The sequence below is a fragment of the Rousettus aegyptiacus genome, unplaced genomic scaffold (assembly GCF_014176215.1).
Source record: "Rousettus aegyptiacus isolate mRouAeg1 unplaced genomic scaffold, mRouAeg1.p scaffold_m13_p_4, whole genome shotgun sequence".
In the NCBI taxonomy this organism is placed as follows: Eukaryota; Metazoa; Chordata; class Mammalia; order Chiroptera; family Pteropodidae; genus Rousettus; species Rousettus aegyptiacus.
The window spans coordinates 17,755,565-17,827,653 of NW_023416307.1; the positions used below are offsets into that span (position 1 = coordinate 17,755,565).

The 72,089-nt window shown below is 34.1% G+C and overlaps 1 protein-coding gene and 3 pseudogenes across 1 annotated transcript; 2 read left to right on the plus strand and 2 right to left on the minus strand.

The window, feature by feature from the left end:
• The window catches only part of LOC107517778, a 6,462-nt pseudogene extending 2,114 nt beyond the window's left edge, over positions 1 to 4,348 (minus strand).
• On the minus strand, positions 2,020 to 2,135 carry LOC118601914 (annotated as a pseudogene).
• Positions 4,349 to 9,659: 5,311 nt separating the features above from the next.
• Positions 9,660 to 44,737, plus strand: LOC118601634 (annotated as a pseudogene).
• A 2,878-nt stretch (positions 44,738 to 47,615) lies between these two features.
• Positions 47,616 to 60,031, plus strand: AADAC (arylacetamide deacetylase). Its single transcript, XM_016158909.2, has 5 exons — positions 47,616 to 48,459; positions 50,910 to 51,132; positions 53,127 to 53,196; positions 55,818 to 55,989; positions 58,562 to 60,031. Exons 1-5 carry the CDS (start codon positions 48,322 to 48,324, stop codon positions 59,153 to 59,155), a joined length of 1,197 nt encoding a protein of 398 aa, XP_016014395.2. The 5' UTR covers positions 47,616 to 48,321; the 3' UTR covers positions 59,156 to 60,031.
• The last annotated feature ends 12,058 nt before the right edge of the window (positions 60,032 to 72,089 follow it).

Here is a 72,089-nt window from a genome sequence, read left to right on the forward strand (position 1 = left end):
AATATTAGGAAACGTAGGTATTCTCTAAGGCACAGAAGTGAGTAAACAACAAAATAAGGATTAAATAGAGAAGAATTCATTGGCTTAAAAAAACACAAACATAACTTTTTGTTTCTCACTAATTCGTTTTCTAGACTGAGACATATCAATTTTTATGATCCACTGCTGAGATTTTTACTATAGATTTTCACTTAGCCAAATCATATACTGATTTTCTATTCTACTTGAAATTCTTAATCCTGGAAAGTAAACTATTCCATGGAATCCATCCTCAACATGGTTATGGGTCACTCTAACTCCAGCATTCTGAAGTCGGACGACATCCATGATTCCATCATCTCTTACATCATGTTGACAGGTAATGACATAGGTAAAGGTAAGGTATGCAATTTGTTGTCATCAGCTAACAAGGGGGCTGCCCTCACATCTAGAAACCCTGGACATACCATGAGTTGGACCGTTAAACATGTCCTTTCTTAAACTTCTCAGGGAGCAAAGAACTCCAATTCACAAATTTTAATAAATGGCTTGATTCCACTGGTACATATTGATTGAAAAGCATGGCTTTTTCAAGTGATTTGTCTGTGGTAAAGTATTCACTCCAAAATCTGACCAATAATGATCTGGGCAGAGTTGGAAAATATGAGTTTTCCCGACATGATGGTAAATCCACATCAAGAGGCTGAAGGCCAGGATAAATTAAAGACTGGATCTTGAGTTTGATCTTGACATCTGGGTCATCTATAAGCTGAAAGAAATTTAAAGTAAGTTGTTGAAATTAGACCTTTTATTTAAAATATATGTTTTCCTTTAAATACAATAAGTTGATATGCAATAAATTCAAAATCTCAAAAAGATAATTAGAAACAAGAAATATCTCAAAGGACTTTTCAGATTTTAATATTATATCTAAGACTAGGTATCTATATTTAAATACCGTGAATGTAAACAAAAAGATTTGTATTACTCTCTTCATGGGTAGGAGAAGAGACCAACTAATCTGTGATTAAAAAGCAAAGTACCTACTCTTACAGCCAAGAATGTCAATCAGAACAGATTTTTTAGAGCAAAAAATGTATATATACATATATATACTTATAGCAATGAATATTGACAGTTAAGGGAAAGACCATGTAATTAGAAATTCTAATTTGGCTCTGACACTAAATAGATGAATCCTGGGCAAAATTCTAATTCATTATAATATTTATATGTTTTAAATATTCAAATTACACTAGTTCAGTAAGATAAACTTACTTATAAATTAATAAGTACATATTTGAGGTATACTAAAAGTTTGCTATTAATAGAGTACATGACCAAAAATATTTAGGAATCAGTAATATTGAGCATTATAGTTTAGCTAATGTTTTTATGCTCATTTACTTGGCCCTGCAAGTTGGAATGACCCACTTTGTCTCATAGATAAGCTTCTCAAAGTCGGGTCCCTGGGACACCAGCATCTACTTCACTTGAGGATTTGTTAGAAATGCAAATTCTTAGGCCCTAGACCAGACTCACTGAATTGGGTGGGGGAGGAACTAGCAATTTTTGTTTTAACTAGTCTTTCAGTGATTCTGATGCACGTAAAAATTAGAGATCCACAGGTGTAGGTCATAAGTAGTCATTATTGGAGCCATATGTACTCTAATGATTCTCATAGTAAAGCCTAATAGCTATATTTAAATCTATTTCTGAAAACTTCACATAGAGTTAAAGAAAGTAGAACCCTCTGACATTCTTTTCTTTGGTGTAAATATGACATTTCACACACACACACACACACACACACACACACACACACACCCCTGCACACTAGCAAAAGCAAATAAATATCAGCAAATTAAACCCAACAATGTATAAAAATAATTATAAGCCACAAGCAAGTGGGATCTATTCCAGGTGTGAAAGGCAGGTTCAACATTCTTTTATTTGTTTGTTTGTTTGTTCGTTTATATATTTTAGGCAAGGCACCTCATGGTTGACCTCACAGATTGCAAGGACCTTGTCAGCTTACAATCCCTACAGCACCTGGTCTTCTGAGGTGGTCTCCCATCCAAGTACTAACCAGGTCCCACCCTGCTTAGTCGAGATCAGATGGGATCGGGCTTGTTCAGAGTAGCATGGCCGTAGACTAGGTTGGTTCAACATTCAAAAACCACATGATCCAGCAATTGCACTTCTGGGTATTTCCCAATTGAGTCGAAGTTTATGTCCAAAACTGGAAGCAATCAAGATGTTTTTCAAGAGGTGAATGAATGAAAACACTGTGGCATATGCGTACAATGGAATGTTATTCACAGATAAAAATACATGAGCCATTCAACCATGAAAACACAGAGATCAGTTTTACGTCACATTCCAAAGTGAACACAGATTGTTTGGATGCATACTGTATGAAACCAACTATATGACAGTCTGGAAAAGGCAAAACTATGGAGACATGAAGAATATCATTGGTTGCCAGGAATTTGGGGAGAGAAGGTAGAGAGATTTTTAAGGGTGGTGGAACTCCCTTTTTTTTAATCCCCATATGAGATAACATTCACAGGGATTAGGATTTAGATACCTTTTGGAAGGCTTTTTTTTCTTCTTTCCATATTTTTAGTCAAGTTTTGTTTTCGAAAAGGCAACAGATCAACTTTATAATGAATTGTATTTCAATCTAATCTAAATATGTGCTCAATGATGGAGTCCATCTGAGTATGAAGTAAGAAAGTTTTTTAAAAAACATCCGCAAATAGATCATCTAGAAATACCAAAACAATAAATCACTTTTCCAAGCCTTTGTTGAGTGGAATCATGAACTAAAACTGAATATTTCTTGTTCTGAAAACGAGTGTAGTACATTAGTATGAATCCTGGGAATCAAGCATAATCAGATGAATCGAGTTAAGAAGTTAAAGATGTAGCAAGAAATGTGCATGTATACTTGTGAGTGAGTGCGATGGGTGGAGTGAAAACCTATAAGCCAGTTGACCTAAGAGCAGCTGATAGCTAACTTGTTCATTTCAGACCAGACATTATGGCAAACCTATCTTTTTTTCAGAAGGCTGTCTGTAAACCACATACTTTTTTTTTTTAATGTAGAAAGAAAATAACTATGTGTAAAGAGCTATTTTTCTTCAGCTCAATTTCAGTATCCAAAGGATTAAAAAAGTATCCATAATTATCACAAATGAAGACAATATGAATGGCATTGGAATCACTTTTTTTTCCATTGAGGTTTGTAAATTCTATATAGAAGTTTGATACTATGAGAAATGATATTTTCAGAGTTCTGAATGAATGTTCTTTAAAGTCTTTTAAAGTATTTTTTTTTAAGTTGTAAAAATGTATTTTTCATGATACTGATTTGGGTTCCTGTTCTTTTTCATCAGTTAGGACACTGGCTACCAGTTCTAATTAGAGGGTGGGGGAACTCTTGGAAATCTTTTCATTTTAACGGCACGTTTAGCAGACATAACTGATGTGCAAGCAAACCATAAAACGTACAGCTCTCCCCAAAGGATGTTGTTAATTGTCCCACTGTCAACATTTTTCACAGTGATTCCTGATGAATAATTCTTTTGACCTTCTGAGCATTAGTGTACAGTCTCACTAACATGTCGTTTCACATCCTTGGGTAGGAAGGTGAGCTCACAGCTAGAGAAAAGATGGAAGAGTTTAAGTTTTAATTCTTGAAAAACCTCACATCCTTCTGACCAGGCAAGGACTTTTTTGGAGGGGGGTGGGGCAACTCAAAACTCTGACAGAAATGTCTTCTAAAGTAGCCTAGCCTGCCCTCATTTATTTATTTAGTTAATTTGCTCTCAAAACATTTCTGGAAGGGGGACATTTCAAAGGAGCCACTGCTGGACGGCTGCCATTGCAGTGTCCAGCGCCGGGCACCTGGCTCTCCTGTTCCAGGACTTTATCCAGGTACTGGTGACGGTTCACATGCCACCAGGTTTGTTTTACTGGGCTATGCTCCCAAAGTTGGTTGCCTTTTATGTGGTAGATTTGAGTATTGTGTCAAGCCATTAAGTATGGGAACATCCAACCAAAATTATTCTGTTCTAATTTCGTTATCGGCAGTCGTAAGGAAGACCTGATTACATCTCTTCCAAAAAGAAATAGGGATGCAGAACTTGAGAATCAGGGTAAATATTCTCTAGGTACCAAGAGAAAGATCTGCGGTATAGTTTGTGGCTTAACAGTGTCTTGTTGAGATATCTCTAAAATCTACCTTTGTAACACCTGGAGAAATGACACAGAAGAAATTCTCAACACCTGTCAACTTTCTTTCACTCCACTCCTCTTTGGAGAATAGGGTATCAGCAAGAATCGAGCTTCCAGTTGAATACATCATCGGTCATATAATAGCCTGCCATGTACTCAAGGATCCTTGATAATCACATCAATAATAAGACACCATTGTTCTGTCATGTTTGATCCTGATTCAGGGAGGCTCCGCCCAGCCCACTGTACACTCACACCATGAAGATGGTCGCTTACCTTTTAGAAGCAATAGCTCCTTTTCAATTTAGCTATGATCACTGCAGAATGTTATTCCATCTGGATCACATGAACTAGGACTTAATTTTTTCATGTGACCCTCTAGAGATCTCTCCAAAAAGTCTCTTGTCGACATCAGTCACCAGAACAATTTCTTCTAGTGTGTGCCTTAGTGATCGATTAATGACACTATGGACAGGATGGTTTTCAGAAGCATGCCCTAAGCCTCTTCACGAGAAGCAATCACCAACCCTATTGTAGGAAGATTATCTGGATACAACTTTGTTTGGCATCATCCCCACCAAGAAGTCCTCTCTCCTTTCTGTCGGGAGCCGTTTTGAGGCAGGATTAAACTGCCAGTAAAGCATGGAATTTTGCAGAGTTGGCAAACTGTGCAGTCTGCTGACTCAGGAGGAAGTGCACCTGGCTTGGGGCGAGGAGCTACAAAGTTTCAGTGATTGTTTGTTACTTAGATGTGTTTTGTTTCTTACGCACTCTGTAGGGTATAAATACCCTGTGCTAAATAAACTCGGGGCTGCTACAGTATTCACTGTAGCACTCCTGAATCTATCTCTTGCCTCTGTCTTTTTCTTAATCCTCACTCCCGGTCTCGGGTGCTATTCGACCTGGGCTGGCTGACTCTGGCACCTTTCTTCACATTTATTCTGATCACTGAAGTAAAGTAGCAGGAGTAGACCAAAAGTCAAGGAGATGGCTGGGTCTACCTTGCAACAGGAAATTATGTTCATGGTATTTTGATTCAAATGTAAAATTTGTATATTTAAATATACACATATATGCAAACATATATAAAGAAGCATGAAAAATATATAAATAAGCCAATATCATCACTGAAAGTTCTTTCACTTGCACCTGGGGTGCCATTAGCCACTGCTGGAGGTTTCCCCCCCAGGCAGGTGGTCAGGCCTGGCCCGAGTCCTGCCTCCTCTGAGCTTGCCCAACTTCAGCTGCCTACAGAGGCCTGGGAGCAGTTCTCAAAGTGCCAATGGTGGCCTGTGTGACTGCACAGCAAAGCTACCAAGCTGCCTCTTTTTCATGCTACCATGGTAATTACATGGAGGGCAGCATTTTGTTATATTCGAGTCCATTTATGAATCTGAAGCATTCAAGCTACTGTTCAGTGTGCTGTATGTTCTGATTTCATTTAAACTCGGTGAGAAAATTTGCTTTCAAATGTATGACTGTACTTTTCGCTTGATTGTTTTGTTTCATCGCAAACCACATTCTGTTCGCTAATATTACCCCAGCTTGGACCCGACGAGGCACTCCTCAGACCCAAGTGCTGAGCACTGCACAACTTTGAAAAGGCATTGGTCGGTATAGTCTTTCCTACTAGTTTTATTCATAAGACTTGTCACAAAGTGTGGCATGCACAGCAGGACCAAATATATACGATTTTATATCCCATCGCCTTTCGGACTATTCATCATTCTACTTTCTTTTATTAATGTGAATATTTGTGCGTATATCTATCATGAAATATGTAAAGTATTTCCATAGAATTTAAAGGAAAATATTAAGCCAAATTCCTGGTGTTGGGGTAAGAATGGTAACCCCAGGAAGGTGTTAGTGGTCTTCCTGATTTGAGAGAGTACAAGGAGACCAAAGGAGCTGAAAGTTTCCGGACAAAGTATCAGTTTACCAGAGCAATTTCAGACTTGAAACAACACATTATAAGTCATTAATTTACTAGGTAGTTACATAGTGCACTTCTATTATCTTGGTCAGGATATTTTAGGTGATCAAGAAACAAGAGTTTCTCCAAGTTTGAGGGTTTCTATTTCCTTGCTGTCCAAACTCCTTTTGCAAGTTTAAGGAAGGCTTTTAAAACTTTACTTTCTGGAATAACCTTCTGAGTTTAAAATATTTGACTGATACGATTACACAATTTTATATTTCCCAATCACTTATCTAGATCTTTATCAATTGGAGTGAGGACTTCATCATCGCATTCCTCCTCAATCTAAGTTAGAACTGTTTAGGTAAGAGCTGGGTCAACATAACGTAGTGATCATTAAACATGAAGGGAGAGAAGAAGATGTCAGAATCATCTGAGTTGTTTTTTAATCCCCATCACCTCCACTCCACCACCAAGGTTTGATGCTTTCCTTAGGGGTGCTTGAACTCAAGATAAAAATAATAACAATAATGCCCCCCCCCCAAAAAAAAACCCAGCAGAAGTTTCGTAGTCACAGATATCTGATTTTAGACGCTTGTTCACAGTAGGAAACAAAAAAACTAGAAATCATCATGGCTATTTCACAAACCTCTTATTTACTCTGTGACTATAGGCAAGGTCCATATTCCTCCCTCTTCTTTAGTTTCCTCATTAGCAAGAATTGGTAAAATGGTAGACAACGCATAGAGTAGTCATAAAAACTGAATGAGGATATTGTTGTAAAGCTCATAGCGTAGGCACTCTTCAAACATTACTTCCCTTTGTTCTGGGTCTCAAATAGTCCTTTAAATTTTGTCTGTGACTCTTCCCAAATAATACAAACGCACACAAAAATTTTAAAAGATAAGTTTTTTGCCAGACAGCAATACACATAATAGAAAAGAATTGTGCTGGGTAGTTTTCTGAGGGGGAAAATGTCAAAGTCAAAGTTTCTGAGTGCTAGAAAGTAAAGAGAGAACTGCTCATGGAGGGAATGGTAATTAACGCTTATTTATTCACTGAAACCAGCTCAACCGGTAGGGCAGGGCGGAGGAACCTGGAGGTCTGTAAACTGTTGGTTCAGACAAGCATCGTTGTTTCTTGGTCTGGAAAATATCTTTAGTTATGTTCAGTAAGAATCTAACTTACCAGTTTTATTTAGATCACGGGTTTTTTTTAGAGCATTAATGCTAGAACAGTTGATGCGAATATAGCATTTAGTAAGTAATGCTGTAAATCGAAGGTTTTCATTTTGCACCATCCCTTTTCCATGCAGAAATCCCCTTAGCAATGCAGAAGGAGGTGGTCATCCAACCTCTAGACAGTAAACGTGCATGCGCACACACACACACACACACACACACACACACAGAGTTTAATCGATATAGATCAGTGCAATTAATTAGTAACAAATACAATAAAATACAATCAGCCACAGTGTATTAACTGAGATCGAACCTGATGTATGAAATGTCTCAAGAGACATTTTAAACTGATAAATTTTCCTAAAAACATTGGATTTACTAAATCTCCTTAGTGTTCTTCATTTTAAAAGCATTTCGGCTCTAAGCGTTGCTTTCTCTAACTTACCAACCCATCACCCTTTCCAAAATATGTGGCTCAGTGTAACCTTTGCCATAAACCTTTACAATTTGTACATTATTATTATTATTCAGCTCTTGTATTTGTACTGCTTCATAAAATATTTCAAAACCTTCTATAGAAATTCCTTTAGCTTCTCTCCCCGCTTCAAGGAGGAGTGTTCATTTAAACCTATGTCCTCCATAGATATGAGCACTTTGAAATCGGAAATATATATTTTCACCTTTGCATTCCCAGCACGTAACACCATGTCAAAAACATAGAAGGCAGCTACACTGATGTAGGCTGCTGGAATAGGGTTTGGATGGGTCCCGAGAGAATGTAACTTGTTTCAAATAACCAGTGTGGAAATGGAAAAGAAAGCTGATTGTGGGCAAGTCAAAGAATCACTGAGCAGCGTGTTCACGGCCTATGTTTGAGACACTCTTATTTTCTTTCTAGGATTTCTATGTGAATTATAGAAATATAAAATTATCACAGGAGACAACCTATGAAGAAAAAAATCAAATCACGTCATTCGTTAAGGCTCATTAATATTTCAATTTTGTTTTGTTTTCTTGGATATCTTTTTAGATGTGACCTTCTGTCAAGATGGACAGTAGACAGACTCGATGTTTTGTCAAGTAATTGCAGTGTCCGTTATACTTTTGGCCAGATGCCCTATACACCAAAATCCTGACGGCTTTCTTGAATGATTAATTATGGCCAAAGTAATTCTGAGTCCTAAATGAAACTGAGTATGAAAAGAAGCTGATGTCTGTGCCTGCCCAGTGCAGAGTTAGAGAGAAAAGACAGATACAGGTAGGCAAAGAGGGATAAAAGTCCTGAAAGTTCAAGAAATTGTCCCAATAAAAATAAACAGTGATACTACATGGACATAACTAGCTCCTGTGGATTTCTACTTCTCATTAATTTGCAGACTGTTAAGAATAAAGACCTCAGAGCTAGAGGACCCAGTCCTAAATGATAGCTTTGGAAATATGTAGTGATGTGACCTTGGGAAAGAAAGATAGCCTCTCATAATATTAGCTCTCATATTTCACTGTTTATATATTTAAAGCGATATGGAGTTAAAGTCATAGAAGACTTAAACTTGGCATAGTATTTACTTGCAGCTCAAGAAAATTCTTCTGGAGTTTGAGCAACTAAACCCTTGGGTCACTTAATCCCAACTACCCATATTTTGCCATGACACTGTTTTGAGAGATGGTTTCCACATTTTGTGGATTTGCATTACTTTTGTGTGGAAGTGACACGTTAATTTCTGTGAGATCTCTTGTATGACAATAATACTATTGAGGATCAAATAACATTTAATTGTTTTAGTACACTGCCCAGGGTAGAGAGTAAGTGCTCAAAAACTGTTAGCTATCTCCACGATTGTTGCTCGATATTAATATACTTAGTATTATTCACTAATAATTATAATTACAGCAAGAGAATAAAATATTATAATAATATAAAATTCACATGAGCATGTTCACCTTACTTTGCAAAAGCTCTCAATACTTTAAAAGTATTTGTTTTCCTCCTTGCTGATATTTGTTATCTGAAGCATGTACTTGGTCTTGTATTTTCCCATGGCCATTTTTTTCGATTAAGGATTCTGTACCTAGTAGTTACGTAAACAATGTTTGTTTACTGACTGCCTACCAACATAGCAATGATATTATCTGTGACAACAGTTGCGTACAATAAGTGCACTTTGTTTCACAGAATTCTTTGTATTATTTCTGAACAGCTTATGGAATGACACACTGAGCAGTTCAGGAATTTGCGTGACACTTTGTGATAAGGCAAAAAGGGAATAAAGTTTGGGTCTCTGAATAACTCAACGTGTATTCGCTGTGCTGCCAAGTAGAAAGAGCAGAAAGGAAATGTCATGGGAAAAAAGACTATTTTGCTTCTGATGGCGGGTGTTCTTGGGGCGTATTATCTTTACATACCTCTCCCAGACAATATTGACGAGCCATGGAGAGTAAATTGTCAGTTGGCAACTGTGAACATTTTAGTAAATTTAGTAAGTATAGAATTTAATCGACTCTGAATATTTAACTGTTTAATCAGAAGGAAATAATGATCTGTTTTATTATTTTATAGTTTTTCTACTGTCTTGGAAGTTTTGCTCTTTAAGTGTACTTGCTGATTTTAAAATCTTGTTTATACTTTCATGGAGACCCCTCACAGAATGAATATGGAGGAAGCGACCAAGTACTTTTTATTTTAAATATTAAAAGAGAACACATGCTGAAAAAGAGAAAAACAAAACTCTTCTTGTGAGTTTTATGGCACGAATGTTGCCATGACAAAGTATTTTACAGTATAAACTCCATTAATGGTAGGATCGAGCAGCACCGTGATTAGTTACAGCATTCTATGCAATAATCATGTGTTTCTACATGAAAATGATGTCTTACTGAAATATATGGAAACTGGACACATAATTTACAGTAGAGGAGTGAGCTGCTGAGGTGACCAGGCATGGATGGATGCTCATCAAGTGTCCATGCTCGGCCTCCATAGACCTGTGCTTCTTTTTGAGAGAGGCTAATTACTTTAAAATGAAACCATACATGATCTTCTTTACTCAGTGTAGCAAATTGCTTGTGGGGGAAAAATTTAAAAAGGTAATTCAAGGACAGTTGGCCTGAGTATTAAAACACTTGCTTAGCTCTTTCCTTCCCTTGTTCAAAGGGGTTTGAACACTCTCTTCTGACATTTAACGTAGCTCTAAATAAGTACAATAATGTTGTATTTTCATTTCCTTAGTTTTGATTTGTTCATTTTAGTAATTTCATTAGCACATAGGTTGTGGGTTTGGGTCTAATTCATTGACTGGCACGTGGCTTCAAGTCTTATTTTTAATAGTTATTCTTGTTATATTTAAAATATTAATTTTGATTCATTGTTTTGATTTATTTTTTATTTGGATTAGTTATGTGTATCTATAGGTACACATTTACACACACGGTCATCTTGGTATGCCTTCTAAACAGTCATTTTCTCTCTGGTACTTTTTAATCTTTCTCTACATATTTTTCCTTTTGTTTGTTCTTCTTGTTTCAGTAATATATGAAGCCTTCAGTTTATTGTTATTTGGTATTTGTTTCTAAATAATTTTGTCTTTTCTTATTCCTTTTCTGAGTTCTAATGGTAACAGTTTCTAGTCTCTCATGCTTTTGACTAGCGATCACCTCTAAAGATCTAACTATATCTTCCTCAAATGTGCATTTCTGCTTTGTGATATCTCTTGCTATTCAAAAATTTATTTTATAACACTGTATAATATACTTTATCCACTTTGTAGCAACTTTTTCCTAGTTTGTTTTTTTCATGTGTTGAAGACTTACTGTTTTTCTTATAGTACACAATGCCTTGCATGAATGTTATTCAAACAACTATTGGATTATTTCCTATTGAATGATATGGCTTTTCTTGTACAAACTATTTTAAGAATGCCCTAGACTAGAGGTACGATCAAGACTTTTTTTTCTTTCAGTTTTTGTCCTCAAGGTCTCATTGCTATGATTTACGTGTGTGTACATATATATATGTATATATGTGTTTATATATCTCTATCTTTCTAAATTCTCACCTTTTTAATCCTCTCCAGCCCTCCTGAATCTCCTGGTCCAATATGACTGTTGTTAGCAAAGGATACAACCATATTTTCCCAGTATTATCCTCCACTTTAGAAGTTCTTTCTGAGATCAGTTACCTCTGGACTTTCCTGGGTGATTTCTGAGTTGCTTGAGCTACTTCTCTCAGTAATCAGGCTTTCTTACGTTTGCTAGTCCCAGGAGCATTTGATCATCATGGGGCTCTTTAATTCTTGGAGTAAATATTTATTATCTTTTAGTAGGACTTGCCTCCTTTAGGGCCCTGATCTCTCTCCTTTCTTGCCTTGCATACTGCCCTGATACCATGGTTTTCTGTGCAGTTCTGCAGGTTTCAGTTGCTTTGATCCAAAACTGCATGTATTTTACTTCATGGGTTTTGTGTGACTCTTAGTTCTTGGTAGAAATTATTTATCTTTGTGAATATTATTAACGTGTTGCTTTCTTTCTTGCTCTGTGTGCTCTCCTACAGAAGAAAAATATAAATTTGCCCTAAAGCTCTCATTCCCTTAAAAAAATTTTTCCCTCTTTATCATTTGATATTTCAAATTTACATCAAAAATTGCTTCTAGGGTTTAGAGTTGGTATAAAGAGAGTAAGCTAATTTAAGAAGATAAGTCCATTAAGCTATTGCCCTTATTCATCATACTTCACTGATGGGAAGAGAATCAAAGAAAGTATGAAACCCTGGTTATTCAATTCAAATTCCAGGGACACGGGGCAATATTTTTGGCAATCTGAAGTGAGTGTCCTGTAGACAGCATATGTAAGGGTTTTATTTTCTAATTCATTTAACAAGCTATGTCTTTTGATTGGAGGACTTAATCCATTTACATTTAAAGTAAATTGTTGATAGATCCCTAGTTATCACCATTTTGTTAATTTTTTTTTGATCTTTTTTTTTTTTTTCCATCTTAAGTGCCTCTAACATTTCTTGTAATATTGGTTTGGTGGTGATGAACTCCTTTTCCTTTATCCTATCTAGGAAGTTCTTTATCTGTCCTTTGATTCTAAATGATAGTTTGCTGGGTAATCTTGGTTGTAGGTTCTTTTCATCACTTTGACTATTTCATGCCATTCCCTTCTGACTAGCAAAGTTTGTGTTGAGAAATCAGCTGACAGACTTCTGGGAGCACCCTTGAAGGTAACTAACTGCTTTTCTCTAGCTGCTTTTAAGATTCTCTCTTTGTCCTTAACCTTTGACATTTTGACTATGATGTGTCTTGATGTGGGCGTCTTTGGGTTCATCTTGTTTGAGACTCTCTTTGCTCCATGGCCTGGAATGTCTATTTCCTTCACCAGGTTAGGGAAATCTTTCATCACTATTTCTTCAAGTGGATTTTACTTCCTTACTCTCTCTCCTCCTTCCGGTATCTCTATGATGAGAATGTCAGTATGCTTGATGCTGTCCCAGAGGCTCCTTAAACTATTATTATTAGTTTTTGGATTCTTTTTTTCTTTTTGCTGTTCTGATTGGGCATTTTCTGCTACCTTCTAAATCTTCTTCATGTAATGTATTGTTGATTCTCTCTATTGTGTTCTTTCTTTCTTTCTTTTTTATTATGGTGACCTAGATTAACAAAATCCAATGAGTTTCAATTGTATAATTCAACAGTAAGTCATGTATACATTACATTGTGTGTTCACCACCCATGGTTAGATTTATTTCTGTCACCACATATTTGATCCCTTGTACCCTATCTACCTACCCCCTTCCCTTCTACCCTCTGGCAACCACTAGTCTACTGTCCATGTCCATGAGACTCTCATCGTCGTGCTTGTTTGTCACTTTTAGATTTATATTTCACATGTAAGTGATATGACCTTGTTTTCAAGTTTCTCTGTCTGGCTTGTTTCACATAGCATTATTATCTCAAGATCCATCCATGTTGTTGCAAATGGCAGTATTTCTTCTCTTCTTAGGGCTGAATAATATTCCATTGGATATGTGTACCACATATTCTTTATACTGTCATCTATTGTAGAACAATTTGGTTGCATCCACGTCCTAACCACTGGGAACAGTGCTGTTATGAACATTAGTGTGCAAATATCTTTTCGGAGATGAGTTTTCAAGTCTTTGGGGTAAATACTGAGTCGAGGAATTGCTGGGTCATATGGTAGATCAATTCTTAGTTCTTTGAGGAACCTCCATACTGTTTTCTGTAGAGGCTGAACCAATTTGCAGTATGACCAGCAGTCTTTTAAGGTTCTATTTTCTCCACATCCTCTCCAACACTTGTTATTACTTGTCCTGTTGATAACAGCCATTCTAACAGGTATGAAATGGTATCTCATCGTGGTTTTGATTTGCATCTTCCTAATAGCTAGTGAAGTTGCGCATCATTTCACGCATTTTTTGGCCATTTGTATGTCTTCTGGGGAGAAGTGTTTGTCTGGTCCTCTGCCCATTTTTTAATTGGATTGTTTTTTTGTTGTTGTTAGTATTGAATTGTATGAGTTCTTTGTATATTTTGGATTTTAGGTCCTTATCAGATGCATTGTTTGCCAATGTGTTTTGCCATTCAGATGATTGTCTCTTTGAATTATTGATAGTTTCTTTGGCTGTGCAGAAGGTTTTTAGTTTGATATAGACCAATGCATTTATTTTTGCTTTTACTTCCTGCATTTATTTTTGCTTTTACTTCTTTTTGCCTTTGAGATCATATTTATAAAATCCTCTTTAAGTCCAAGGTCCATGAGTTCATCTATGCAATTTATTGTTTCAGGTCTTATATTCAGGTGTTAATCCATTTTGAGTTTATTTTGGTGTGTGGTGAGAGTCACAATAGTCTAGTATCATGATTTTGCAGGTGGCTTTCTAGTTTTCCCAGCACCATTTATTGAAGAGGCTTTCTTTTCTTCATGGTATGTTTTTGGCTCCTTTGTGCAAAATAATTTGCCCATATAAACGGGGGTTTGCTTCTGGAATCTCGATTCTGTTCCACCTGTCTGTGTGTCTGTTGTTCCAGTCCCATGCTGTTTTAATTACTGTTGCTTTGTAGTATAATTTGAAGTCAAGCAGAGTGATACTTCTAGGCATGATGTTTTTCCTCAGGATGGTTTTGATGATTTGGGGTCTTTTGTGCTTCCACATAAATCTGATGATATTTTGTTCTATTTCTTTAAAAAGTGCCAATAGGATTTGATGGGGATTGCATTAAATCTGTATAACGCTTTAAGTAATAAAATCATTTTAACTATGTCGATTTGTCCGATCTTAGAGCAAAAAATATCTTTACATTTCTATGCGTCTTCTTTGATTTCTTTTAATATGTCTTATAGTTTTTCATTATATAGGTTCTTCACATTTCATTAGGTTTATTGCCAGGTATTTTGTTCTGTTTGTTGCAATTGAAAAAGGATTTTTTTTTCCATTTCTGTCTCTGACAATTCATTCATTATTAGAGTATAGGAATGCTATAAATTTTTGAGCATTGAGATTGTATCCGGAAAATTTACTGTATTAGTTTATTGTTTCTAATACTTTTTTAGTGGAATCTTCAGGGTTTTCTTTATAGAGAATCATGCCATCCACGAATAGTGACAGTTTGGCTTCTTCATTTCCTATCCAAATGCCTTTTGTTTCTTTCTTTTGCCCGATTGTACTCACTAGCACCTCCAATGTTATATTGAATAATATGGTGATAGTGGACAATCTTGTCTTATTCCTGGTCTTAGAGGAAAAGTTTTTAATTTTTCCCGATTAGTATAATGTTGACTGAGGTTTTGTCATATATAGCCTTTATTATGTTGAGGTATTTACCTTATATGTCTATTTTATTAAGTGTTTTGATCATAAATGGATGCTGTATCATGCCCAAGGCTTTTTCTGCATCTATTGATGTGATCATATGATTCTTATTTTTTATTTTGTTTATGTGGTGTACCACATTAATTGATTTTCATATGTTAAACTATCCCTGTGCCCTTGGGAAGAAGCCCAACTGATGATCATGGTGTATAATCTTTTTAATATATTGTTGTATTCGGTTCGCAGGTACCTTATTTAGGACTTTTGCATCTGTGTTCCTGAGAGATATCAGTCTATAGTTTTCTTTTTTGTGCGTGTTAGCTTTGTATTACTGCGAAATCTGTTGAAATTTCTCTTTCATTCTTGATTTTGTTCATCTGTGTCTTCCCTTTTCTTAGCGAGCCAATCAGCAGTTGGTGAATGTTATCAATCTTTTCAAAGAACTAGCTCTTTGTTGCATTTATTTTTTTCTATTGTTTTCTTTCTTTGCAATTTCATTTAATTCTTTTCTAATTTTAATTATTTCCTTCCTTCTGCTGATTTTGGGCTTCATTTTCTCCTTCTTTTTTCTAGGTTTTTAAGAGGAAATGTTAGGTTGTTTATTGGGGCTTGTTCTTGTTTTTTGTTTGTTTGTTTTTTGTTTTTGTTTTTGGTTTTGGTTTTGAGGTAAGCCAGTAATAATATGAACTTTCCTCTTATTCCTGCTTTTCCTGTGTCCCAAAAGTTTTGATATGGTGTACTATCATTGTCATTTGTTTCTATTTATCTCTCGATCTCTCTTTTATTTTTCTATGACCCAGTCATTCTTTAGTAGCATGTTGTTTCATTTCCATGTATTTGTGATTTTTCCCGATTTTTTTTTTACCATTGACCTCCAACTTCAAAGCACTATGATTAGAGAATATGGTTGTTATGATTTCAATCCTCTTATATTTCTTGAGGCTAATTTTGTGTCCCAGTATGTGGTCAACCCTTGAGAATGTTCCATGTGGACTAGAGAAGAATGTTTAAGCAGATGTTTTGGGGATAAAAGGCTCTGTAAATGTCGATTATGCCTCGTTGATCTAATGCGTCATTTAAGGATGTTATTTCCTTATTGATTTTCTGTTTGGATGATCTGTCCATATCTGACAGTGGGGTATTTAGGTCCCCTACTATGATAGTGTTTTGGTCTGTTTCTCCCTTTAGTTCTGTTAGTAATTATTTTATGTATTTTGGGGCTCCCTGATTGGAAACATAGATATTAATAAGTGTTATGTCCTCTGGTGTATGATTCTCTTATCATTATGAAGTGTTCCTAATTATGTTTCTTTTTTTTTTTTTTTGAAATCTATTTGGTCTGATATTATTATGATCCCTCCTTCTTTTCTCTGAATGCCTTTTGCTTGAGATATCATTTTCCACCTTTTCACTTTGAATCTGTATGTGTCTTTGGAGCTGAGATGTGTCTGCTGGAGGCAGCATATCCTTGGGTTTTCTTTTTGATCCAGTCTGCAACTCTGTGCCTCTTTATTGGTGAGTTCAGCCTATTTACATTTAGGGTGATTATTGAAATACAAGGTTTTCCTATAGCCATTTTATCTTTTGCTCTGGTAGCTCAGTGTTCCCATTGTTTTCTTGTCTTTGTGTTTCTGTCTGTTATTTTGATTTGGTTGGGTTTTATGGATTTCCCTCTGGTCCTTCTTGTTTTTTGCTATGTACTTCAGTCCTTGGTATTTGACGTGAAGTTACCATTAAGAATATGTAAAGGATAGTTATATTTATATACAGTCTACACGTATATACAGTAGTCCATTTTCTTTTGTGTGTGCCTTATCTCCATTCCCCTTTGCAAATGTGAATCTTTGATTCCTCTTCTTTTCTATTATTATTGTCTCAAAGTGTCCCTATGCATGCTAAATGTTCATTTCTATCTTGCAATAGCAATTCTCTTCTCATTTTTTAAGCTAATAATACCCTGTTCCTGATAAGGGTTGCAGTATTCTGCATCCGTCTGCCTGCTAGTCACCTTGCTCATTGCTATGTTTTTTATGTCGTTGTTTTTCAGGTGCACTGACTCATTCCAGCATTCTTTGTATTGCAGACCTCATAGTGGAGAAACTCTCAGTTTTTGTATATCTGTAAAGGTCTTTATTTCTCCTTAATATCTGAAGGGGAGCTTTGCTGGATACGTTATTCTTGTGTGGTAATTCCTTCCATTTAACTATTTGAATACTTAGTTTCACTCTTTTCTTGCTTATAAGGTTTGTGCTGAGAAGTCCAACAATAGTCTAATGGGTTTTCCTTTATTGGTTGCTGTCTTCTTTTCTCTGGCTGTCATGAAAACTCTTTCTTTGTTATTCGGTTTTGATAATTTTAATATAATGTTTAATATAATATTAATATTAATTAATACAATAGCACTTTAATATAGTGTTTATTGGAGAAGGCCTTTATGGGTTGAGATCATTCATTGTTCTGTTAACTTCTTGAATTCAAATGTCCAACTCATTCCTTAGATTTGGGGAATTCTCAACTCTTTGAATATACTCTCTGATCCTTCTCCTTTTCTTCTCTTTCTGGAATACCCATTATTCTTAAGTCGCCTTTCCTGATAGTGTCAACTAGTTCTTATAGTTTTCTTTCATTATTTTTATGTTTCATTCTCTCTCTTCTTCCTTCTGAATTATTTCTAGATTTCTGTCTTCAATATCACTAAGCCTTTCCTCCATTTGATCTACTCTATTTCCTAAGCTTGCTATTTCACTCTTCATCTCTTGTAGTGTGTTCTTCATCTCCAGTTGGTTCTTTTGTAGCATTTCAATCTCCACCCTTAAAAATAACAAACAAACAAACAAACAAACAAAAGCCATTCCGCTAGTCTAATTTTTTTCTAGATTCCTGAAATTGTTGACCTGGGTTATATTTGCAAGTTGGGCATGATTCTTTGTTGAAAATAAACAATTTAGCTTCGCCCTTTTCTACTTACTTATCTCCATTCAATGGAAAAGCAGTCGACCCAGCTCTTTAATTGGTCACCTAAAATCATAGTCCTCGCATTTTAAAATTAAGCCTGAAAAACACGTCTTTTTGATGCTTTGAATTTCAACATTATAGATTCTTTATGATTTGGCTCACATTTACCTTTTGGGGTCCCTTTTATTTCATGTATCCCAATGTCGACTTTGTTTTATAGCTTTACTAAACTACCTGCATTTCTCCAACTATAATACGAATGACACTGTATCTGTATCTTTGCCCTAGTGTGAGATTTCCTCCTTCATTTGTTTGGCCAAACTCTGCTCTCCTCTCAGTACTCATGGCAGAGGTCACCTGCTATTTGAAAACCCCTCCCCCAGATTTTGTGTCCTGACAAGTAGTTTATCTTCCCTATTGAGCTTTGGCTGAATTCTTTGTACATGTCTAGGAGACATGCTGTTTGATAACTGCTTGTATGTCCATTTCTCCCACTTGACTCTGAGCTTATTTGGAAAATTTACCTTGTTTATGTTTGTACTCAAAGTAGGAAGCATAGAATCTGCCAAGTTGTAATCCCTCGAGATTTTTTAAATTTCTCTCTCTCTCTCTCTCTCTCTCTCTCTTTCTCTCTCTTTTAACTTGAGGGAGCCATTGTAGTAAAGATCTGAATCTCCCACATTTCTGTGTCATTCAGATTCACCATGACAGTATGACAAGATCATTGGGAGCACATATGCATATTTCTATGTTCATAAACAACATTCACATTTGATGTTTGTAACATGGTGCTTGTTTTTCTTTCTCTCTCTTTTAGGCAGTGTTTGCTGAACTATTGGGAATCAGCCATTTATTCAACACTATGGCATTCTTTGTGAGCTTTCTTGAGGTCCCAGCCACATCTGATGAAAATGTCACTTTGATGGAGAAAGCTTTCAACAATGTTCCTGTCTCTCTCTATATATGTGTATATACCAAACCGAAAATCAGAAGCACTATGAAGGGGCTTATTTTATATTCATGGTGGTGGTTGGAGTGTAGGGAGTGCTGGTATGTGCCTCTTGTAGAAAATTTTTGTTTATCATATAGTATACGTTTTATATTTAACCAGGTATATCTGGTAAACATTACCAAAAATAATGGGACATTTCGGCTGTCTGAAATTTATTTCTTTGGAGCTTTTTTAGTTTAAAAAATTATTTTAAGTCTGTTTTTGGAAGGGGATAACAATACCAAAAACTGCAGCAAATCACAGGTAGGAAGAAAGAGTGTTTAATAAACATAGAAATATATTATTGAACTTATTAACTGCAGAAATGATGGAATGTTGTAATGAAAACCAAAATGAAGTGATTTGAATAATGAATGAAAAATGAAACAGAGATGGTGACTCCATCTTTCAATAATCTTAGATATAAGGAAAGACAAGGTGTTAGGTGGGAAAGAAGCGCAACGTTGAGTAAGGGTACTTTATTTTTTTTTTATGTAAAAAACTCATGTCTACACATTTCAATTTATTTTATGTATTTTCTAAATTTCTGTAAGTATACCTAAGAGATAACTTTTTATTATGTATAATTTTACAGAATATTTATATTTACATTATGTTTCTGTATTTTATTTTATTTATGTAAAAATACATATTTTATGTTGTATATATGTTATATTCATATATGGGAGGTCAATGAACATGCTTATAAGTAGAAGGTGGAGGTGATAGTTAACAGATGTATGTTGGAGACAATTGGAGAGGGGGCTGGAGGATGAAATGACGTTTGCCTGACCTGGAGGGTAGGGGAGGGAATTGGATTCACTACAAAGGGGAAGAAATATTGGCAACACATATGAAGAAGAACATAACTTTCCCTGTGACAGGAGAAAAAGAGGTATTGATGGATATTAATGTAGATTGGAAATAAAAATTGGGGCAATAAAGGGTTTCATTCTGTCTAACATTTTCTACAAATTCAGCAGGCAATGAACTAATGTTTCTAAGACAGAATCTGACTATGCTATGTCTCAGTTAGTTTCCATGAGTTCCTGCTGCCCAAAGCACTTCATTAAAAATCTTTCCATCAAAGCTCCTCTGAAGAGCAGGAGTACACTAACCAAGGGAAAGGAACTAGATAAAAATAAGTTCTGAAACAAAATACTATTTCACTGATACTTTTTATTTTAGTATTAAAGGAAAACAGAAAAATTTGTGTTCTAATCCAAAAATAAGCATGATTTTTAATAGTAAATGTTAAATACATTTTAAAACTTAGTGAGTATTTGACATTGTTCATGGCCCACATGATATAACCTTTGTGACAAAGTCATATCCTCCAACCTTCCCCTTGAGTACTTTATGACCTCTCCCACCTCTTGTTACTGGCAAAGTCTATTTTAATGTCTTAAAATTTTCTTATATGCAAAAGGGGACAGTTTCACAAGCACAATAGCAAATGTGTGACCCACCCTCACCCATACACATGGTTAAAAACATCCCAGAAATCACATATCTTTTTGTCTTCCTAGAAAATGTGAATATATAAATCAGGTCTCAGCTCTCCCTCTTTCCCTTTGCTTTTCCTCATCTTCCTCTGGCAGTTTTGTACTATATCCATACAACACTTTCTGTATCCCTCCATTAAAGCAACTAATATTTTCTATTATTGCTTTTTGTTTCTGTCCCTGCTCCACTCTGCTCCTGTCTCCAGTAGATCATGACTTCCTCAAATTCAGAGAGTTATATTTATGGGTTTATTCTTTCAACACCTAACATCTGCTCATTGAAGGGAGCATAGATTAATCTTGAAGAGAATTAAGTTGGCTTAAAGTACCGCTATGAAAATGTGGGAACAAGAAAACTGACAATGTACATTTAAAAGGATCGCTGAGCAGAAGAATTCATATTCTATAGCTATGATAAAATATTAGAAATATTTTCCCAGGGTGTTTCACTGAGGAACAAGGTACAGTCATGAGATTTCTCCTGAAGTAAACATACATCAACTCATTTGTCATTCTTTGATTTTGTTTTCTTTTAGCTTTATTTTGTTATGACTCTCTGTCAAGACGAATAGCTGATAGACTTGATACCGTTGTCATCTCAACCAAGTAAGAGCACTTTCGGTTGGTTTGGGTTTTGGCTAGGTGCCACATACTGTTAGATGTTCTCAGCTGTCCCAGTCATTCCTTGGCTATGTCAGGTGTGTTTCAAATGAAATTGAGTGGACGAAAACAGAAAAAGTAAGTGTGAACATGTAAGAAAAAGTAAGAGGGAAAAGAATTGCATATTTGGGTAAAGTGGGGATCAAAAACAGAAGTCAGGAACTATTAGAATAAAATTAAATTGTTGACTCTAGTCAACAATTTGCTATATTTCTAGCAATTTGACATTTGCTAGATTTCTAGACTACAATAATTAGCAGAGTGAATAAGCAGAACTTTGGAGTCAGAGAATCAGGTTCAAAGCCTGGTTCTAGAATTAACTGGATAGATTTGAACCAGTTAAAGCTCAGTTAAATCTCATTTTAGCTCTATTTACTCATGTGTAAGCTGGGAGTCATAGTATTTTCTATATCATAGTGTTGTTTTGATAATTAAGTGACAAAATACAATTAAAGCAATTGTAGTATATTTCATGGTATAATCCATCATTAAAAGCAATTAGTCACAAAATAAGATGGGAATACAGGCAAAAAAAAAATCTATTCTAAAAAGCAGTCTAGATCAACAATCAATAATAGAAAATGAAGAAACTACGAGAGAAATAGTAACTGCATGCCAACTTGATCATTAGATTAAGTTGGAATAGAATAATCCCTAAGATTTGTTTGACATGTATCAGTTAGTATTAAAGCGTAATGATTACAAAGAAAATAACATTCTGGGAGAAGTTTAGTTAGTTATCACCTTGGATTTTTTTTTTCTTAAACCTAACCCAAGTTTTATATTCAAGCCTTTACTAGTGTAAAATGACATTTGTAAAAGTTTTCAAATCAAACATTATCATTAGGATTAAGTCTGTCTTTGGATTCATTATGATGCAAAATATATTTTTTAAAGAAAAATTTTACTTTTGATTTTAGTGCCAAAGTGCATACACACACATTTTTATTAAAAATATTGACTTAAAGAACGTTGATTTTTTTTCCATCCACGGCTACAGATTATCACCTAAATATCACTTTCCAACGAATTTGAATATGTACATAACTCATTAAAGTGGTTCTTATGCCAAGATGTTCTTGACAAATATGGCGTAGATCCTAAAAGAATGGGTATTTCTGGAGACAGTGCTGGAGAAAATTTAGCTGCAGCAGTGACTCAGCAGGTATGTTTTGTTTTTGAAAACGCTACTCTGAAATGTTTATTTCAACATGAAAATATCAATGAAAATATATTAATATACTGGAGGTTAGAAATACATAGAGAACATATCAGAGAACATTAATATACCAACTGTTTCTATTCTTATCTTGTGCCAGATTTTTAAACATAAAATGATAAAAGCCTCTTTCTAAATCATTAGTTAAACATAATCCATATGGTCAGGTAAGTATCATATAGTGTTATTACAGTAGGGGATGTATTTGTGAAATACACGACACCCATCACAATAACTAGAGAATCGGATGATTTCAGTATTCTTCAGTGGAGTATGCTAAACTTGAATGAAAACTGTTCTTATCAGAATATTTAACTTGCCTATTGACAAAAACATTAACAGATTCTATAATACTATTTACTGTGGAAGAAGTTATAATCTTCAGATATCAATTATTATACTATTTTTATGACATTTAGCTAAAACTGGATACCTATTGGCTATCAATTCCATGTGATACATAATTACAATTAGCCTATTGCATTGGAAGTAAAATAGCTTTACCGGTTTATCTGACCTGAGAAATAAAGTTGGCACTGATGGCTTTGAAGCAAAATTCTTGTAGGAAAAAAAAAATTCTTATAGATTTTCAAATGAATGTCTGTAACTTAATAACATTCTCATCATAAATATTGCAAACAAATTTATTGTCCAACAAAACAAACCTTGCTGCTGATTTTATTACTCATTTTCCTACATATTTTATAGTGTATAAATTTTGGCTATTGGTATATAACATTCTCGTCATATCTAGGCAAAAGTAAGGTAATGGGCCAATTACGCATCTATTCTTGAAAAGAATAATATCCACTTTGCTGATAGGTAAATCCTATGAAAATTTTCTGAATGTATAATTGATATCTTTTAGAATCTGAAATACCATCATTAAATCAATCTATTTCTAATTGAAACTTCGGATCTCAGGAATCTCAGAAACTTTTGATTAACATTTACAGCAAACAGGGAATCAGAACTCAGAAACTAACGTTTGTGTGTTTCGGCATAGTAGCTGCTAACCAAAAGTGATTATTGAACACCTGAAATGTGGCTATCGTGACTAAGAAACTAAATCTTAAAAATTTTATTTGATTTTAATGAATTTAAATGTGAAAACTATGTAAAATATTTTGTGATAAACACAGCTGTATTTTCTCAGCCAGGATTATATGTTACTCGAACTGTTGCATCATAAAAGCTATCATCGTATTGTAGTGTCAAGTGTGCAAATTATTTCCAGTATGATATAAAAATAGAGTCTGGGCGGTGTCGACAGACTGATTTCATACAGACGACTTTTTCTAAACACTGATGTACAATTGTACTGTGTTTATTTGAATATTTCATGAAAAAGCAGGAGGAGTCACAGTGATATGAATAGAGATATATCTGTAAATGTATGGGTGCATGGATCGGAGCTGAGCCTGTTTCGATCCTCTCTCCAGTGAGGCATAGATGTGGACTCATCTTATAAACCCCATTGCAATTATAATGTGTTGCGAGCCACAAGGCTTGCCATACCGAGAGAATTACAACGAAGGGTGGTGACCTCAGCTATAGCCTTGTACAAGCATTCAGTCTCGACACTCAGAAACTGAAGCGTGACTGTAGCTGAAAATCCTGACTGTGAGAGAGAAGTTCCCCAAGATCGTATGTGCTCCGCGCCCTACAGCCATGTGGGCCAGTCTGTGAAAGAGGTAGCTGCTTTGTCCACATATTCATTCACAATTTTTTCCTGCTTCCCCTTGCACAACTGGTGACCCTGCCGGGTTGAGGCACTGCGTTGCAATATTAACACTTGCCATATCTCTACTGCTTTATGGGCACGCGTCCTGACTCACGTCGGTGTTGGCCTTGTGTCTTTCTGCAGCAATATCATTTGAGTTAAATTTCACTGGTCTATCAACAACCGAGAGCCCAGTTGATAAGTACATCTCTTGGAGTCAAGCTATTTTTCCTAATCGGGATGAGAGGTTCGAGGGGAGTAAATGCAACCACTGTCACACCGGTTTTCTCTCTGAGATCTTTTACAGCGTCCCCAATGACGTTTCAGGTTCATGAGCAGATTTCCGCATTCTTCGAAAGAAAGATACGTATTACTTGAAATGTTGAGATGAATTCAATGAGGATCATATACTCTCAAATCACAACCATTATCTGATCCTGTGAGGAAAGCCTTAATTTGCTATTGGAAACATATTTTAATCTTACCACTTAATTGGATCACAGATAATAAGATCTCGGATTTTAATTCTTAATTAAACTCTAACACATTTTCATGGACATTTTGGAAACTTATTTGTGCCTGCAAGATTGGAAGTTATACACATTGCCTATCTGAAAGTCTGTTTGCATAGGAGTGAAATTGAATATCAAAAAAGGTCAAAAATTTGGTTCATCAACAAGATCCCGTGTCAATGTTTTTACAGCGAGTTGCGGTGTGCTCTAACGCGCCACTATTTTTATTTCTACTCTCTGAAGAAATTTAAATCTTACAAAGCGGCATTATCAACTATAGTCACCGTGCTAAACAGTAGGTCCTCAGACCTTATTCATCTTTTCTAAAACTTAAAAGTTGTATTCTTTTACTGACCTCACCCTATTTTCCCCAACTGTTGGCAACCACTTTTCTGCTCTCTGTTTCTATGAGCTTGACTTTTTAAAAAAATACGTGTCACATGTAAGTGAGAAATGAGCCATTATCAGCCTTATTTCACTCGGTATAACGCTCTCTAGGTTCATCCATTTTGTTTCAAATGACTAGATTTCCTTCTTTTATAAAGACTGGGTAAGATATAAATAGATTGATATTATATATTATACATTACACATTATATGTTAAATATCTATCTCATATACCTATATCTCAAAGTTTTTTGATGCATTTGTTTGTTGGCAGACACTTAGGTTGTGTTCATCCCCTGGCTACCGGTGAAAAATGCTACAATAAACATGAAAGTACATATATCTTGACATTAGTTTCAGAAATAATTTTTTGGCTTCGACAGCAAGAGCAATAAGAAACAAGTGGGGCTACATCCAACTTAAAAGCTCTGCACAGTAAAGAAAACCAACCATCAACAAAATGAAAAGTTAACTTGTGGAATGAAGAAAACATGCGAACCGCATATTCGGTAAGGAGTTGGCATCCAAAATATGCAGGGAACTCAAATAGTTCATTAGCAAAAAAACAAATAACCCTATTAAAAAATAAACAAAGAATCTGAAGAGACAGTTTTCCAAAGCAGGCATAGGAATGGCCAACAGGTACATGAAAAGGTGCTTGACATCACTAATCATCTGGGAAATGCACATGAAAACGACGATGAGAAATCACCTGACACCTTGCAGGATGGCTATTATCAAAAAGATAAGAGGTAACACATACTCATAAATAATGGGAGAGAGAGAAACCTAGGTATACTGTTGGTGGGTATGGAAACTATTAAACCTACTCTGTAAAACAGTAGGAAGCTTCCTCAAGAATATTTTAAACATATTAATGAAGTTTAATTTTCACGTATCTGTTTTTATCTGAGAGAGGTTTGCTTTTCGATAAGAAAATTAGAGCCCGCAATTTCTATTTTATTAATTACTGTGATATTATTGATCTTTACTGTTCTTTAAATTATAGTATATCTTTTAAAGGAAACTGTGTTGAACAAGGCAAAATAAAGGAGAGAAAGAATAGAGAGAAATGTGACAGGTGATCTTCGAACATTTTCCCCTGCGCCTTAAGCTGCCATTTATTTCTGTCCAGTGCCTTCTCTCGACTGTCAAATAATAAAATAAAGACTACAGATTTATCTATATCTATCTATCTATCTATCTATCTATCTATCTATCTATCTATTATCTATATCTACCCAACACTGAGTTCATTGCCTAGCAGAGTAGATGCACCAGACAAGAAATTCGTTGAGTCATTTCCTGAGTAGGAAAACATTCTAAATCTTAAAAGTGAAGGGACATGATCCAAATCGACTGTGGTCATTATTAAAACTCCATGTAGTACAGATGAATCCCTATGTCTGCACACAATAGATTAAATCAAGTCCTATTGATCATTAGTCGGGAGAGAATCTTCAGTTGGATTCAGGTCGGTTTCTTGAAGGTCATGGATTTCTAAAAGCATTAGTGTCAGGAGTGTTGTAGTAAAACATAACATGAAAATTTCATTCTCTTCTAGAAGAGTAGCACTTTCAGTTGAAAATTTTCCTTTTATACCATTGATCCTTCATGCAGGAATTCTCTTGACAACATAGAAAAAGGTGGATACCCACATTATTTTCCTAGCTTTCCTAAGAAAGTAGAACAGTGACAAAAAATATCATACGTTAAAGTCAGCAGAATCAGCTGAAGGACACACCTAAGCCCTCTACATTTTTCAGACGATTCAGCAGAGTTATTTAACAACATATTAATCGAGGTTATATATTAACCAGGATAAAAACTGAAAGACCCAGAAGCTACATATTAAACCGAGAAACGAACTTTAAAAAATGGAATCACAAAGTCTACTTCAGAGTCTTTTATTTTACAAGTTCCTTTATCTTTGTTCAGTCTACTAAACGGTGGATATTTCTAAGATGACTCGAAGCGACGCTTGCAACAAGCTATTTCATTATTCACTCCAAACTACTCCAATCACTACATAGCACTTAAGATATTCAATTTGCATATAATTGTTGGCCTTTAATAAGAATATAACAAAACTAAGGCTATATCATTAAAATACTTCAAAACCTATATTTCAGTATGTTCGCTTTCCTCTCTTGAGTGGGAATTTGCTTCTACTATAGTTTCCAGAATATTTGAGAATCAGTATACTCTTCTCCAAGTCGGCGTTTCACAAATATTTATCCAGTGGCTCTCTGAAGATGTTCAGTGCTGACAGATTTGATAGAATTTGCCAGAGGCGAGCGTTTTCTTTTACAAAGCGCATGCTGGTACTTGAGCTTTTATCAGCAACACTGTTTGTTAATAGTTACCATATGAAGTCTGTAGGGCTAATGAGGAAACTTTATTGCTGGGAAGTTAGACAATCGTTCTGGTGGGGCTCGCCCAATGTCTATGTAGTTGCAGGCATTGAAATAAAGTCTTATATTGTCTCGCTGAGGAAATAGAAGAGTTACATTATGGGGGAAAAATCCTTTTACTTTGTGATATTGGGAGTCCTCACAGCATATTACATTTATATAGCACTCCTAGATAACGTTGAGGCACGGTGGAAATAATGCTGTTGAATGCTGTTGACAGCATCATATTTGGTAAGTGAAATGATTCATTAACTAAGAAAGGCCAATTTTCTAGAACGCTAGGGTTTTTTTTCTTCCTCTAATTTTACGTGCCTTTGTCTTCCTATTATGAAGTCTTGCTGACTTCTTCATTGTGTTTCTGAATTATCTCAAAACAGACTACTAAAAATATTACCAAGGTGGCATTTAGGTCATATTTCTAAAATGATTTCTTTCAGGAGCAGTAAAGTGAAAAACACACAAAAACAAAAACAAGTGACATTTTTAAGACTTTTTTCTACTTATGTGCAGTCCTAAATTTTCATACAAAATTTAGAAGCCATGTAGAACTACTCTACGGGTAACTGCAACATTTAGCATTACTATTGGATTTGGAGTACATGCTATGGACATGCAAGTAAGTTTTCATAAAAATATACTCTAAGTTGCCTGACTGAAAAATGCCGCATAAAGTGCACGTGAGGTGTGGTTAGTGTCAATGGAAGAATGCCTCTCTCTTATCTCTGTTATGGCTGCCTCACTGAGAACCTGATCCAGTTTATTGCCTCTCTCTCACTACAAAATTAACCTTCTCTCTCTCCTTTCTCCTCTCCCTTCTCCTCTCCCCCTTCTCTCACTTCCTCTCTCTATCATTTATCTATCTATATGTCTATCTATCTATCATCTATCGATCTATCTAAACTTTTAACTGTAATAAGAAAGATTGTTTGTTGGATTTGCTAGAGTTCAATGAGAAAAAACCTTTGATCTCAACAGGCTCATTTGCAGGAATGGAAAGCTTACTACCTATTTATGTCGCCCACTCCGTTTTTCTATTTTCTATCAAAATAGTTCTAAATAAATTTTACTTTTTTGAATAGTAATACATGTATATAGTTCAAAAATGAAAGCAATATAAATAGTATACACTGAGATATCTGCTCCCGTTTTTTATTAAATATACTGGGATGACATTGGTTAATAAAAGTATATAGGCTTCAAGGGTACAATTCAATAATACATCATGATACTGCATTGCGTGTTCACCCAAAGTTAAACTTTCTCCGTCGCCATATATTTTACCCCTTTAACCCTTATCTACCTCCCTGCCTCCCCTCTTCCCTCTGGTAACCACTAAACTGTTGTCCATGTTTGAGAGTCTCTGCGTTGCCTTGTTCACTTGCTGATTTCAGAGTTATACCCCACATGTAGGTGAAATCATATGATTCTCAACTGTTTCTGTCTGATTTATTTCGCTTGGTACGATAATCTCGAGATCCATTTATTTTGTCACAAATGGCAGTATTTCATCTCTTCTTGTGACTAATATTCCATTGTATACATGCACCGCATCTTCTTTATCCAACTATCTACCGAAGGGCGCTTTGGTGTTTCCATGTCTTAGCCACCTTGAGTAGCGCTACAATGAACACCAGGGTGCAGATGTCTTTACGGATAAGTTTTCAAATTGGAGAGGTAAATACCCAGAAGAGGGATTGCTGGGTCTTATGGTAATTCTAGTCTTAATTTTTTTAGGAATTCCCACGCTGTCTTCCATAGTATTCCCAGAAACGGGAATGGAATTCAAATTGAGATCCTTTTCGCCCACAGTCTTTCCAACACTTGTTATTACTTGTCCTGTTGATGACAGCTATGAGATGTTACCTCATTTTGGTTTTGATTTGCTTTCCCTAATAGCTAGTAAAGTTGAGCATCTTTTCTTATGTTGTTGGCCATTTGTAAAACCTTCCCTCCAAGATCAGGAATAAGACAAGGCTGCTCACTATCACCACTCTTATTTCATAGAGTGTTGGAAGTCCTAGCTAGAGTAATTTGGCAAGAAAAAGAAATAAAAGGCATCTAAAGTGGGAAGGAAGAAGCCCAATTGTCGCTTATTGCCGATGACATGATTCTCTATATAGAACACCCTAAAGACTGCACTAAAAAACTATTAGAAACAAATACAAAAATTTTCAGGATACCAAATCGATGTACAAAAAATCATAGCATTCCTATACACTAACATTGAATTTTCAGAAAAAGAAATGGAAACAGAAACACAAACAAAAACATTTATTTTGAAACTACGACAACAAAAAATAAAATATCCAGGAATAAACCCAACAAAGCATCTGAAGGACCTATACACTGAAAATTACAACATGTTACTAAAAGAAATTGAATTAGAACAAAGAAATGGAAAGATATTCCATGTTCAAGGACTGGAAGAATCAACATAGTTAAAAATGACCTTATGACCTAAAACAGTGAACAGATTTAATGCCATCCCAATCCAAATCCCAATGGCATTCTTTAAAGAATAGAAAGCAAAATCATCAGATTTGTGTGGAATCATAAAAGACTCCAAATAGCAAAACTTTCCTGGGAAAAAGGAGCGAGGCCAGAGGTGTCACTTTGCCTGAATTCAAATTATACGACAAAGTGACACTAATCAAAACAGCATGGTATTGGCAGACAAACAGACACACAGACTAATGGAACAGAATTGAGAGTCCGGAACCAACCCCCCGCATATGTGGACAAATGATTCTTGATGAAAGAGCCCAAAAAATGTACTGGAGAATAGGAAACCTCTTCAAGAAATGATGCTGGGAGAATTGGAAACCCACGTGCAAAAGAATGAAACTACAGTGCTATCTGTCACCATACACCAAAATTTATTCAAAATGGATCAAATACCTAAATATAAGTCCTGAAACGATAAATCGTATAGAAGAAAACACAGGTACAAAACTTATGGACCTTGGTCTTAGAGAGGATTTTGTGAATCTGATCTTGAAGGCAAGAAAAGTAAAAGCAAAATAATTGAAAGGGACTGTATCAAACTAAAAATCTTCTTCACAGCAAAAGATACCATCAACAAGACAAAGAGGCAGCCAATTGAATGGGAAAGGACATTTGCAAACAATACCTCTAATAAGGGGTTAATATAAAAAATATACAAAGAACTCATGTAACTCAACAACATACAACATCCAATTAAAAATGAGCAGGGGACCTGAGCAGCCATTCGCTCTAATTTTATCTTTATCCATCCTTTTCTTAACCCGGTCCTCAGAAGAGCGCCAGTTTTAGCAACTTCTCATGATCCATCCTTGTGAGTTTTTACACAAGTAACACCAATAACAAATACAAGTAATAAAAGACATATATTCTTATCCTCCTTTCAGTTTTACATAAAAATAGCACAAAAAGTATTCTGCTGTGAAAACTAGGAGTGGTTGTGGAATGGGAAGGGGACGATTGGTCTGCTAACTTCATGCCCAGATAATAAAGCTATCCTCAGGGAGATATAGACTCTGCCTAAGAGGCTCGGGGAACAGAAACTTTCTCTCCCAAAGTTAGCGCTTTAAGCTGAGTCATACTACTGCTACCGTCTGCCAAGTCTGGGAATGCTTGCACAAGGCTAAAAACTCATCGCATGTTTTGATCTTTGGAACCATCGGCTTTGTTACCTTTCTTACTGGTACACTGGTGTTCACCATATGTATATACTAGCATATATACTCCATATGAAAGCATCATAATAGTCTAGCTCCTGACCTGTGTACCTATATCGCCCAAGATCTGCATATCAACGTGCATATCAGAGCTGGCGACATAATTTGTGGAGTCTAGTGTAAACTAAAAATATGAGATTGCTTGTTCAAAAGTCAGGAGGAAAAGTATAGTTAAAGTTATTAAATATAATGTTTTTTCTTTTAAAAAAATTTGATTACATATGAAATATAATTGGGGTTATACGGTATGTGAATAACAACAAAGTTACAAATTGCAAAAATATATGTCAATGTAATGTTATATAACACAATGAATAATAATATTAATATAATGTTTTGATTGATATAAGATGTTTCTGGCTTGCTTTTTTTGTAATTCATTAGCTCATCAAAATCTATACTTTTAGCAACCTTATTTTCATTTTATATAATTAAAGTGAAAGTGAAATTAGTTAACCTTTGAAATGCAAGCTTGAAGTTAATTTTAATAATTTTTAATTTTGAGAAGGATCATTTTGCTATACAACTGTAAGAGCTGTGAAGAGTATTTTATTGACTGTAACAACATTGGGATGCATCATTTCTTATCAATTATTTCAAAATACAAATCAATACATCAATACATCTAGAAATGATTATTCTTGATAGAATGAAATGTTTTATTTGTATGAAGAGTTAAATCTTTTGAGAAGAAAAAGGAGAGGCTCTGCAAAGAAATAGCAGAACTTTTTTTAGTAAAGAAAATTTAACTCTTGAGAAAAAGATTTAACTCTTCATACAAATAAGTTTCATGTAAATCTGAATTTAATTTTAAATGCACATTTATGCAATAGAATTTTAACATTTCCTCTGACATCACCACAACTTGTGGAAGTTGCATAAGAAACTGAAGTTAGCTTAATCATTTGGATGTGATTCATTTTATTTTTGCAGTCTAGTTCTAGTTTTCTATGTTTGATTAAAAAGAAAAATAATTTAAATGTCTTTCTCATTTAATAATTGGTTCATCTAAAGCTCCATACGGAGATAGTGGTATTTTCTAACAAATACAACCATCTTTACATTTATGTTTTCTATTTCAAAGCCCGTGATTATTTGCTTTGCCAAAGATGCAGCAGCAGTTTTCAAAAAGACTTATTTAAAGAATTCTTTAACTTATACTATGCTTTATTGCAATGTCTATGTGTGTACTTTTTTGGTAATAATTTGCTGACATTTTAACTGGTCGAATACCCAGTTTCCATCCCAGTGCTCACACAGGAGATTTAATGTTTGTGGCATCTTAGGGTGAATGAAGCGAGCCAGCTTCCCATGACAGTCCCTAGGCTGTGTCCTTGCAGATCCTCTCCTTTCTCTCAGGTCTCAGCTCCAGCCCCAGTCAACCCCTCTGAGCCCCACTGTGGACTGCACTGCCCAGTTAGACATTTGCACACATGTTAGGTGGCCAGGCCAAGTGACCTGAGAGTGCACATTGCCAGCTGTACACTGTGCCTGTGGGTCTGAGCATCTAAGTTGATGTTCTTTCATTTATTTCTGATATTGGTAAACTGTATCTCCTCTTCCCGCCCCCACCCAAGCAATTTACCTAGTTTCTTTTTAAAGATTCCATCTTTAATTTTGTTTATCTATTTCCCATTTTATTGATTTCAGGGTTTTTTTTCTTTTTCTTTATTCTTTCCTTCCTCCATACTTTGGGGTTAATTTGCTTTTCTATTTCTAAGGTATTAACGGAGGAAGCTTACATCACTTATCTTTCTTCTCTTCTAATACATGCACTTAAAGCTATAAATTTTCCCCCAATCAATGTTTTATCTCCACTCTACAAATTTTGAGATGCTATTGTTTTATTTTTATTTGGTTCTAGTATTGTTTTGTTTCCCAAGTGATGTCTCTTCCTTGACCAATGAATTATTTAAAAGTCTGTTGTTTAATTTCCAAACATTTGGGGATTTTCTATAAATTATTATGATTCTGATTTTTATTTGAATTGTATGATGAACAGAGACTGTATTAAGTATGATTTCAGTATTTTTTAACTTGAGATTTTTTCCTGCAAATCTGTTGGTTTGATATTTTTTACAAATTTTCCATATGCTTACTGTTTTTCTGTTTACTTGCTGTATCAGTTAATAGGAGTGTTGATCTCCAACTAACAGTTTTGAATATTTCTATTTCTCCTTTCAGTTTTTTCAGCTTTCTGTATTATGAAGCTGTTACTACACGCATATGCACTTAGGATTGCTCTGTCTATTAAAGTATTGACCTTTTTGCCATTATGGAATGTCTGTATGTTTTCCTGGTTACATGCATTTTTTTTTTAATGAATATGTATATTCCCCCTAACATTATTGTCTTCAGATTTCTCTTTAACCATCATTTTAATAAAATATAGAGAAATGAACAAAAATTAAAACTGTTTATTCTACCATCTTATTTTATACTTATTCTTTTATAATTATACACTTGAAAAATGAGTATTTTTCTTCTTTGGGGCCTCAGGCATTTTAGGCCTTTTATGAAACAACTGAAGTCTTGAAGTCTTCGGTCTACTTTGTCTATCGAATTATTGGTCTATTTCTTATTTTCATGAGTTTGTTGTGTATGCTAGATACTAGTATTTTCTTATTTAAATGTATTGCAAATAGCATTAGCCATAGTGTGGCTTGTCCTTTCAATCCCTTTATAAGACATTTTGATTAGTAGAGTTGTGAAGAATATTATGACTATAAATTCTTAATATTAACCTAACTAAATTTATCAATATTTCTACCATAGTTTCTGGGTTTTCTTTAATGCATGTTCATGTTTTATTAAACTTCTCTGAAGGACTCTTCCCTCTCATTCATCTTCATGGACCCTGGAAATACAGAGATAGCAAATACCTGCTCTTCTCTATGACCACATATTATTTTTTCCTCCAGGCTAAGCTTATTTAATCTTATTTAATAAGAAGACCTTCTACTCAGTTGTTCTTCTGAACTGTATTTGCCTTTTGAATCTCAATTCAAATACAAGTTAAAAACCTTTGCATTACCCAACATCTGTAGAACTATTCCCCCAAATTTTACCCTTATTTATAGAAGGACATCATTTTATAACTTAGATCTTCTATTTGGCTCTGATTTTTTTGAGGATGAGAAGTTTGCCTGGGTCTGTGGGGGTATTTACAGCATTTAGCACAGAATTATATATCCTATAATAATATTCTTATTGAGTGAGTGAATAAACAAGGATTGGTCTCACTTATCCCCATTCGGCATCTTAATTTCTATATGTTCTGGTGCTATCATGGCTGATTTTTCTTTGGGTCATATTGAATATTAATTTGCACTTCTTTATTCAAAAACATTTTGACACTTAGGAGGTATGTATGCATGTGTGTGTTTTATTTTAAGCCTAGCTTGCTGAAATGTTGGGACTAAACCACTACATGGAATTGGTAATGTTTTTAGAAAGCTTTCAATATATTCCGCCAATATCAAATGAAAAAGTAACCGTGAGAGATGCAACATTTAATGACTTTCCTGTTCTTGTGCCAAAACAAGAGCCAGAATCATTAAGATGGGGCTTATTTTATATCCATAGTGGTAGTTGGTGTTTGGGTAGTACAGGTAAATGTGATATGTTAGAAAATTCACTTTATAGTATATAATTGACTATTCTTATGTCATGATCTACAAATTAAGTATCATGTTTCTGCATCTGAAATTCATTTCATTAAAGAAACATGAATTAAAATTTTTAAAATAAAATAAAAGTTTAACATTTGGAATTAAAAACATTTTTTGTTACATAACTTATGAGAGTTTCTGACCCAGTCACTGACAGAATTTACAGGTTTTACAGGATGAAGATTAAGCTTCATGGTAAATATAAAAATCTCTTTGCATTTTGAACTTGCCTACATATCGATGGAAATGCCTTCTTTTTCCTGCAAGACTCAAATAATACTATGCTTTCCTAACATTCCAGATAGAGGTAAAAGGACTATACAGATTTCATTTCGTGCAATTAAATGTTCAGGTATAATCTGCTTTCTTCAAATTGTCTCTTGCTTAACAGTATATAACTGAATAATGGGTTGTCTTTTTTTCTTTTCATTTTTTTTCTCCAACAACATTTCTATCCCTTTTCTAGATCAAAATGTGCTCCAGAAAAATACTTTAGTTTTTATGCTGAAGCAAGACATTTTGTATTTTTTCTCTGTGTGGGGTATTACATGGACAGGATAAATGATTAGAGGTAGAAAGACTCTGTTCAAGGCTCAAAGTCCAGAGTCCTGGGAACACGGTCTACAAGGAAGGGCATACCACTTTGCTCTGAGGGATCTGTGCACTTTGTGAAGTAAGCAGCCAGGGGAAGTCCATATAGGTTGGGTGACTTAGGCAGTTCTGGAATGTAGCTAGCTTAAAAAATGGTGAAAGAATAGTGACTTAGTCATTCCAAGTGATTAAGGGTCCTCAGAAATATAAGGGAAATCAAGGGAGAAGATAATTTCAAGAATGGTGTAGTGGCAAAATATAATAGTAGAGGAATCCTGAAATATTGAAAGAATGGTTCATGGGCTTGGACATTTTTATTGATTGTGTGAAGACAGAGATTACAGAATAGTAGGATGCTAACTCGCTTATGATGGGTGAATAACGAAGATGATGAAGAATTTAAAGCAGCGATTATAGTCTTTCAAGAAGCTTTATTGACAAAGAAAAATGAGAAATAAGAAGTCAGACAAAAAGAAAATACAGATGTGATAGAGAGTATTATATTTTTATATTTTAGTATATAAGGCATAAATATGTAAGTAGGTTGAATTTTTTTAAAAAAAGTGAATAGCAGTATGTTAAAGAAATGAGGATGATGACTAGGGCAGTGGAAATACAATGGTGGGGATCTAGAGTGAGATCCAAGGGCAAAGGATTGACAACACACAGAAGAAAATGGGGTAAGTCTTGCTATGAGAGAGAAGAAGAAGCTTTCAGTGGAGAGATTTTATGCTGGCAGTGGAAATGTAAAACTTGAGAGTATTGCTCAATAATACCTGTGAATATGAGTTGTCATCAGCTGCTATTGATAAAGGTGTGCTTGCAAAATTTACGAGTTTATCCTTCAAATGGCCCTACTGCTCACAGCTTTGCTCTTCAAACATTTTGTTAAGCTGTCCCCATGTGAGTGCCAACCCTCAAAACACACACACACATACACACACACACCCAGGCACACCCATCCTAGAAAACATCTGTATAATCTTGCAGTCTCCACTCAAATCCTTTTAAAATTCTTCCCAGAATGCCTAGGCAGATTAATGAGGGATTATTAATGAGGGATTATTACTCTCTACTCACTTCAATTAAGGCAACTATATTCTGTGTTTCTCTTGTTGACCTATACTGCTGCCCTAACCCCTATAGATGTAAGGTCCTTAAAGTTAGAGAACATGTCTCTTCAAATTTGTGTTAGGGGCGCCACAACCTAAACGGGCCCTTAAGGGTTAAGGATAAAACATGCTGGGCTTGGGCTTCACAAGAACAGAAGACAAATAGCAGCTCAGCAGCCCGTGACACCAACATGTTTGTACAGAGAACTCTGAGAACTTCCTTTGTTTTACGCCACCTGTGCTTGACCAATCAGTACATGACCAGTACCCCCTTTCCTCTTCTTTCCTTCCACTGCCCCTTGTCCCCATAGCACCAGCTGAAGACCAATTATATTGTGACAAGTCCCTTTTGCCTGCCCCCCTTTGTTCTTGCTGTATAAATATAGCTGCTTTGTAAAATAAAACTTGAGGCTTGATCAGAATACTGTCTTGCCTCCACTCCTTTTTCTCCGCCCGTTTTTCCTTACAGGCTGGGTCTCCGTCGCCCCCACCAAATAACAAGTCCCGCGGGTCGGGACAAATTTGTATTCCCAGTCTCTAACTGCATGTCAATCACATAGTAGGCAGCTAAATCAAGCTAATTTGAAATAGACTACTTGTAAATGTGGTGTGGCAAATGAAAAGCAAAAATGATCAAGGGCAAGTGAAAGAATCACTGAGAAGAATAATTCACATTCTGTTGAGATTTAAGTATGTGCATTGGTCAACATGATCTTAGTATTAGATTTTCTTTATACATATAGCATTTCAAGATAAATAGAATATAAAGTCATCAATGTAAACTTTATTCTTAATAGTATCATTTTTAAAATTCATATTTCTATTTAACCGATTTTTTTTTATTTCAGCTCTTAATTACTATGACCTCTGTCAAGACTGACTGATGCAGTCATCATGTCAACCAAGTAAGAGCTGTGTTGGTTTGATTTTAGGCCAGATGCCTTATAAACCAAGATTCAATCAACCATATGGAGTGTTTTTGTTATATAAAAATGAATTATGTCAGTGATGACACAGTATGGACAGAGAAAACTAATGTCGGAGGCTGTCTGATCCAGTATCAGAGAGAAATGGCATGTTCACATAGGTCAAAAACAAATGAAGGCAGGGAAGACAAGAAATGTTCAAGTAAAATTGACTTTTAATATCACATGGACTATGTAACTACCTCTGGTTTTCTTTCCTTATTAATTAGCAGAGTATTAGGGATAAGGGCTGTGGAGACAGAGGAATATTGGTAATTGTGTGATAAAATGGAGGAATATTGGTAATTGTGTGACATTTTAAAGATATTTCACTTTTAATAATTATTTGCGCATTTAGGCATTGACATGAAGATTAAATATTATAATACATTTGCAGTGCTTGTAAAGGTGCCTGGCACATAGTAATCCATCGATGTAAGTAACTATTACACAAATTAACTATGAAATTTATGACAGAACATATCTGAAATTATATTCTAGAGCACACTTTAGGAAAGTGGAAAAAGGTTTGAAATTTCTATAGAACATACTCTGTGAGGACTAACTAAACTTAAACCTAAGAAAAAGCAGAATCTAGGAGCTATAATAGCAAGTCAAATGTAAAACTGAAATATTTTGATAAAGTTGAAGAAGTAATTCTGCAGATACAAAGAAGTAATATGATTATTTAAAAGGATATAGCAATTACCAAAAAAGTCATTCTGGAAAAATTTTATCAAGGAAAAGATAGTAGGTAGACAGTATTTCTCTAAGATTAAACCAAATATTACATCAAAATTTTAATCTTGTCTATAAAAATGACAATGTTTAGTCATCACCAGTCAATGTCATGATTGAGAAAAACATGACTTCCAATTAATAGAAAACATCCAAATGTTGTATAAGTAAAAAAAATTGTACTTTTTTACTGTTTTTGTGTTGGGAGTACGTGCCTTGTTTTAGTACAAAAGTAAATTAGTGATCAAGGAAATGTTGTTTTTTTTTACCTACAGCTACAAACTGGCTACAATGTGTCATTTCCCAGCTCAGTATGAAGATGCATACACTACATTAAATGGTTTTTACAGCCCAGAGTTCTTGAAAGTTGATATTTCTGAAAACAGTGCTGGAGGAAATTTAGCTGTAGTCATGACAGAGCAGGCAATATGCTCAACACTTTCATTTATTGTTTTCTTTCATCTTACATTTAATATTTGATTCATACATTTAATTATAGATAAAATGTTTCAAGAATTTTCTTTTACTTATTTTGGAGACATTTAGAAGAATAATTTCATACTTCAATATATCTCTTTTAATTAAAATGCTAGTACGATTTCCTGTATACTAGACTGACCTTTTAAATGAGAGAAAATTGAAAAATTATAGCTATAACCATAATTAGGAAGTCAGAATATTGTGTATATTTTGAGTATATCCAGAATATACATTCAGTATACTGTATAACATAATATAATATGTATATATATGCTTGCCAGCATCAAATATAGGCCATCACTAGGAGAAAGATAACATGATGCTAAATGCTAGGTTTCAAGCAGTTCTTAAAAATAATTTTTTTTTTATTTGAACAATCAGTAGAGTTGAAGGTAGCCAGGTACACAGACAAATAGAAAAATAACCAGGTAACAGGAACACCCAGATTTAGATATTGTTATAATTTGAAAAAAATGTTTTAATGGAGTGTGTCTAATATAGATGATATATTTTTTATATTTATGAAAGAACTATAAAAAAGTGTTGAGAGTTTGGAAAAATGCACACAAATACATCTTCAAAGAATGAAATCATTAAATATAAAAACTGAATCTTGAAATTAGTTTTTTTTTTAAAGATTTTATATTTTTAGGGCAGTTTTAGGTTTATAGCTGGAGAGAATTTAGCAGCAGCAATGACAAAGCAAGGGAAAAGCTCAGCATTTTCAAACTGGGAAGGTGAGAAATTTCAAATATAGCCTCTGCCCCCACAGACGCTTATCAATATCCCTCACTAGAGTGGTACATTTGTTACAATTAACTTAAATTGACACATCGTGATCACCCGAAGTCTTAGTTTACATTAGGGTTCATTCCTGGTGTGGTGACTTAGGTGTTAGGACATTGACTGCAGTACAACAATATAGCAAATTAAAAGACAAATTAGAAAAATTATTTATAATGTTGTACAGAGATTAAAAGATAGAAAATACAAAAGAGAGAGAATATATACCAAGAATATAGTGAGAAAGACTAATATGAGTATATTTTTCAAGTCAGAGGACGAAATAGAGGACTTTTTTTTGACAACATAATTCAAGAAAATTCACAACCTAGAATACTGACACTTCGGATATTGACGAAGATATTTCAAGCAGAGGGACATTAATCCCAGATTTAAGATCAAAGCAGCAGGAAGAAATAAAGAACGGGAAAAAAGTGGTGAATATAATAATAATCAAAATGAAAACCGACTGTGATTTAAAATTAGAAAGAAATTAACACATATAATAACAATAGCCACTACCTTGAGACTAATAAAAATATTAAAAGGTTCTAACAACTTTCTATTGTCCAAGATAATAAGAATATAACTAATGTTATACATTGGCAAATTAATAAATGTTACTTTAATTCCTAGCGTAGACTATAAAAGCATTCTTGAAAATGTACAAATAGAGGAAAAGATGGCATAGATTAGATAGAGGCTCTGTTCATCCCTTTGGTGACCAAATCAAAGTTGTGACAGAAACAAGGAACAAACAGCATGGAAAAATTGCCTGGGATATAGATGAACTAGCCATACAACTAGGGAGAAATCCAAGAAATCACCCTGCAGCAGCAGAAGGTAGGATGGGGGCGAGGACGCAGGGCTGCCCAGTCTCCAGCGGCTGAATGAGACGAAGGCGGAGGTACCGGCAGCAGCAGACACCTCTTAAAGGGGCCATGTCCATGAGTGGATTTTTGTGGTGATGAAATTGCTCTCCGAGCACCAGTAGCACTTCGGCTGCAGAGAGAGCCCCAGGGACTTACCAGGAGACACGGAGTTGTTGCAGTGAGGGCTGAGGGGAGACTCACTCTGTACAGAAGCGCCAGTGGTAATCATTGTTTCCTGTTGACTCAGTGCTGCCATAGCTGAGACATAATTAAACTGAATAACAGAGGTCACTCCACCCAAGAGTCCCTGAAACTCCACCTTTTCCAACTCACGGCCCCACTCAAGCCACATCCAAGTATATCCTCTGTGAGTCAGGTGCTCCTTGCTGAGCAGTGCCTAGACTCACACTAGAGGCAGCTGGCCTTGGTTTCTGGTGTTGCCTTTTGAGCCAACTGTAAGCACAGCATTTGTGGATTGCTTGCTGAATCTTAACAGGTGGCCCCAGAGCGGTAGAGGCTTGGGCTAAGTTTGCCCTGCAGCTGAACTCCTCTCAGGACTGTGCCACTGGACACCTACTTCACAAATCCACACTAATAAAACTGGGAGACTTAAGAGCTTTATTTAATACATAGAAATAGACACAGAAAGGTAGCCAAAATGGAAAGGCAAAGAAGCAGAAACCATATGAGAGAACAGAACAGAGATCCAGATGTAATAGAGTCAAGTAATCTAACAGATGCAGAGTTCAAAACACTAGTTATAAAAACACTCAACAAACTCAGGGGAAGTGTAGACAAATACAGTGAGAACTTTAACAAGGAAATAAAAGACATAAAAATGGAAATGAAAATTATAAAAGGAAACCAGTCAGAAAAGAATGCATTATCTGAGATGAGAAGTATATTAAATGAAATAAACAGAGTGGACTATAGTAATAATTTAAGGAGCTTATGGGACACTAGTAAATGTAAAAATATCCATATCATAGGGGTACTAGGGGAAAAAAAAGACATTGAAGAGCTATTTGAAAAAATAATGATGGAAAACTTCCCTAACCTGGTGAAGGAAATAGACATAAAACCCCAGGAAGCTCAGAGAGTCCCAAAAACCAGGAGCTCAAAGAGTCCCACACCAAAGACACATCATAATTAAAATGCCAAATGTTAAATAGAAAGAGAGAATCTTCAAAGTAGCAAAAGAAAAGCAGCTACTTATCTACAAGGGAGTATCCGTGAGACTGGCAGAAGATTTCTCAAAAGAAATTATGCTGGACAGAAGAGCTTGGCACAAAATATTCAATGTGATGAAAACCCAGGATCTACAACCAAGAATACTTTACCCAGCAAAGCTATCATTTAGAGTTGAATGACAATATAAAGAGCTTCCCAGACAAAAATAAGCTAACGGAATTTATCATCACCAAGCAGTATTACAGGAAATGTCAGAGGGACTTCTTTAAGAAAAAAAAAAAACATATATCAAAAACAGAAATAAAGAATGGTAATAATTACATTACTATCAACGAGTACCTCAAATGGAAAATAAGTGCTCCAACCAAAAGATAGAGTGGCTGAATGGATAAGAAAACAAGACCCCTATATATGCTGCCTACAAGATACTCACTTCAGATTAAATGACACACAGACTAAAAGGAAGGGGATGAAAAAAGATATTGCCTTGATGGACCTGGAGGGTGTTGTGCTGAAAGGGGAGAGATAGAGAAAGACGAATATTCATGATTTCACATACATGTGGAATCTAAAGAACAAAATTAACAACAATACCAACAAAAGCAAAAATAAACTCATAGATACAGAAAATATTTAGAGGGATACTAGATGGGAGGGGGATTGGGGGATCAAAAAAAAGCAAAGGGATTAAGAGGTACAAACAAATAGTTGAAGAATAGACATGGAGATGTAGAGTGTATCATGGGGAAGATGGTTAATAATGTTGCAATAAATATGTCAGGAGGAAATGGGGTACTAGGCTTAGTGAAGTGATCACTTTACGAGTTATGTAAATATCTGACCATTATGCTATACAACTGAAACTGGTATATTATTGTATGCCAACTACAATTGAAAAAAAAAAATTCATTGTATTGTACAATGTAAATACAAGCAACTAATTGTCTATTATATATCGATAAAGACAAAAAAATACACAAAGATATCACAGTAAAATGGAATAAAATGATATTTCAAAACAATGTGAGAGAGAAAAAAATCGTATAACTTATATGACTAAGAAAAAAGAGGAAAATCATGATAAACCAATATAAGGAATGGAAAAAGGCTATAACTAAATACCTTGCAGTTAATAAAAATTTAATAATATACATTGAACATCTTTACTCAACATATTTAAATTTAGGTGAAATGGAAAGATTCATTAAAAAAAGAATGGGTGCAAGAAGAAATAAAAAATGATTATCTTATAACCAGGAAATAAATTGAAAGATAAATTTAATATATTTACACACACACACTCACACAGTCACGCACACACACTCTCTCTCTTTCAAGGATTAAACAGCTTTGAACACAAATTTTAACAAATATTTTAAAAAGAAACATCTCTACTCTTAAAACAATTTCCAAAAAATAGGAAAAGTTGCATTTTGAGAAACTGACATACCTTGATTTTTAACCTGGCAAGGCCATTTTGAGAAGTAAAAATTACAGGCATTCATACTTATGTACACAGAAGCAAAATCTTAAACTAAAATGCCATCTTACAAAATTGAGCAACACATTTAAAAAAAAACATATCATGATTGCCTTGAGTTTATTCTAGTAGAGTGTGGTAGGTTTAATGTTAGAACAAATATTAATACACTTCTCCAAATTAATTACTTAAAGGAGAAAATCATATGATTATTTTGATAATAATAGTTGGTTTACAGATGATATTCAGTATCTATAAAGATGAAACAAATTAGCTAACCAAAAATAGAAGTAAACTGCCTAAATTTGAAAAAGTATATAAACGAAAACACAGGAAACATCATATTTAATGGTTACTTATTAAAAGTTTTCTCTTTGAAATTGGATATGCACTACTGCCACTTCTAATCACAACTGTACCTGAAGTCCTGGCCAGTTCTCTAACTGTTAAGACAGCAATATTATTTTTCAGTGTGCCAATAATCAGTTTGACTATTCTTGAGTATGCCAATGTTTCAGACATAAGTAACATAAAGTTGATAGTTTCTGGAAAAAGTCAACTTTATGAAAGTCTGAAATTATAACTAACTTACCCAAACATTATTATGCAAAACTAAAAATAAAAAAGCATGGGTTACCGATATATATTTTCTGACTAGTATGTACAGTGATTATTGTGTCCCAGTAGCAAAAGAATATTGCAAGAAAGTTAGCCTTGAAGAAAATTATAAAATTCTATTTTTCCCTAAAGTCTAGACCTAGAAAAGACAGAGCAGTGCTCAAGAAATTAAAAATTAATAGTTCCACATAATTTAGATTTATCCAAGATCTAGTCTCAGCATCAGAGAAAAAATAAAACAGCATTCCCCCATATATAATGATTGTTCACAATCATTTAAATATATTTAAAATATTCTTAATAATAAAAAAGAGAATCAAATACATGCAATGCTTCAGATTATGTCTGGGTTGTATAAAATTCACATTATAATGAAAGATCCTCTTTTGCATTCTATTAAGAGACTGGTACTAATTTCTTTGTTTTGTAAATTAAAATAATTAAATTATGAACATTGAGTACTAAGAACTATTTAATATTAAGACTTATCAAGATGTTGTGTATTTTGTTGTATTTTTAGGGATTTTAAGTTTAAGAACACATTTTTGCATTGTAGTTATTTTATTTCATTTTTTAAAGTGATTGATTTAAGCAGCATCTTCTACTTTTTTCTGCTCTTAGAAGACCCAGATAAAGATTAAACTCAGCATCCAGTCTTTAATATCTTGCCTTTCAGACTTTTGATATGAATATACCATCATATCAAGAAAATTCACATTTTCTAGTTCTGCCAAAATCACTCATAGTCAGGCTTTGGAGCAAATATTTTACTACAGATAGATAATTCTAGAAAACCATGCTTTGTAATAAACACATATTTCTAGAATTGTCGTTAGTTCAAGTTTGTTAATTGAAGTTCCTTGCTCCCTTGCTCTGTGTATTGCTTTGAGTATTGCTTTGAGTATTACGGCCATTTTAACTATGTTGGTTCTTCCAGTCCATGAACACAGAGTGTCTTTCCATTTTTTTGTGTCTTCTCCAATTTCTTTTGAAAACAGCTTCTATATAGCCAAAAACAGAAAGAAAAAAAAAGAAAAGAAAGAAACCATTAATGAAACAAAGAGGCAACCAACTGAATGGGAAAAGATATTTATAAACAACCACTCTAATAAGGGACTAATATCCAAAATATATAAAGAACTCATACAACTCAATAACAACAAAAATTCAATTAAAAAATAAGCAGAGAACCTGAATGGACACTTCTCCCAAGAAGACATGCAAATGGCCAACAGATATATGAAAAGATGTTCAATTTCAGTAGTTATCAGAGAAATGCAGATCAAAATAACAGTGAGATACTACATTACACCTGTTAGAATAGCTGTTATAAACAAGACAAGTAATAACGAGCATTGGAGAGGTTGTAGGGAAAAAAGAATCCTCATATACTGCTGGTGGGAATGTAAATTGGTAAAGCGACTATGGAAACCAGTATAAAATATCCTCAAAAAAAAAAATCTAAGAATAAAATTACAATATGACTCAGAAATTCCTTTTCTGGACATCTACCCCCCAAATTTTGAAAACATTGATCTACAGAGATATATGTAACCCTATGTTCATTGCAGCATTATCCACAGTGGCCAAGACATGGAAACAACTCAAGTGTCCTTTGAAAAATGACTGGCTAAAGATGTGGTACATATACACAAGGGAATATTACTCAGACATAATAAAAGATGAAATACTGCCATTTGCAACAACATGGATGGATCTTAAGATTATCATATTAAGTGAAATAAGTCAGACAGAAAAAAAAGCTAAAACCCATATGATTTCACTTACATGTGGAATATAAAACTGAAAGCAACAAACAAACAAGACAAAGATGAACAATGACAAAATAAATAAATAAATAAATAAATAAATAACCCTCATAGATACAGAATACAGTTTAGTGGTTACCAGAGGGAAAGGGGGAGAGGAAGGTAGGTAAGGGTAAAAAGGGGTCAAATACATGGTGACAGAAGATTTGATTTTGGGTCGTGAACACACGGTACAGTATACAGATGATATGTTATTAAATTGAATAGTTGAAACATCTATAATTTTGTTAACCAACGTCACCCCAGTAAATTTAATTTAAAAAGAACACTGCCAAAAGAGACCAGAAATAGGAAGAGAAATCCCTTTTTCTCTTTCCCATCTTCCAATCTCCTACTAGTGCTCACCATTGGCAGAAATTAACAAGTATCTGGAGGACAAAGGGGTTTGCAAAGTTCGTAGAAACCCAACCTGAGCATTACAGAGAAGAGTATAAGAAAGTGGGATACAATCAGAGATACAGTAAGTACATTGCTATTATAAAAATTAAAGTAAGTGCAAAATATTTTATAAATTGAATACAAATTAAGAAGCTCACCATATATCACAATGATAACATTATACAACGAATGAATTTCTAGTGACTTTATTGAGTACTTGAGTCAAGTGGATAAATTTAAGGTAGAAAGTATTATAGAAAATTTTAATCATCCCTAGGTGATTTTATCGATTATAGAGATATTATAATTCACATTTTAAGGCAATTAATTATATTTCAGTGTAAAGCAAATAGAAAATATTAGAAATAAAATGTTCAGGATAATAAAGATATATAGCTAATGAGTAATGAACTAAACCCAAGTCCCAGCTTTCTTACTCCAAAGAGAATATAGGGTGAACAAAGACATAACTCTACATTAGGAAGTCGATTCTCCACTAGTTACAAAAAACTGCTGAGGCAGAACAAGATAATTAGCTGCGTGCCTTCAGTATTATAATTAGCCTTTCGGTGCAGCAGTTTTCTCTTTTAATATGTAGTTAGTGTCAATTAATACTTGTGAGGAAAATTTAAAGAAAACACCATATATCATTAAGGTTATCTATAATTAATATTATTATTATTATTATTACTGATAACTTAGATGAAGAAATCAAGACTGCTGGAGCATTACTTAAAAACCTCAGATAACTTCCTCATACCGTAAGAACCTAATCTCTAGGGGCCAAAATAGGAGGTTCTATGACAAGTGAAACAGATTCAACCCATTTCAGGGATAGAAAACATTGTCACAGGAGAGTGGAGCAAATCAGAAGTTATAAGGCGTTCAAATAAGCATAAGCCAAAAGTGCACAAGTAGAAACGTCATCAAGTCAGGTTGCAGGGTGACCACTGGTTTGTTGCATTTATTATTTTTTAAATCTACTTTAATATTGTATTGCTATTACACCCAAAATGAATGTACAGAAAGTATAAAAATACTCATCAAATTTAACTGCTTTCTCAGTATGCTGCTTTAAAAGTAATATACTCCATGGAGTGCTTCAATGTTTTTTATTTTCCTTTTTGCAAGTTGGTGTTTTCTAATCTCACAACAATAATACGAGATTTTAGTAATATAAAAGAAAAATAAAATACTTACTTGGAAAACTATTGCAATTATAAAAAATAGAGAAATTAAGAAATAATCTTGCAGTTTTAAATTTAATATTATAAATTCATATACTTTAAATCTATATTTTATAACTTCACATGATAAAATGACCTAGCATCAATAAGTATATCTGGTGCCAGATTTTCTCTACCTTCATTCTCTGCCAAAAGTAGCCAGGATTCCTTGCAGAAATACTTATCTCCAAGTCATAAGAAGAAAAAAAGAGATGTGTGCATAGAAAATAGTTATGACAGGAAATACGCTAAGGCATCAATAGCAGTGATCACAGCAACGCAGAGATGTGATGATGACCTTTCTGTATTTCCAAACATGTATGTATATGTACTAGGTTTAAGAAATTGATTTTTTTAAAGGTTATTTTAAAAATTTTCTATGTAGTTCATTAGCCATCTGGAATTTTTTGGCTTTAAAATTATTTATATGGCCTTGGTCAAGTTATTAAACTTTCTGAAAACTCATTTTACTCATTGATGGAAAAAAAATACTGGTCTCATAGATTTACTGTTTAGACCGCTTCAGATTATGTATATAAATCACTTAGCGTAGAGCCTAGATCGCAGAATGATTAATAAATATTTACTAATTCGCTATTATTAGTATTGTCATTATTTCTAACTCTCCTCTAAAAAATTATCAGACTTAATTGCTAACATTTTCGTCTCCTGCAAGATAATGTAAATTCTCTAGAGGCAGGGATGGTAGCTATCTTGTTTTCTGTACTCTCGTTTTAAAAATATGTTCATTTGTTTTCCCCTATTTTAGGATAACTTACTTTAGAACAAAAATTCTGCATCCTGTATATTTTCTATGGACTATTTCATTAGCTTTAAAGTACTTTTTTGTCTAAGTTATTACTCAATACCTGTTCGTCCACTGGAACACAGATAAGGGTGTAATAATTGACAGAACTAGTTTCCAGTTATATCTTGAACTTGAACCTTCACTCCCATAATCACTTCTGAATTAGCAAGTTTAACCTTATTATGCCAATCCTAAAACTAAGTGAGCAACTCTATGTTCAGTTAGATACAACTCCTTGGTGAAGCCGGAGCACTACTAAGCACACTATTCTGGACTATTCTGGCATATTAAGCAAGTTTGTTCTCTGAGGAGGCTTTTGAAGACAGAGGAACATAAAAACCACATCATGGGAAGAAAATCCTTGTACCTCCTGATCGTGGGGGTCCTTGTAGCATATTATGTTTATATACCTCTGCCAGGTGATTTTGAAGACCCATGGAAATTAATATTGCTTAATGCAAAATATAAAGCCGTAATACATTTGGTAAGTCTGAAGTTTTATGAATTCACATGCATATGCAACCATTTGATTGGGAGAAATTTTTCCAGGATTTTGCTCATTTTTTTTTGTTCGTTTGATTTACTGATTGATTTACTCACCTTTTAAAAATAAATGCATCATCTTTTTGTGTATTTACTATTAAGAAATATTGCTTCCTTTTTCATTTGATTTCTTGCTTATATATCACATTCATGTTAAAAACAAAGAAAAGTGAGGAGGCTTTTTAGCAGCTTTTATTAAAAATGCTTTGTTTAGGTAGTATTAATGTCATAACAATGACGTTTGTTTGAAATTCCTAGATGTTGTTTAGTATTTAATTTGTCAGAAAATCAGAGATCATCTGAGTCTGTAGCACTGTGTTAGTAATAGACTTTCATTCAATCATTTTGTAATCCAGAGTATAGGGCATGTAAGTTCTCAAGGAGAAATACTCCATAAGCTAGCTGGCTGGTTGGCAGATGCCCAGGGTTAATGATGAAAAGCATGATGTACAAATTTGGAAGAGAAGATCCTGGAGTGTCAAGGCAACTGCCTGCCTGGCTGTGTCTCTGCTGCTGGCCTGTGAAAAAAGATATGACTCTTTGGCTTCTTGGGGATGTTTTCCTATTTCTTCTTTGATTATTTTATTTCCTTCATTTAAAAAAATATATATATCTTTCTAGAACTTAAATCAGTGGTTGCCGTGACTACTAAATTGATCTTTAATTTTCCACTTATTCAACAATTAAACTCTCTATCAAATCTTATTAGGCAAAGAGTCTGTCCCCCACAGAGCTTACATTCTAGTGAAGAAAAATAACAAATTAGATTTAAATGAATGGATAATTTCAGATCATAAAAATTAGCTCGAGGGAGATAAGCAGGAGGAAAAAAAAGTAATTTGGGAAGATGACAAGAGTGGGCCTGCCGTATATGTGGTCTAAAAAAGCCTCTTTGAAAAGAAAACATCTGCTTAGCCACCAGATTATAAAAAAGAACCAGCACCAGAACCACAGATTTGGAAAGTTTTTGAGCAGAGCCAGCAACAAGTGCAAAAGTCCCAACTGCAAAATATTGACAAGTTTAAGAAATATGAGACATTTGGAATATGTGGGGGAGTTGTGATTTAGTTAGGAGAGGTTAGACGTCATATCACACAGTGCTCTGTGGGCAACGACAGCAAATTTTGATTTAATTTCACAAGCAATATAGAGCTATCAAAGTTTCAAGAAACAGAATATTTTTTTTCTCATTTTTGCTCTTTGCTCTATAATTTGCAATAGGTCCTTGATTATTTTTCTTTGATCTCTGCTATTACTTTTTTAAAAATTACTTAAGCAAATATATATATATATATATATATATATATATATATATATATATATATATATATATATAAACTTTTCATTCCAGGTAGCTTTTTTTTTTGTAGCTTGTTCACCATTTATGAATGCAATACATTTTCAGAACTCTCAAAGAAAACCCATCTTCAAAAGTGTTTTAGTGTCTTTTTTCATTCCTAAATTATCTGAATTATCCTGAGTGCAGTCAATTATTCTCTTAATTCCTCTTGTTTTTCTTGACTAGTTTGGCTGGCTTCCTTCCCTGGCAATCTTTGAGTATGTGTTTATACATTTTATTGAAGGATTATGCTATCGTGAATCAAACTACTGAATTTTAAATCCTGGAAAACATAACTTACTAGCTGTGTGACTTTGGACTACGTCATTAACCTCCCCGAGCTTATTTTCCTCATCTCTGAATATGGTGATATTACCAACTTCATATGTATGAAAGTCATTAATATTATTAGATTAATACACATAAAGTGCTTAGGACACTGACTTTTCTAGGGCGAAAGAACAGTTTGCAGGTAGCAGGCTGGCCTTCCCTTCTCCCACCCATTGTTTCACCCCTAACTCTGTCTACCATTCACATGTGCACCCAGATTTACAACACCTCCCTGGGTCAACAACAGTCTCCTCCTCTGCAAACTAAACTAATTCTTCTGCCTGTAAGGGTTTTTCCTTAAGACTCAGATTAAATTATTACTTCCTTTTTGAAAATTCTTTTTCATTTGCTACTGCAGCAACTACTCCTGCTGTTTGCTCCTAAAGTACTATGTGCAGAGCTCTATGGCAGCATTTATATTTTTTAACAATTTACATGTTATGTTTCCCACCTAACTCTGAGGTTCTTGAGATCATTTCTCATGTTCTAAACTCTGTATCCCTAAAACCTAGCAGAGAATTGACACATTTTTGGTGGAAAGGACCAAATGTGAGCACAGCTTCTGTCCTTCTGGTCCTTCTGAAAGGACCAAAGGGGATTTGTGTCTGAGAATTTAGTTAATTGATCTTGAGCTTATTTAAAGGTAATGTGTATTGTATATGTTCATAGATTTCTGACATCTGGAATTTGAATTCTAAGATGTGCATGAATTTCCTTTTCAGGCTATATTCATCGAACTGCTGGGACTTAACCATTTTTTGGCTTCCGTGAGGTTTTTTATGGATGAAAAGAAAGTTCCACCAACCTCAGATGAAAACATCACGGTGACTGACACAACTTTCAACCACATCCCCGTCCGTGTATATGTGCCGAAGAAGCAGCCCAAAGCACTAAGAAGAGGTATCTTTTTCATCCATGGTGGTGGCTGGAGTGGTAACAGTGCTGGTAAGTGAACGATTTGAAAATTTTCTGTCACCTGGTTAGTATGCAAAACTTTTATTACAAAATAACATCTTGCGTAGTTATACAATGTGCTTCTGCTCAGGCACTATGAACTCTCGTCTTCTTTTGTTTTGCTCTTCTGGCAAAGATTGACTCTTCCTTGAAGACTTTAATTACTCTCTTCCATGTATGCTTTTCTTGTCAATTAAAGCTGAGAGCACAAAAGTTTTCATATTAATTGCAAATAGTCTAAGAGAGTATGCTTAGCTATTTTTTTCCTGTTTGATATTAGAAAACCATCTAATGCATTCACTCATTTACTCACATATTTACTACATGCCTGGCAGTATTCTAGGAGCTCCGGATATGTCTTTGAACAAACAAAACTACCTGCCTTTTGAAGCTTACATTCTAATGGAAATAATCTCTAATCAGCCCGTAAGTGTTATGAAGTGATAAATGTAGAAAATAACAGACCACGGTAATGAAGATTGAGTATGTAGGTTACAAATTTCTTGACATATAAAATTATAGTAAAAAAGAAAAAAACGTTTACATGTATAACCACTGGAACCAAAGTCCCAATTGTGTGACTTTGAGAAAATCACCTAACCGGCCTGAGTCTCAGAGTGTTTAATATTCATCTGTTCTACTTTAGATGAATGGGATATTGATTAACTAAGGGAATGGATTCTGCATTGAGTTTGAATTTAAGGGCTCTGAACTCCAGAGAGGGAAGAATAAATTAGTTTAAATTTTAAAAAAAAAATGCTACTGTCTTAAAATTAAGTAAAATTTTCTGTTGGTGTAGGAAGATAGAATGGAGGTAGGAAAAGGAAGAAAGGAGAGAGAGAGGATCTGAGATAATCGTCTTGCTCTGATAGAATGACTGAATGGGGGAAGGACAGAGACATAGTGTTGGGTGAAGAAATAAGCACCCAGCAAAAGCACCTAGAAGTTGTCAAAGAGATAAAAAGAAAATAAACAAATACAAAGAAAGCCAAAGAATGAGTCTCAAGAAAGAAAGATTAATAAAAAGTAATTTTTTATGAATGTGGAGAGACACCAAAAAGCAAGGCGTAAGGAAATGTTAAGAATGATTACTGGCCTTAAAGGAACTTAATCATAAAAGGAATAAGCAAGTGAATGATAGATTGAAAGGAGAGTTAAGTAAGAGCATTTCATTTTATTTTTTTGTTTTATATGAGAGAGACATAAACAAGTTCCTAAAACTGAAGAAAATAAAGGTAAGTAACGAAATAGATGGGCTGAGAGTGTTGTCCAATGAAAAAACAACACAGAGGAAAGAAGGAAGAAGATGCAGAACATTGGTAAAAGAATTGAATATACACAGGAGGATTGGAGATGGTTAAGGAGAGTACCAAGGCTTCTTCCTAGACAAGAGAAAAAGAGGCAAACTTAGGGCTTAGGTAGATACATTTTTAGGATAGTAGTGCAGATGCAAGCAGGGAATGAGGGAGTTGTAGTTTTGTATTTTAAGGAAATGTCTTTCTACCCCACTTATTTTCAGATGTTTTTCTCTTGTCCCATGCAGATTTAAGTGGTCCTTTTGTGTTACCACAAGTCTGTTTATATCTCCTTGGATCACACATCTGACAGCACATTGGTCAAGTCAGTGACTTGTCTCTTTTCTATTTAAATATATATCACCTAATACAGACCCAGATATCTCCTCCAGTTAAGGGGATTTTCTAGAGAATGAAACTGCCTTAGAAAAGCCAATGACCAAATGTGCAGGACAAAAGATAAAAGAAACAAAGAGCAATTAGGAGGCTCATTGAGAAACTCAAATTCTTCTGAGTTGTGGAGAGGTGGTTTCTTATGACTAAGTCTAGCATTAAATATGTCTCCTTAGTATTACAATATGAAGCAGGTGGAGAACTGTCCAAATACAAAGCAAGCATAGGAGGATTTTTCTGTGAAGGGAACAGTCTCCTCTTCATTTGTTCATTGTCACTAACATACTTTTATTTCAGCTTCACAAAATTATGACCTGTTTTCAAGATGGACAGCAGATAGACTTGACACTGTTGTCGTATCAACCAAGTAAGAGCTCTGTTGGTTTGTTTTCAGACAAGATGCCTTACATGCCACAATTCTCTCAGCTTTATTGTATGATTATGCCAAATGTTTTTTAGTTATTATTGAGTAGGTGATAAAAAGTGAAGGCCAGGCCTTGCCTAATCAGAGTCAAGAAAAAAAAAATCTGTATATTTATGTGTGTGTTATTCTGGCAGGAAGGAAAAGCTAAAGTTTTAACTATACTATCCAAGGACAAATCAACTTGGACCACATTTCCTCTCAGTATTTAATTCACAGATTTTAGCAATGAGAACACTGGGATCATCTATAAAAATACATCATAATAATTCCTACTTTAGATGGTCATTATGAAGATAAAGTTGTGATATTCCTGAGAAGAACTTAGCTCCATATGCAGCACTTGAGTCTAAAATGTTAAAATGTATTATCAAATGAACAGACGTGGTCAATGAGTTGGTGCAAAATAACTTGTTGGATCAGTAATCTGTGTCGAAGAGAAGATTTAGGACACTAAAATTAAGGGTGACTTGCTAGGTAGACCAGGTCAGAGCTTCATACGCCTATCTAAACTTAAACTTCAGAAAGAAAATGTTAAAAGAAACAGCCATGGCTATGAAGTTATTTATCATTATTATACAGTTGGAACATAGTCATGTAGAATTTAGAAAATACAAGTTTATACTGTTTCGTATTCCAACTTTATTTTTTAAAAATTATTTTCTTGAGATGGCAAGTCAAATGATGCTGTAAGATACACACTTATGTTAGAGTCATTGAAATTACTAATGAATCACATTTATGAAAGATAAAATATACTTTAAAATTTTTATGCAAACTTAGGGTCTTACCTTTAAATATTTTAAATTTATATTAAATATAAATTTCATTGAATAAAAATAATATAATTTTGACTCTATTAAAATGGACATTAACAGATATGCTCAACATCACTAATCATAAGAGAAAAGCAAATCAAAACCACAATGAGATGCCGATTTATGCCCACTAGGAAGACTATAATTAATACATAGATAATAATAAGTATTGGCAAGGACATGGAGAAACTGGAACCCTCCGTACTGGTGGGAATGTAAAAAGGCTCAGCCACTTTGCAAAATATTTTGGCAGTTCCTCGAAAGGTTAAACATCGAGTTAACATATGACAGCATTTTTACTCCTAGGTATATATACACAAGGAAAACAAAAAACATGTCTATAAAAACTTGTATGTACATAGCAGCATTACTCATAAATTCTCCAAAGTGAAAATCCAATGTCCATTGACTGATGAATGGATTAATAAAATGTAATCTAGCCATACAATTGAAAGTTGATTAATTATCAATGAAAAGAAATGCTATAACATGGATAAATCTTGAAATTATTATGGTAAGTGAAAGAAGCCAGTCACAAAGGCCACATATTATATGTATGATTCTATCTATATGAAATGTCCAGAACAGGCAAATCTACAGAGACAGAAAGTAGATTAGTGGTTGCCTAGGGCTCGAGACAGAGGTGAGGTGAAACGAGAAGTGACTACTGATGGGTAGGATTTATTCTAGGGGTGATAAAATGTTCCAAAGTTGTTCTAAAGTGATGATGGTTGCACAGCTCTCTGAATACACCAAAAATCATTGAATTACACTTTTTAAATGGGTAAATTTTATGGTATATGAATTACATATAGCTTAATGAAGTAATTAGATTCAAAATTAAAAATGTACATTCATCAAAAGATATATGTATGTATACGTATACACATATCTTTTTCTGATCCCAAAATATACAAATATGTATCTATGGGGGAAAGGCTAGAAAAGACACCATACAGAAAAATATATCCAAATAACCAATAAATATAAAGAGTTATCATATATCTGGAAAATATCAATTAAAATGACAAGGAGATAATTCTATATCCCCCAAATTATGCTAAAATGAAAAAGATATAAAATACCAAGTGTTGGTGAGGATGTGCATCAAGAGGTACTACCATAAACTGCTGGTTCAGGAATAACTTGGTACCACTACTTTCCAAAACTCTTTGACAATATTAAGTAAAGCAAAGCATATATGCATAACTCCATGAATAACACTTATTGATATATATCATACATATGTTCATCAAAAAAACATGTACTAGAATATTCATAGCGGCACAGTTTGTGAAAACCTGAGATTGCAAGCAACTCAAATGTCAGTATTTTGATGTATAAATGAGTTGTGGTATATTCACATAACAGAGTACTCTATGGGAAGACAGAAGTGCATAGTAAAGGAGATAAGGCTCAAAAACATGATAGTGCACAATGGAAGCCCAATACACAGGAATACATGCTATATGATTCCATCTATTTAAAGGGCAAAACCAGGTACAATTAACCTATGCTGTATACTAGGTTAGTGGATACTCAGAGGTTGAGGAGATTGGATAGAAGAGAGTTTACGTGAAGGTCTGGGGCACTGGTGAGGTTCTATTTCAATGTCCAAGTTCTGGTTACATGTCTGTGTTCAATGGAAATTAAAGGAATCATACACATAGGATATGTACATGTCTGGCATGTGTATGCTTTAATGAAAAGTAAAAATATAAGCAACATAACCATGTTTTCTCTTCACAGCCACAGATTACTACCTGAGTATCGTTTCCCAATTCAATTTGAAGATGTATATAGTTCCTTCAAGTGGTTCTTACGCAAAGAAGTTCTTGCAAAATATGGCGTGAACCCTGAGAGAATTGGCGTTGTTGGATGCAGTTCAGGAGGGAATTTAGCTGCAGCAATAGTGCAAAAGGTATGATGTTCATCATTTCTAAGTTGTATTTTTAAAAAGTGTCTACTAATAAACTATTTTAATATATATGTTAAAACATAAATTCAAATATAAGGATAGTGATTGTTTGGAAATATCAAAGAGAATATTGAGAAGAAATGCGTTAAACATCAAAATGTCAATCTGTGCTCCTGTCATAAATTTTTTTCTTTCTTAATGAAATTGTAATTGTCTAAATAGATTGTTGATTTAAAATTATACGATACGTGTCAGTAAAATATTACACTAGCCAGATGAATGAGATTATATACTTGCAAGACCATACAATGATGCTCTCATGCTATTAACTATTCAGATGGATTCAACGATTTGCAATGGAGAATTTCTCTATTGCCAGAAAAGTCATACTATTTTTAGAAAATTAATAGCACAAAGATTTCTATGCTACCTACAAAAAAGAAATAAAATATTTAAGAGATTTCATTTAAAATTAATTACTTCATGTCATTTAATAATATAATAATAAATAACTTTTCTTTCCAGATTATATGTAAAATAGGTTTTGTTTCTATGAACAACAACAACAAAAAAAAAACTGCCATTGATTGTTTAAAATCTAATCTCATTTAATACTGGGAGCCATGAAGGGAAGTTACCTATGAATTTGGTGTAGAAGTTTGGATTTTATTAGTTGACTTGACAATAAAGTATGGGTTTAAAGCAATTAAAAAACATTGATGTTATATGTTTCATTAAATATTTTTACACTAAAAAGTAGGCTCAAAAGGAAATTATGTTATAATTAGGCTTTGTTCCAACAACAATATAGAACAGAAATTTGAAACTTCAAATAGCAGAAAAAGCACTAGGTTAGATATCGGGATATTTGGGTTTTCTTGAAATACAGTAATTTCCAGATGTGATCTTGACTAGTTTACTTAATCTTGCCAAGTACCCATTTCCTCAGTTATGAGGCAAAATGAACGCTTTCAACTTTACAGAGTAGTTTTGAAGGTCATATGTAGAAATTTATAAATATAACTGGTAACCTGTAGTGATGCTCAGAAATGGTCTCTAAAGTATCAAAAATGACCTATTTTGACCATTATAGTTATAGTTAATGTTAATAAACACTACAACTTGCAAAATAAGATATATTCAACATTTGTATTTTTATATAGAAGTTATATACATCTTTTATAGTATGCTATATTATGCACTTTGAAAAACATGTAAAACTGAATTTTAAAGTATATATTTTCAAAAATTAAAATATATTTTCTAATTTTATTCTAACTTATAGATCACTTATTTTCTCTATGGTATTTGTTCACCCTTCTTTGCAGGCTGCAAACATTTACAAATATTAGTATCTAGGCCTGAAAAGGAAAGAGTGATTTTGAATAGAATGTTTCACACAGAAAACCTGTCCTAATCACTGAAAACAGTATGTCACTTTAGCATCGGAGCCAATTCGGAAATCTCTATTAAGTAATCCTTTCTCTCCATGGCAAAGCCTATTGGTAGACTAGTATTTTTAATAAACTCTTAACACTAACAAAAGAGTGAAAAGGTCAGGTTTATGCAGTCCTTCTGGTTGTCATTCTTGGTATAAAGGATAGGATATTAAATTTTTAATTAGCAATATTGCTAGATGTTTTTGCATTATCCATAAGTATTGAACAGATAATTCTCAAAGTAAAAGCATCTTTTTTCTCAAAAAATCTAGAAATAGAACAACCATACATTCCAGAAATTTCACTTCTGTGTACCTATCAGAAGAAAATGAAAATACTAGTTCAAAAAAATAGTTGCTCCCCTGTGTTCACTGCAGCATTATTCACAATAGCCAAAAGTGAAAGCAACCTAAGTGTCCATCAATATATAAATGAATAAAGATGTAGTACACACACACACACACACACACACACACACACACACAATAGACTATTATTCAGTCATGAAAAAGAATGAAATTTTGCCATTTGTGACTATATGGATAGATCTAGATGGTATTATGCTAAGTGAAATAAGTCAAATAAAGAAGGACAAATGCTGTAAGATTCATTTACATGCAGAATCTCAAAAAAAAAAACCACACAAAATAGATTCATAGATATAGAAAACAAACAGATGGTTGCTGGAGGAAAAGGTTTGGGTGGATTGGTAAAAACAAAAGGTGAAGGGAAAAGTGGTACAAACTTCTTTTAAAAAATAAATAAGTCACAGGTATGTAACATCCAGCATAGGGAATATAGTCAATAGTACCAAAATAACTTTGTAAAGCAACAGATGATTATTAGATTTACTGTTGTGATTACTTTGTAAGGTATGTAAATGTTGAATAACTTATGTTGTACACCTGAAAATCATATAATATGGTATGTCAACTCTAATTTTAAAAGTATTCTTTCATTAAAGAGTATCTAGTTTAAGAAGCCCATTTTGAATATTTGAAAGTTTGTTGAGATGGTATTTCAATTATTACTAAAGTCTTTGAGATTATGAATTCACGTAGAACTTATTTTGTTACAGTTAGTTTATAGTTTTACAATGAAAATATTCTGTGCAAATAATCTTAATTGTTCCCCAGATCTCAGATGATCCGGATAGCAAGATCAAACCCAAGATCCAGTTTTTATTTAATCCTCTCCTTCAGGCTCTTGATATGGATACACCATCATATCGAGAAAATTCAAATTTTCCATCTCTGTTTAAATCAGCTGTAGTCAGGTCCTGGAGTGAATATATTACAGCAGATAGATCACTTGAAAAAGCCATGCTTTCCAACCAAGTTGTACCTGAGGAATCAAGTCATCTACTTAAATTTGTTAATTGGAGTTCCTTACTCCCTAAGAGGTTTAAAAAAGGACATGTTTATAGTAATCCAACTTATGGTAGTTCTGAGTTATCAAAAAAATATCCAGCTCTCTTGGATGTGAGAGTATTCCCCTTGCTGGCTGATGACAAGAAGTTGCATGGTTTACCTCGGACCTACATCATCACATGTCAATATGACATCTTAAGAGATGATGGAATCATGTATGCCACCCGACTTCAAAATGCTGGAGTTCCAGTGACACATAACCACATTGAGAATGGAGTCCATGGATTACTTTTCATGGACCTCAAAATTACTCGCAAGATGAAAAATCAATATGTGAGTTGGCTAAGGGAAAATCTATAGTAAAATATATATCAATGATATATTTTTAAAATAAAGTAAATCCCAAGACAGAAAATCTAGGTGTTAGAAAATGGCCTTTCATGGAATGGTCTAGTAAGGTTCACATGTAACATCATAATTCTTAACTATAAATAATCACTCTTTTCTTTTTTTGCTCTGAGGAATTTCATTCAATTTTCACATATTTGTTAGTTCTGTAAGATTTTTTCCTGTTAACATTGTTCATCTTCTTAAAATGTCTGATTGTATACTCTTTTTCTGAGTTGGCTATTATTTAGAATTACAGAAGAATTAATGCAAGTAAATATTGCTCATCTAAGTAATGTCAAGGTTTTAATCAATGGTCTGAAATACTCCTACTCACCTATTTAAGTACCAATTTTTTTTTCAAAAGCTATTGCTTCAGTTTAATGCCATTTTTTATAACTGTTTACCTGAATATTCTAGCTAGGCAGAAACGAGGTATAGCAAAAGATGAGTTACATATGAGGCTATTCTATTTTATTGGGAATTCAGTAGCTATTCCAGAAACTCCAATCAATAGACTTCTTGTTTCATTTTCTAGGACTATGTCACCAGGAATTTTGCAAAATGGGGGTTTTAGAGTTGAGAAAATTATATTTTCTTAAGCTAAGGAATAAGAAAATAGCAGGCAACCAAGAGAATGTGCTACACATATTTAAAGCAATAAATTGTTTTAAAAATACAATCTGAAATAATTTTCTGAGTAAATAAGTAAGGGATTTGAAAGTTAATATTAAATGTAATAAATATATATACTCAATCTGTGGTCCTGAATTGGTTATCTCTGTACCATGTACAAACAAACAAACAAAATGCATTGATTGCTTTAAAATAAACTTTTGAGCTTATCTATGGCTGGATTGTTCCATCTGTTCTTTCCTCAAGGGTAGGAGGTAGTGACTGTAATATGAATGCTTACAAACAAACATCTCTTGACCAGAGATCCGAATACTCCAAAGTCGCCTGTGATGTTTTCACATTAAACAAATACTCTCTTTAGCAATTAAAGTCATAGAAGCATAAAGACAAGAGGAGAGAGCCAGAGAGTTAATGAAACTAACATTCTGAAAGTATTCACTATATCTGATAAGAATGATAACATTTTTAGAATGGTTTAATTTTTACTAAAATTTAATGGCAATAATGTGATTTCAAAATAGGGTTGTCCCTTGGGGTGGGGGGAAGGTGAGACGAAACAAAACAAAAAAACCTAGAAAATTACAAGCAATTCCACTTTCAGGTATTTTCTCAAGACTACTCCCTCTGACTCCAGGCCTGTTCAGGAGCCAGAAAACTACGGCCTGCAGGCCCAATACCTTCTGTGGTCTGTTTTTGCACAACCTCAAGCTAAGAATGGTTTACACATTATAAAGCATTGTAAGGGGGTGGGGGGGCGAGGGGAGGAAAAGAAAAAGAGGAGAATGGGATATGTGGCTGGCAAAGCCTAAAATAGTTATCATCTGACTCTTTACAGGAAAAACTTGTAATAGGCCATACCACCACAGCCCTTCCTTTTTGGGGTCATCTTCTGAGCCCTGGATTCCTCCACTTTATGTCTCAAAAGATTTTCTCTGAGCTCACTGTCAACATCTCATGACTGTATTGGTAATATTATTTATTTAGATAATGCATTAAGAATTCTGGTCTCCCAACAATATGATATATTCTCTTGAATAAAACAGTCTCGGGGTCATGCCCTAGAATGTGTCAATACCAACAACTGTGCCTCCTTTATTATCTCAGTATCAAGCACTCCAACTCATTCCTGTTTTATCTCCAAGCTCGATAATAAATATTTGAAACATATGGAACTGCAAATTCATTGATTATACCAATGCTTCACTCTTCCTCACTTCTCTCATAAAATTTCTTCTTCTTATCTGATGTATGATCTATGGTCAGAGTAATCCCTCTCTTGTGTAATCAACTCCTTTGTCTCTTTACTTAACTACTTGTTTGTCACTACTTCAAGCTGAATAAATCCATCTTTCTGCCTGTTTACACATCCACCTTTGCAGATGAACGTGGTTGAAGGAAAACAAAGAAGCATGCTAAAATGTTCCACTTGAATCAAAACTATAAACTTCACATATGTCCTTAATGATTTCCAGTAATCATTTCCAGTCAATTGAGCCTTCTAATTTACTCAACTACTTGAATCTCCTCCACTCTGACTCCACTAGCCTTTATCTCAGCTGATAACCTTGCTTCCTATCTTATTGAGAAAACAGAATCAATTCAAGCAAACTTTCACAAGTTCTCACCCCACGTTGCCCCAAGCACTGGTATCCTCACCCATACAGTCTATCTCACCTCCTATTACTAGAGATGAACTAAGGATTCTCACTTCCTTATAAGTTTTGGGTTTTTTTCTATTTGTGCACTTGATCCCATCCTCTTGGATTCTCAAAGGTGTTACTCTAGATCTCTCCTTTCTATCCTGCACCATCATTTTCCCCCTCTCTAGTGGATTGTTCTCTTTAACATACAAATATATTTCTTTTCCACGTATCTTAAAAAACAAATAGCAAACAAAACCAAAACTTTCTCAACATCACGTTCCTCTCCAGCTTACTCCCTAGAATTTTCTGTATTTGCTGTCTCTATTTCCTCTCACTTCATGAACCACCAATATTGCCTTTTCGAGGCTGACAGTGACCTCTACATTGTTAAATTCAATCAGTCACTCTCTCTTCCTTTAAATACTTTCTTCAGTTGGTTCCAGGTGGTCATACACCCCTAGATTCCCTCCTACCTCCTGGGTCACTTGTTCTAAATCTCAGTGACTAAATCTATCTGTGACCTCTTCTCGGTGAATGCTTCCAGTCTTAGGACTTGGACTTCCCTGGTTCTGATCTCTAGTCGTAAAGCCTGTATGTTGAAACCCCCGACTCACATCTTCAGCCTGCATTTCCTCAATTCCAGATTAGTATATAATCAACTGCCTACTCTACAACATTTGGATGGACAAAGACATCTCTAATTTAAATTTCCCAATTTTTTATATGAACTCATTTATCTCATTTTAGTAAATGGCAATGCCCAAATCCTTTGTATTGGCTCAGGTCAAAACAACATTCAAGTCAAACCAAATTCCTATCTTTCTGTCATATGTCAATGCATTATCAAATCCTTTATATCTTCAAAGTATTTGCAGAATTCAATAATTTCTTAACACCTCCACTATTAATAACCTCTATGACACACCATTACTTTCACTTTATTATGCTCAGAGTTTCATTATTCTAATAGGTCTGCCTTTACTCCATCCCCTTAGATGTTACTCATTGTCCCCTTAGATGTTACTCATAACACATCAAGCAAGATGACCTTTTTAAAATGAAAGACAGGATTTGGAGCTCTTCTGCTTAAAATCCCCCAAAGGCTTCTCATCTCAGGCAGAGTATAAAATAAATTTTTACAATGACTGTAGCTAGTTCTTACAATGTCCCACTATGTCCTACACACAATGTAGGCTACTATTTATCTCTACTTTCATTTCATATCATGCTTGCTTTCTATATTCCAAGTACTCTAACCTCTTTGATATTCCTTAAATTCCAATTGTAGGGACTTTGCTGTTTCTTTGCTTTCAACAACCTGCCCCCGGATGTCCATATCCTCAAACATGACCTTCTCATAGAGGCCTTTCATCATCACTCTATTTAAAATTATATACTACCTGTTCTTTTCCTACCACAGTGCCAGATTTTTCTTCTTGCCTTCAAATAGGTCAAACTTAATTTCACCTGTTTGATTGCTTCATAGAATTTATTACTCTCTGAGATGATCTTGCTCCTTTATTCACTCAGGTTAGTGTTGCTGGTTTGTCATTTGCATACCCTACCATTTCTTGACAAGGGAATAGCATAGTTTTTTTCATTCTTCTTTAATTAATCTATTATTAGAAACAGAGAGTGTGAGGTCCATTAACTAATCTACCTTTTCTCATCGTATTCTCATTTGCACGTGAGAAAATCAAACCAGCAATTCAACTAACAGACAAAAATTGTTAACAAAGATCTTATTGCTGAAAATTTTCCGAAGATTTCTTTCACAAGCAGGCTACAATAATGGGCAAATTCTAAAAAGTGGCTAAATCATTACTATAATGACGTCAAAGGGTGGGATTAGTGTTAGAAATAGAACGCTGGTGGCCAATCACAGTGTTCTCTAGTACTGTGGTTCCCATTCATGGGGAACCTGTGCCCCATTAGTTCTGTTATCTATTTCAAAAACAGCAAGCAAGTATATTTCCTAAACAATAAAACTTCATGCAGGAGATTTAAGGTGTGCCATACTCTACACCCTCAGTGCACTTATACATTCTAATATTTTGGAAGGAGCAAAGAGTTTATTTTATATTTTTAGAGAAAAAGTTAGCCTGTCTCTCTCCATGAGATTTCAATGTACAGAAGTGTTAAGAAACACTGCTTTAGAGAGCAAGGAATATTCCTTGTTCACAGAGAGAACTCCAACACTATTTAAATGATTCAATTTCCCAGTGGATATCACTTATGGAGCACTTAAAATGTATCAGACCTAACTTTAGGAGATGGATGTCTTAGAATATCCTAGATGTATATCATAGAACTAATTGAGAATATAAATATGTATATGTATGCAGGAGCACGTGTGTGTACGTGTGTATATGTAAATTTTTTCTCACAACTTTATGAGGTACATAGTAATATTAATTTGTATTTTGCATAGAGAGAGAAAATAAAGTATGTGGGTTCCCAAGGTCACATGGCTAATAAGTGGCAGAACTGAAAATCAAACCCCAGAAGTGCCAGCTTCAAAGTCTCTGCTGTCAATTATTTAATGATATTGGAAGCTACTTTTCCTTTCCTTAGGGAGCGTGCTGGAGAGGAGAAATAAGTACAAACAGTTAATTACGTAGGTCACCTCAGGCAAGTCTCAAGGTTCCTGGATCTACCCCAAAGTTTCACAGTTCCACTGTGGATAGGGTATAAAGCAGATTATCAGAAGTTAATTAAACCAATCAACACCTTCATCCAGAACATATTTCTGATGTACCCCAATAGTGTACCCAATAGTGCAAACAACATCTCTAACACTCTGTAAAATAACCACTGCAAATAGTAGTATGCATTCTCCCAAACAGACCTGCGAGAGTCAGGCTGGTTTTTGTCCTAAGCATACATGTTGGAGGAGGAGCAGGAGAGTGTTTGAGCTGCACAAAAACTCAATGTAACTAAAAAGGTGCTTGGGTGTTTTAGAAACTCACTACTCTGGAGAGGGCATGAGGCACAGAAGCCAGGAGCCAGCATTCAGAATTCTTCTGTGCTCTAAGCATTTTAACCTGGACTTGAGGAGAATACGCCTACCGACCAAGTAAAAGAAAGCAGTGAAGAAAAAAAAAACACACACACAAGTAGCGGCTGATGGACTTAAAACATTTTAGCTCAAACATGGCAGTTTTTTATTACCAAATGCCAGGAAATCACCCAATATTGTTGCTCGTGCACATAATTTATAACTACACTTCTAGTCTTTAAATTTTTACTTTTTTTTGGCATGCCTTTTCAAGTGTTTATTTATTTATTTATTTATTTATTTATTTATTTATTTATTTATATTATTGTTTAGAGTGGAGTCTAATCTTGGTAGGCACTACTCTAGATAGAAATGTCCCCCAAGAATTGGTATTCACTTCTTAATTAGGACTGGAATTATTTCTAGTAGTATTTCTAATTCTCAGCTCTTTGTTTTCCCTAGGCTCTAAGCTAGGGTATCATTATTAAATAAAAATATAACTCTTTTTGGAAAGCATAAGTTCCCTTAAAACTCAAGTCCCTTATAAAAGTTCGTGAAATTCTGAAGGGAGACTGAGGGTGGGTTTCTCATTTATTTGTCAGTTTCTTGTAAACAAGAATAGTTTTTTTTTTAATTTTATTTTTTGATTCATTTAAGGCTCTGAAGAAAAGATGAGCTGCCTTCATTAAGAATAACTTTCATTCTAGTACTATTTTCTTTCAACAAACATCCGCTGAATCCATGCAGAGAGTATATCTGAGTGAGAGATCTCCCTCACAAGTAGAGCCTTAAATAGCTGACTATAAGATGAACACATACTGTATTTTGTCTCTAGACAAGTTACTCTTCTCTCCCAAGCTGAGGCCTCAGATTTTCAAAAGGCTTTGAGCTTCCCATAAGTCCTCATGAGGTGACACGCACTTTAGAGAACCCCATCCTACTATTATGTCAGATGTAAGATTCAGCCATCCTGCCCTCTTCTATTTCTGAGAACTGGAGAGATATGATTTAACTACACCTGGGTGAGCCAGACATACCAGTATCAGTATTTTGTCATCCAAAAAGGAACTTAATATTCTTTTTAACTCTAAGCTACTACTCAAGCTAAAAATTACGTTCTTCTGATCCTGGCGGTCTCCAAAACTATGCTGCCTGGTGATTAAACTCCCTTCTTTTCTCAAAAGTGGTTGATCCTATACAATGATTATTATTTCCCAGCTTTTGTCTTGGGCTTTAAAAGTCTGTGCCTGTAAAAGACATGAAGTTAGAGAATGTATTTATTTTTTTTTCTTTTCAAATCCTTCTCCCTAACTCGTGTGTGAGAGGCGAGGGGCTGAGGGGGTCAGGGGCGGGGGGTGGTGCGGAGGTCAGTTCAGCAAGATGTGGGTTGGCCTTTCAACTATGAATTTTAAATTTCAGTAACTATCTGCTCTTGCATTTCCCCTATCCCTAAGTTAATATGCACAGTGTCTCTTTAAAGATCTAACTACAACTGTATAAGTTTGAAATCTTTATTCTATGAATTAATTACCAAATTTAAACAAGTATATATTTTTTTAAATCTCAAACAAAAGAATTGGCAGCAACATTAAATTGTGACTACTCAGAGTACAGACGACATTACACCTGGGCTAGAGCTTAATCAATAATTTGGAATTGGAGACAGGGGTTAAGGGAATTGGAAACACCTCACTTGAATATATTTAAGTCTTAGGCTGTTAGAAAACTTCTGCTTTTAAATCTAGTTGAGATTAGTAGTATAGGTTAATATATTAGCTAAATCTCACTTGTTTATAGATCAAAACAAAAAGCTGATTTATCTTTTTTCAACATTTTTTAAATTAAGGATTAACGCAAATGTGCTCTTTTTCTTCTTGTGCCAAAGAATGGTTTGCAATGGCTTGGTCCCATAATTGTTACATGACAGTTATCATTTCTAGATAGATTAACACACACAAATATATAATACCTCCCTGAAAAAAAAATAGCTCTTATTATAAAATATTTTCCCAGCTAATCAAATAATCTTTAAGTAAATAGAGACGTTTAGAAGTTTCAATCAAACTATGAGCCTACAATAAGAATAATACAAGAGCACTGAAACTATTTATTGTTAAAATACTGATCTATATAATTTGTATAAAAACAAGACATCATTTATAATATTCCAATTTTCTTTTAATAAACTTATAATAAAGAAAATTAATGGAAAAGAATCAAGTGGTAACTAAAAATTTATGCCTTTAATAGTTATTCTCTTAGGAAAAAAATAAGAAATAAAACAATCAAACGAGTTTAGATTTTAGCTCTAAAGCAATTTTCCAATAGTGCAAAGAAACTGAAATTGCTTTCACAGTCAGGAGAAAAGATAAAATTCAGTAAAAAAAAAACAAATAAAATTAGATTAATTCAATTTAAATGTAACTTTTCACCAATAAAAGAAGCTGCAGATTGAAGATGATTTCTTTCATTTGTTCTTAGTCTGCCCCCTTGTTGTATCCAGAAAACTGATATCCAGAATAAGTTAAAATGACAAAGGTATATAACAGTCTTAATATAGATATATGTAATATATATGCAACGAAATCGAGTTTTAACATCCCTTTTAAAAGGGTTGAAAAATTCTCAGCCAACTCCAATTAAGCATACAAAAAATTTGAAAATAAAAATAAATGCCTCAAAACCAACATCTTCGATCACATTGAAGATATTTCCTTTAATTCCTAAAATTTTAAGTTTGAAAATACTATACAAACTATATATTTCGATATTTTAATATTTTTAATTAACTTTATAGAAATTAAAGAAATTTCTGAAGAAATTGTCAAAAAATGCTACGCCAAACAATTTGGCTGAGGGCTTTTTTCCATTCATTCAGTGTCCTGTGAATACATTTCAAAAGTATTTCTTTTTCACTTTTTTACAAAATAAATTGGGTTATGATTGTCTGAAAGAGGAAGAGACTTGTTCTTAGAAGTTGCTCTGATGGAGCTATGGCAAGCTAGATGTGGATTTTATCTGTCACTATTCCTTGAATTTACCCAAATGTTAAATGCCAATGTCTGTAGGTTGTAAAACGTGTCAAGTGATAACTATTTCCTGGCATATCTTGATAACTTGTAGGTCAATACTAGTTATTAGTATTATAAGTTCTAAATTTTAAGTATTTAAACAGGTAATAGTTAAATCATATTAATCAACATTACACTTGATTTAGTTTTTTATATGTTACCCACAGTTTTTTATAAATTAGAGGATTTGTCTTTATTTCGTTTACTTTATGGTGAGACATTTGGTTTTTAGCTTCCATGTTTGAATGGGTGAGTGGATTCTTAAACGAAATAAAAAATAAACACAAATGTTGTAACTTGAATACCAAGCGACATCTCAGGTTTCAATATGACTATAACCTTTAAATAAAATACAACATATTGTTTCCAGACAGAAAGCAAAGGAAAACCAGGTGGGCACATAATTATGTTATTGTGCGCATGCGCGCACACAGTTCTTACCTAGGCTCTGCCTATAATGCTTTGGTGACCCTAAACAAGACCCCCTCACATTGTGGGATATAGTACAGCTGTCTTACCTGTAAAATAAGTATAGAAGCTGGTCAGTATTTTTCAAAATGACATCTACAGACATATTCTAAGTATCCACAAGTCCTCCAGGAAAATTTTAAGTATCTTGTTTTTATAATTGTAATAATCTAATCATATGTGAAAATTGTGATTATTTAGATGATGATCTTATACCTGGGCATGGCCATGAAGCCAAAACTTAAAGCAGAGGCTTTGAATTTGTAAAGAGTTTAATATTTATAGTTCGAGAACTTTTGTAGTCCTCAAAGGTATTCTTGACAGTTCACAAATGTTTAAACTTGAGACACATTTCTTGAATTCCTTTCGGCATTTACTATTTATTTAATAATGATATTCGCTTGCTTTAAATGGAACTGCCAGCAGAGGGCAGAACACCACAAAAGAAAAACATTAATTTTTCTCATTTATATATTTTTGAGCGCTCAGATCCTATAAGCATTTCAAAATAAGCAATTCAATTTAGAAGACTGTAACGTATGTGATGTCTGAAAGAAAGCTGCAATGTTTGCAAAATAAAACTAACAACCTTCAGGAAGTGCTTGCTGAAATTTCTATCCTGACAATGGTAATCTGAAGTGCTCCTTGGGAGAGTAGGGGGAAGGGATGTTTGAACTCTTGAGGGAAAACAAAAGCCAAAAAATAAACATATTTGCAACATCAATGATATTGAAATAAAGAATGTAAAGAGTTTCAAAGAAATATACTCTACAAAAAAACCAAGTCATTCTAGTAAACCTTCAGAATAATTGAGCTTGTACAAAGATGAGGTCATAAAAAAAAAAAAATAGGCTGAACAATAATAAAAGCAAATGATCAAAAGACAGACTGATGGTTAACCAGGTTTGGAATGAACATACTCCAAAGAAAAAGATTCAGAGTATTTGGACTAATCAATTTATCACCTAGTTCTTCCTGACAGAAGGAACTAGGTGGTAACTGAAAAGACTGATGTTGTGTTTGCTTTTGACTTAGATAATATACTAATTAAAATGGTATAGGTTCAAACTCTGTCTCCATTAACAAATAGTTAAAGATCTATAAATTTGTTAAGATCACTAATAAAAGCATCATTCGAAAACTGTTAAGTACAGTGTTTATTTTTAAGCCACTAAAATAGCTACCCAACTATTTACTATACTGATGTTGTTTTCCTGAACTGATATTTTTGAGTTTTATTTAATTTGGTCTGAAAAATTGAGTCAACACAATCATGATATATACTGGTTAAACTGTTTCATTAAACAATTATAACTAATGAAAATTTCATAACTGAATAAACATTGTTATAAAACATATCCTATAGATAATTTCTTTCTTATTCATATATTTTTTATTTTGTACATAGACTCTAGAGGGGATATACTTCTAATTAAGAATGAGAATATAACTTTAATTTTTAAAAGCAATAATACTTCTTTATAAAGAGAATTTTTGTAATCTTAAAGAAGAATCTTTATGGCCTTCTATATTCATTCCTGATTAAGCACAGCCAAAATAAAAGCAAAAAATCCAGATAAAAAATAAAAACTGCTCATCTAAGTTAGATTTGCCCCTTCCTCAATTACCAATAATGGAAAAATAACAAGCTTAAACAACTTTGTAGGAAAGATACAACTGACCTGGAGTACAAAGACAAACAGCAGAACAGGCCGTATTATTTGTGATGTTAACGGAAATAAAAGAGAAAGCAAACATCTCTCATTGCTTTCATAGTACACAGAATTAAAAGCAACAGCTGGCTTTGCCTTCCTGAAGCCATCTCTCATGAACACGATTGCTTAACATTGATTTACAGAGAATGCTTTTTTATAAACTGAAGGTGTATGGAGAAAAGGGGCTCAAATCTCCTTTTAAAAAGGGTTAGAATAAGTGTTAGAGAATATTAAAAATTTGAAATAATCAAAATCATACTTATCTCTTGATGTGCTCCTAAAGGTTGAAAGCTAATTAAAAAGGACATGAATATCTTTCTCAATATGTGAGCAGACATCACAGTACCCTCATACAATCATCTGTTGTCTTGCTGTGAGTAAGAGGGCCATACTCGGGAATGCAGGGTGACAGCTAGGTAGAACAAGGCCAAGACTGGTGATGGCTCAGACCCTGAACTTCTTGGGCACTTCAGATGGAAGAATATGAATTTCCTATCAAGCTCCAAGATGATTCAGCTTAGCCTATCAGGCCTTCTCAAGTCAGGGTGAAGTCTGTTCAGTACTTAACAAAATTCTTGCTCCAAAGACTCTGCACTCTGCATCTGTCCTTATTTCTCTCCTGATGTGTTATTCTCTCACCACGTTCGTCAATTGGCTATTAATGTTACACGAGCTATCATATAAGACTCAGAGTAAATTCAGGGGTATAAATTAAACACAATAAGATTTAGCAAAAGTGTTAAGTTTGGAATTTGCTATTTCCAAGTTTATTTACCTTTGAACTAGGCTAAAATTAGAGTTGTGTTTGTTTTCTCCTCAGTATTATTAATCATTAAACATTTAAAATCTATGTTTGCCTCCAAAGTCTGCCACTGATCAACTTATAATTCCATTTCTAGAAACTAATAAAAATGACAAAATAAAATATGCCCAAATCTACCAGCACTCTGATCAGTTAATACCACTTGGCTGAACATAGTCTATTTCATTCTCCAGTATTCAACTCAAAACCATATCCTCTGCTAAGTTTTGTCTATTCTACAAATATAGACATTTAAGTTAATACGTTACCTCTCTGCTAAGAACTTTACTATTTGCAATGACTATTGTCTTTTTTTATTAGTAATAATTTACCCATTTTTTATTTCTATATTCTCTTCTGATGCCTATCATAGTATTTTGTACTTAAAAACTAAATAAATATTTCCTGAATCAGTTTAGAGAATGAATAAATAGAAAATGGTTATATTCAAACGAGTCTCTATTATCACCTTCACAAGTAATATGTTGATTTTTGTAAATAGGATATTTATGGTTTCCGGAATAATATATTTAATCTTTAATGAAATTGAGTTTTGAAAATATGATGTTTAGGATGTTAACTTTGTATTTTAAAATCTAGTGTGTAGAATTTTTATATCATGACAATGTTCTCTCTTCAAAAGTAGCCCCCTCCTCAAGAAGAATAAAAAAAGTTATACTTCTCTCTTTATTTCATTTAATAGAATGTATATCAGCCCTCAGAGAATTTTTTTCACCAAATGTTTATTCTTTATAAATTAAAACTACCATAACTATGTCGCATAATAAGTTACATTCAGATGTAGAGTCTAAAGCTTCCAGCGTCATTTCATAAAAGCAGAACAAACTCTTGTAAAATGTTTATTTTTTTACCCAGCTATAATTTATTACTGAGCAAGATACAAATCAAAGTAAACAATTCTCCATAATTTTATTATTTTAAAGACATGTCTGAAATGGCAAATTATTTCCACATTGGAATTTTAATCAATTACACATGTTCTAGTTTATAATTTATTTAGCAAATACTTAATTTGCCCTTATGTGTCAGGCACATCAAGTATATAATGATTGTTTTTGTTCATCCTGTTTAGCTAGGGATCTTTTGATTTCAAGTAAAAGCAGCACATTACAGGCAGCTAAATAATAGAGCAGTTAGTGGAGGAGGAATGTGAGAATGGAGATTATTAAAATACAAAGAATGGCTCATAGAAAGCCAAGGGCAGGAACAACAAAAAGCAAGAATTCATGGGAATTCCAAAGGTAACAGCCACGAGGAACCTTTCTTTTTTTGTTTGTTTTGTTTTGTTTCCTCCAAGGGGAGAATTTCTCTACTTTGCTATGGACTCTCATTTAAAATTAAATAAATGATGCAGCAACACCCTTTATTTCATAGAAAAAGTCGATATATGCCTAAGCCTATGCTCTTGGTGCTGCCTCATTTTCTCTGTTAGCCAAACGTTTCAAAGAGAAATCTTATTGTTAGGTTTTCTTTTACAAACTAGGCCATTTAGGTCAAAACAGGAGTGGCCACTCCTAAACAGCTTTCAGAATAAAGGCTGACTTTGTTAGCAG

Coding starts and splice junctions, on each gene's coding strand:
- AADAC (XM_016158909.2), top strand. CDS start 48,322: ATGGGAAGAAAATCCTTGTACCTCCTGATCGTGGGGGTCCTTGTAGCA. Junction 51,133..53,126: donor CTGGAGTGGTAACAGTGCTG/GTAAGTGAACGA, acceptor CTTTTATTTCAG/CTTCACAAAATTATGACCTG. Junction 53,197..55,817: donor ACTGTTGTCGTATCAACCAA/GTAAGAGCTCTG, acceptor TTCTCTTCACAG/CCACAGATTACTACCTGAGT.